This window comes from Castanea sativa, chromosome 1 (genome assembly GCF_040712315.1).
Source record: "Castanea sativa cultivar Marrone di Chiusa Pesio chromosome 1, ASM4071231v1".
NCBI lineage: Eukaryota > Viridiplantae > Streptophyta > Magnoliopsida > Fagales > Fagaceae > Castanea > Castanea sativa.
The window spans coordinates 4,089,771-4,150,718 of NC_134013.1; the positions used below are offsets into that span (position 1 = coordinate 4,089,771).

The 60,948-nt window shown below is 35.7% G+C and overlaps 3 protein-coding genes and 2 pseudogenes across 8 annotated transcripts in view; all 5 read left to right on the forward strand.

Moving 5' to 3' along the window:
• LOC142623360 (uncharacterized) overlaps positions 1-955 on the forward strand; it is a 1,374-nt gene extending 419 nt beyond the window's left edge. Inside the window, exon 1 of the mRNA XM_075796759.1 lies at positions 1-955. This exon is cut by the window's left edge and continues 419 nt beyond it. Within this exon, the coding sequence (XP_075652874.1) occupies positions 1-955 (955 nt within the window).
• Positions 956-4,467: 3,512 nt separating this feature from the next.
• LOC142633006 (putative acetyltransferase At3g50280) lies at positions 4,468-5,949 on the forward strand (annotated as a pseudogene).
• A 27,326-nt stretch (positions 5,950-33,275) lies between these two features.
• Positions 33,276-35,018, forward strand: LOC142608718 (putative acetyltransferase At3g50280; annotated as a pseudogene).
• Positions 35,019-42,094: 7,076 nt separating this feature from the next.
• Positions 42,095-43,707, forward strand: LOC142643864 (uncharacterized). Its single transcript, XM_075818595.1, has one exon. It carries the CDS (start codon positions 42,139-42,141, stop codon positions 43,510-43,512), a length of 1,374 nt encoding a protein of 457 aa, XP_075674710.1. The 5' UTR covers positions 42,095-42,138; the 3' UTR covers positions 43,513-43,707.
• Positions 43,708-49,473: 5,766 nt separating this feature from the next.
• Positions 49,474-59,786, forward strand: LOC142614503 (putative acetyltransferase At3g50280). Of its 6 annotated transcripts, none has more exons than XM_075787033.1 (5): positions 49,474-51,014; positions 55,308-56,047; positions 56,145-56,336; positions 56,556-56,716; positions 59,072-59,786. In XM_075787033.1, exon 1 carries the CDS (start codon positions 49,569-49,571, stop codon positions 50,940-50,942), a length of 1,374 nt encoding a protein of 457 aa, XP_075643148.1. In that variant the 5' UTR covers positions 49,474-49,568; the 3' UTR covers positions 50,943-51,014; positions 55,308-56,047; positions 56,145-56,336; positions 56,556-56,716; positions 59,072-59,786. The 6 variants fall into 6 exon arrangements, with proteins under 6 accessions (XP_075643148.1, XP_075643163.1, XP_075643154.1 ...); XM_075787048.1 differs by having other exon boundaries at positions 56,145-56,206; XM_075787039.1 differs by lacking the exon at positions 55,308-56,047 and having other exon boundaries at positions 59,072-59,785.
• The last annotated feature ends 1,162 nt before the right edge of the window (positions 59,787-60,948 follow it).

The window sequence follows — 60,948 nt, forward strand, 5'->3', positions numbered from 1 at the left end:
TCATAACATGGCAGTCAATTATGATGGTCATACCATGTCTCTGCTTTCCATTCAAGTGACAGAACTAAAAGATGGTATCTTTATAGGCTGTTCCATGAACCATTCAATTGGCGATGGAACCTCTTTTTGGCATTTCTTTAATACTTGGTCTGAGATCTTTGGGGCACATGGAAATAACATATCTATAACACGCCCTCCTATCCACAAGCGATGGTTTCCTGATGGCGTTGATCCAATCATCAATCTCCCTTTCACACACGAAGATGAATTCATTTCCCGAATTGAAGCACCAAAACTTAGAGCAAGAATGTTCCACTTCTCATCTGAATCCATAGCAAAACTCAAAGCAAAAGCCAATGCAGAATCCAACACCAACAAAATCTCTTCCTTTCAGTCCTTATCTGCACTTGTTTGGAGGTGCATATCGCGTGCTCATTGTCTACCACATGACCAGATAACAAATTGCAGATTAGCCGCCAATAACAGGTCAAGAATGGAGCCATCCTTGTCTAATGATTACTTTGGGAACTCGCTTAGCACAGTCAAAGGAGTAACGACAGCTGGTGAATTGCTTGAACATAATCTTGGGTGGGCAGCATGGAAGTTGCACGAGGCTGTGATCAACCACACTGACAAAGTTGTGCTTGACTTCCTTCATACCTGGCTGCAGTCTCCTTTTGTTTTCCAACCGACTCAGTCTGTTGACCCATGCAATGTAGTGATGGGGAGTTCACCCAGGTTCAACATGTATGGGAATGAATTTGGAATGGGGAAAGCAGTGGCAGTTCGCAGTGGGTTTGCAGACATGTTTGATGGGAAAGTGACATCATACCCGGGTTACGGAGGAGGAGGAAGCATTGATTTGGAGGTGTGCCTTCCGCTAGATTCAATGAGCGCTCTTGAGTCTGATGAGGAGTTCATGGATGCGGTCTCTCTGTCCCACCAGAAGCACTAGTTTCCCAAGCTCAACCGCGCAGATGACCAAGCCAAATCTTCAATGCATATTTGTTAGTGAGTATCTAAATGTTGCAGTTAATCTGTGCTATGATTCTAATGACATCAAAATGCAGGAATCTATTGGTAGTATGTAAGCGTAATTTACAAAGCATATGATGCATATGCTGTCCGAAACATACCTAAATAAAAATAGTATGTGATTATGTCATATATCATGCTTCATACTCATGCAATAGGTGCTACTTTTTTCTTTTTCAGTTTTTTAATTCACACTAGGTGCTACTTTAGCGTAAAATAGCAGCAGCTCATATACCATGTGGAAGATTTAGTACCCCTTTGTCCAGCGACAGAGCCAGTAGTTCAAGTTAGGAGGGGCCAAATATATATAATAAATAATAAATCATTATAAAAATCCAAATAACATCCATTTAGTATTAAGTATTAACAATGTAATCATTTATGAAAAAGGGACTCAACGGATTTTTTAAATCTTAGAAATCATTTATAATTGAATTCATACATAAAATTGTTCCGTAACATAAAATTGTTCGTAAAAAATGACACTATGAATAGCACAACACTACAATCAACCAACTTTATTAAATATCAACAACTAACAATTAAAATTTCAAACCATCTCAACTTTAAAATAAATAAATAAAAAACACTAAAAGACAAGCAAAACCATTAATTATTTATCTATATTGTATCATTTGTTACCCTCAGTTAAAAAATCTATATTTGACACGGTTTTATATAGCAAGAATTCATATAAATAACTAGAATTGTAGACGGTAAGAAATATTTTTTATTGATATTGTTTCTCGTTTAGAGCATCCACGTTGGTGGAGTTATAATTTTAGCTATTTGACACTACAAAAAACTATTTTATCTATTTTACCTTCTTACTTTACAAAACATCTAACATAAGTGGTTTTATTTTAGCTTTTAACACAGTAAAATAATATAAACAATATAATAAAATAATATATCTACTACAATAAAATAATATACATTCCCTACAATAAACAACAATCACAAACACCGCAACACAATTGCCCTGTCACCGCCACCGCCTCTGCCTCTGCCAACATCACATGCATATATAGAAACAACAAAATAAAAACCTCCCTGCACAGAAAACTCCCAAACAAACATTTACAAGCTGAAAAAATAATAAGCACAACAATCTATCTCTTTACAATATTTTCCTCAATTTAGTATCAGGCTGATCAGAAAATGCAGGAAAAATACCATTTGGCCCAACAAAACCCAATTTCAATTAACAATCAAATTATTAATATATCCTCGGTTTTCTCAATAACCAAACAAAAGGATTACATGACCCCAACCCAAATCCCTAATCTTTTTCCTCAACCCAAACCATCAAAAATCACCAATCACAAACTAAACTTCAAAAAATTTAGGATCTTTTCAATAACCCCAAAGCAAAATCAACAACAACATAAACAAACACACACAAACACGGTGATAGGGCATGGCTTGCGTGGGTCGGCGATGGCTGATTGAACAGAAAGCTTCAGTGAGGAGGATGATGAATCAAGTCAGAGATGATGAATCAGGTCGGCGGTGAGGATGATGGATGAATGGAGTTGGGCTTTGAAGATGGGTGAGAAGGAGGATGATAAATCAGGTCAACGATGGTACGTGAGCTTCAGTGCGATGATGCGTGAGCTTTAGTGGCGGCGGTGAGAAGGATGATGAATTGGTGAGGTTGATGGATAGAGAGGATGATGGGTAAGGATGATGGATAAATCGGAGGTCAGAGTTTGAGGAGGATGAGAGAGAGGTGAGAGTTTGAGAGTTTAGTACTGACGTGCCACGTGGTACTACAGCATTTGGTCTTAGCCTCACATCTCAATACTAGTGTCTCTCTCTTTGTTAGAGTTTTTTTTTGGGGGGGGGGGGGATTTGATGGAATGATTTGAGATCAGATTGGTTTCGTTTCAAAAATTTTAAGGGCTGGGCTAATATTTTGGTAAATTGGCTGATTGTGTTCAAATTTCTTTATATTTTTTATTAGTCTATGTTGTTGGGCTAATTTTTTACGTTTACTTATTTGTTTTGTTTGGGATTTTAGATTTGTAAATGTTTCTTGGGCTTTTTCATTTTGTTTAAAGGGTTCAAAGATTTTGTTGAGGGGGCAAGTCTAATTTTATATGGGCAAAATTGCTCAAATCTATAAGTAATATATATACTCCTCTGGCACCCCAAAGCCAAAGAATGGCTCCGTCCCTGCCTTTGTCATTGTTGCAGGAAGTAGAGCTTTATTTGTAGAGCTTTAGTAGCAGTTAATCTCTGTTATCATTCTAATGACGTCAGAAGTGCAGGAAATGGATGGGTATAATGATTTTTTGTTTCACTATCAAGAGTAATTTGCAAAGTATATGGTGTTAATAGAAAGATACCAAAATAAAAGGAGTATGTGATATTCATCTGCAGACTGGATCAAATATGTTATATGACATGCTACATACTCATGCAATATATATTGTTTGAGTGTAAAATAGTAGCTTCTATTATTATTATTATTTATTGTATATTAGTTTTATAAGGCCCTTGTAAGATTTGAGCGGAGGAACCTCTACTTGCATAGATAAGCACTGATACTACAACTTTGGTGATGACAGATGAATGTAATTCATGTTGTCCTTTTTTCTTTTCTATTTTTGATAGCTTATTAATGTAGTCATTTGATTTCGATTCTGGCTCAAAGACTAAGAAGGAAATAATTTTTTTTTTTTTTTGAGAAGATAAGAAGGAAATAATCTACTGAGACTTGTTAGTGAAAAACTTAGACAAGAGAGATGGTGATGAAGGGGGATGTAGACAAGTTCTCTTCTTTCAAGAACATCTTAGTCGCAGATATTATATGAAGATTGAAGTGGGTGACTAAATGTTGTCAGAGTGTAACAATAATTAGTTTGGATGAATATTTATAATTTATGATATGTACCCATATCTAGCATCAAAATAAGAAAAAGTTTCTCTCAAACTTTGGTTCTATATATATGATTTTACTATATACATCTTATGCTTGGCACAAGTGAGCATATTAAAATATATTTCAATATTACATTAGAGTGCAACTTTAACTTCCATTGCCAATAGATATCATTTTTTATTTATTTTTTTTAATCAATAATTTGATAGTTATAGGAGATATGATGTCTAAATGTCTCTGTTTGAAGAAGCAAGAAGTGTCAATTAAGTTACAAAACTCTTGGCATATATAGATTCTAGTTAACTCAGCTAATAAAATTTCTTATTATTGTAATAGAATTTGGATAAAGAGTAATCATCCAAGATAGATACCATAATATTCAAATCTTACTGCATTTCATATGCGTATATATAAATATAATAAAAAAAAATAAGAATTGAATAATGCTTAACGGAAAACAAATAAGAGAGCTAGTCAAACATCTGCTAATTCTCAAGTACATAAACCACAGTAGCTATTCAAAATTCGGGAGTTTGAAGAGTATCAATTAGCCCTTTAGCCTCCTTCAAACAATTCTATGATCAATTTCTGATGTCTACTAATCCTCCCAAAATCAGATACATCTCAGAGAGCTTTATCAAACCACAGTATGCTTTAGAAGTGTCAAAGAGGCCCTTATACCTGACACCATGGGATCTTGCCATGCTCTCTGCAAACTATATCCAGAAGGGCCTTCTTTTTACCAAACCTCCAACAGAAAATTCCCAAGAAGACTTCATCAAAACTCACTTGGACAGGCTTAAACATTCCCTCTCTGTCACCCTTGTTCATTTCTACCCACTTGCAGGCCGCCTTGTGACACAAAATAATGAAAACCCACCTTCAAGCTTGATTTTTATAGACTACAGCAACAGCCCTAGAGCTAAATTCATCTATGCAGATCTAGATATGACAAAGTCTGATATCCTTTCTCCGATTGATGTACCATCAATCATTCGATCCTTTCTTGATCTTGATAGTGCGGTCAACTATGATGGTCATACCATGCCTTTGCTTTCCATTCAAGTGACAGAACTAAAAGGTGGTATCTTTATAGGCTGTTCCATGAACCACTGTATTGGCGATGGAACCTCTTATTGGCATTTCTTTAACACTTGGTCTGAGATCTTTCAGGCACAGGGAAGTAATATTTCTATCACACGCCCACCAATCCACAAGCGATGGTTTCCTGATGGCTTTAAGCCAATCATCAATCTCCCTTTCACACATCAAGATGAGTTCATTTCCAGATTTGAAGCACCAAAACTTAGAGCTAAAATGTTAAACTTCTCATCCAAATCCATAGCGAAACCCAAAGCAAAAGCCAATGCAGAATCCAACACCAACAAAATCTCCTCCTTTCAGTGCTTTTCTGCACTTGTTTGGAGGTGCGTTACACGTGTGCGTCGTCTACCATGTGACCAGATAACAAATTGCAATTTGGCCGCCAATAACAGGTCAAGAATGGAGCCATCCTTGTCTAATGATTACTTTGAGAACTCGCTTCACGCATTGAGAGGAGTAACCACAGCTGGTGAATTACTCGAACATAATCTTGGGTGGGCAGCATGGAAGTTGCACGAGGCTGTGGCTAACCACACTGACCAGGTTGTGCGTGAGTTGATACCTGGCTGCAGTCTCCTAAAGTTTATCAACTTACCAAGCCTTTTAATAAAAACAATGTAATGATGGGTAGTTCACCCAGGTTCAACATGTATGGGAATGAATTTGGAATGGGGAAAGCAGTGGCACTTCGCAGTGGGTATGCAGACAAATCTAATCGGAAGGTGTCATCATACCCGGGTTATGAAGGAGGAGGAAGCATTGATTTGTAGGTGTGCCTTCTGCCAGATTCAATGAGTGCTCTTGAGTCTGATGAGGAGTTCATGGATGCTGTCTCTTTGCCCCACCAGCTCCACTTGTTTCTAAAGGTATACCTTGCAGAAGACCAAGCCAAATCTGTCATTTGTGGGGAAAGAAAGCAATAGATATTTGTAAAGTGCCTAACGGATTTTTTTTTTTTTTTTTTTAAATAACTATAAAATCCAAACAATATTATTAGTTAGCCAAGATTTGAAACTATTTTGGTTTCTAACAAATCGAGTCTAGAGGACTTGATTTTGGGCTCATAAATCGAGTATATCGTACTTGATTTTCCATCGTGGCACCAGCTGAGGTGGACAAGGAGTCCACGTAGACCTGGAAATCGAGTTCATTGAACTCAATTTTGGGTCATGAAAATCGAGTCCAAAGAACTTGATTTCCTAGTCTGGTCCCACAACGCCTTTTCACACTCAGGTCATGTGCTTAGGCACATGGATCACTTTAAAGGAAATCAAGTCTACTACACTCGATTTTGTGTCAGGTCCCACTAGCGCTTTTTGGCCACGTGGATGTAACTCGAGTAAATTAGACTCGATTTCTCTGCTTTTGAAAATCGAGTCTACTGGACTCGATTTTAGTGAATGGTCCCCAACCGGTCCACGTGTCATGTGGGTCCCAACTGGGACCTTTTTCCCCCCTTTACCCGACACACAGATCACTCTTCAGCTCTCACATCCTCTCTTCAGCTCTCACACAAGTTCCCTCAAGCTCACACTCACATTCCTCAATTCTCACACAATTTGTCACATTAACAACAATCTCTCACAGGTAATGTTTATATAATATTGGAAATATTTTTTGTTAGTTAATATTATGATTATTTGCTAGGAAAATCTAGTTAATATTATGATTATTTAAGAAACAATTAGAACATATTAGGAAAATTTTTGTTTTTTTGTTTGTTAGTGGAAATATTGTGATTAATTTATTTGTTAGTATATTGTGATTAGTTTGTTAGTATATTGTGCTAGTTTTTTAAAAAAAAATTAATATTATGATTAATTATTGGGAATTTTTTTTTTGTTAGTGTAAATATTGTGATTAAATTATTTGCTAAGTTTTTTTAAAAAAAAATAATATTGTGATTAATTATTGGGAATATTTGTTTATTTTTTGTTAGCGTAAATATTGTGATTAAATTATTTGCTAAGTTTTTAAAAAAAATTAAAATTGTGATTAATTATTGGGAATATTTGCTTATTTTTTGTTAGTGTAAATATTGTGATTAAATTATTTGCTAAGTTTTGTTTAAAAAAATTAATATTGTGATTAATTATTGGGAATATTTGTTTATTTTTTGTTAGTGTAAATATTGTGATTAAATTATTTGCTTTTTAAAAAAATTTAATATTGTGACTAATTATTGAGAATATTTAGTATTGGGGGAATATTTAGTACCAAATATTGTGATTAATTATGTTATTACAATGTATTGGGATTTTTTTTTTTTTTTGTTAGTGTAAATATTGTGATTAATAATATGCTAGGTTTTTAAAAAAAATTAATATTGTGATTAAATATTGGGAATATTTAGTACTTTTAGGTTTTTGTCATTGGTATGAAATGGATTATGAGTTTGATATTTGTAGTCTTTTTAGCATAAATTATTTCAAGATATATTTGTTTAAGATTTGTAACAGAGATTTCAATGGGTAACTAGTTGGTATAATATTTTTGTTCATCATATCTTATTTGAATGGGTTTTGAAAGTCATGCCCCTAGAACGATTTGGAATTTTAAAAGAATATGAAATTGGTAATGACTATTTTTGTATGTGACCTGAGTTGAGTATATGCAAATTTGGTTGAGGTTAGTATTGTTTGCATGTCACACGCAAAGTTTTGTGATTGATGTTGATTGAGAGTTATAAATTTCTCACTAACACAATTGCACTTGATGATCTATAAGTTGATAATGATCCATATAAATATATACTACGGTGGACCCCTTAGTAATGCCAACCCTTATGACGGATTTCCATTTCAAGGTCTGGGTATCCAGTGCTGTTATATGATGATACGCCGTAAGTTAAAGACACTGAGTGATTTGAAGATAAAAATTATGGAAGAGCTGCAACTGAACCCTGCTTTGCATGACATACATATTACTTTATGTTCTCCACATGAAGTCCTCAATCAATGCATTAATTACAAATATATGGCGATAACAGAAGACAAACATGTGAAGATCATGTTTAGCAAGATGCGTAAATGGGAACAAGTAGCAAATTTTGAGTTATACATCACTTTGGAGCCGCGTGCAAAAGTCGGCGTACAGGAAATTGTACAAACAACTACATCTCTACAGTTGGCAGTTCTAGATGATCAATGCACCACATTGGGAGGCTATACACCCCCTTTTCAAGAGACACCAACAACAATTGAGAGCGAACCTGGCAATAGATATGAAGATCAATTTTTGTACACATCGAGGTGAATCCTCTACACTTCCAATAGTTGAAGATGAAGACGAACACTGTTTTGGGGAAGATCTTGATGATAGAGATGAATACGAATAGAGGATTGAGCAAGGCGACTTTGACAGGGGTGTTGATGACCATGAAATTACTCTCAATCCTCATGTTGATGATATGGCTGAATGTGATGAAGATGATGCGGACGCTACTGTTAGAGTTTAGCATGTTACAATTACAACTCCCGTTTATAAACCTCCCGCCTCATCATTTTATGCAAATACTTGGGAAAATATGGTTGATCCTAAAGTTGTTCAGCAAGCATTTGCTTCTTCTTGGAATACGGACATGAATTTTTGTACAGGGTTGATTTTTGCAAATAAAGAGGCAGTGAAACTTGCATTAACAATTTATGCCACAAAGCATAACAGAAACTTTCTGACTAGTAGGTCGACCAAAAGTAGACTGTATGTGAAATGCATGGATGGGTCATGCAAGTGGTATGTTGGGGTAGTCATGAAACCTAAACAAGGAATATGGATGGTCACATCTTATGGGGGTCACACAGTTGTATGACCCTTGGCACGGCCACTAATGGTAGAATGATGGATTGTAATTTTCTTGTAGCAGAATTTGTTCCAACGTTGCAAGAAAATCACATGGCAACAATTGATCACCTTAGAGATTTCATCAAAGCGAAGTATTATGATCATAAGCTTTCTTACTATAAGATATAGGATGCAAAACAAAAGACTATTGCAAAGATATTCGAGGATTGGGAAGAGTCTTACCAAAGGTTGAAAAAGTTGTTGTTGGCATACTTGGATCAAGATCCTAGCACTCGGTACTGGTATCACACTGAATCGAGGCAGGAGTTCGATGATACAATATTGCACTATGTATTTTGGGCTTTCGCTTTATGCATTGAAAGATTCAGACATTGTAAGCCAGTGATCAATATTGATGGGACCCATTTGTATGGTAAATATCGAGGGGTGTTGATGATTGCAATGGCCACCAATGCCAACAACAAGATTTTACCTCTCGCATTTGCTGTTGTGGACAAAGAGTCAGGGCCTAGTTGGTAGTGGTTTTTAGATTTCTTCAAGATTTCACTAGAAGATGTGATAGCAAATAAGGACTTCTGCGTAATTTGTGACCAAGATGCATGTGGGGGTGGAGGGGGATCCGGCCTACTGATAACCTGATGGGGTGCAGCACGCTGGCCATGGCTATGGCTGGCAGGAGTTGAGCTCATGCTTGGTAGTCCATTATCTTCTGGCACTTCTAGATTTTCCCCATCGGTATCTTCCAAGGGAAGATGGGTAGCTAGATGGTGAAGGTGATCCACTTCCTTCAGCATAGCTGTAATCTGCTTGTGCTCAGGACTACCTACTACATAAAGCGTCAACATCTGCTTGTGCATGGCAACCTACAATTTTTGTAAATACAATTAGTACATCTAACACAAAAATGGTAATACGCAAAAAAAATTTGGAAAGAAAGGTCAAAGCAATTACCGTAATAAGAAGTGAGGCGCTAGTGTGGCCGACGAACCTCCAAGTGACCCTACCGTACCAACAGAAGTATGGATGAACACTCGACATAGCACCCTCTAGTCGTGCTCCATGACATAGCAATTATGCTCTCGTATTCCATACTTGGATATGGCCAAGATGTGTATCCCTCCAATCTACTTCAGTCTTCCCCCTCAAGTCTATCTTATGAAGGGCATCGTCAGTATCGACATCTCGGGGAATTTCTTGTACCATCCCAAATTGACGAAGAACACGATCCAGTGTATGTTTCTCTACTAGCCAGAAACATACAAGCGGCACCCTTGCCGTCCACATGTCCCCGTCCTGCTAAACAAAACGCAGGCAGATGGACTAATTCGGCTTCATATGATTGCCACACCACCTGATGTAGTCAAAAAAATCGCAGCACATTATGCAATGTTCCATTATTTTCAACTGACATATTTTACAGTTATAGCAGTATATAATATTCATAAACATTACAAAAAACACAATTTGGGTACCTGGTTGGGATACATAGAATCTAGAACCTGACGGTACAAGACCAAACAAATTTCAGTGAGACTATTCTTCGTGCTCACGATCCAAACCAACCTACAATGAATAAAGAGGGAGTCAATATCTACCAATTATGCAATGTAATAAAAAAGAAAAAGGAATTGTATGCTGATGGAAGCTTAAAAAATCCATATTGTTTATTTTTCCTTGAAATACTACTACACTACATAAGCATCCGTAGTTGTAGAATAATACTTGAATAATGCTAAGTTCAATTATTTTTTAATGCTAAGTTCAAAAACTTAAGTAGTTGAATAATGCTAAGTTCAATGTGTCATGTCGTTTAAATTATGGATCCATTTCCAATAGAGAGAATCAGTCAAGGAAGAGATTTACTTAATGGACAATGAAGAAGGTGGTAATGGTAGGCCATATGCATCATCTGGTGGGAGGTCCATCCTTTGGCACAAAAAAGGGAATCTAAACCATGTCCAATACTGAACGAGTATCAAGTCCCCACCAATCTGATTGACACCTTTGTCTGTTGTCCTGTATAACTCTTTGTACAACCATGCAAGGCAAGCGCTCTCCCAACTGTACCGAGGTGGATTGTGAAAGTCCCTCAACATCGGCAACCACATCGTATGCACCCTATCGCCAGACTTGTCGGCAAAAATTGTGTCCCCTAGGAGTGCTAGAATATAACACCGTGCATACTGATGCACAACAACCTATTCTGCACTATCGGGCAACTCTTGATCAACCTTTTCAAGTAGCTTCTTAATTTGGATCCTCTGTCCTTGAAGCACCACAAAATTAGTAACAATTCCAAGCATATGCTGACATTCAACAGCCCATGTCAAGTCACAAGTTCCAACAATTGCGTCACCATCGATTGGAGTCCCCAAAAGAACCTCCGCATCTTGTAATATGATCGTCATCTCACCATGTGGCAAGTGGAAGGCGTGGGTTTCAGGCCGCCATTGCTTAACAAAAGCTGTTATCAAGTTATGATCAATCTCTCTAGATGGGGTCCTATACAACCCCTCTAATCCAATTCTCTTGACAATGTCAAAGAAGTAATCATCCAACATCGGGCTTCTTTTTCGGAACTCGTCATTACGACCATGACATTTCAATACCCTCGAATCCTGCACATGATAGAATCATGGTGATGAGATGCAATATGCCATAACCTTTGTATAAATGATTGTAGCTATTGTTCACAAAATATCCCATAAACTTTAATTGGAATTGAAGTGAGTTTATGACAACTTATTTAACGAAGCGTTTGTAGTCTCCTTATTTTTTTTATACAAAAACCAAAAATACAAAAGCTATATCTACTCAAGAAGAATTACATCAACAAAATCAGGAGTATAGCCTAAAACGAAAATACTAGAGCTAGATAATTATTAAGAGACCATTTTGCAAGAACATAAGCAATCTACCTCAATCCAACTAATGGGCATGACTATGCATTCAAAGCTAGTAATACCATTGACAAACTTAGAATTTTAGAAAATGAAAAAAAAAATCAACATAATGTAAAAAAGATAAAAAGAGAATATAGAAATTCAACAGGTCGTCGGTTTTAATTTTACCTTGCCTTCTTAAACAATGGACGATCGATGTTCTTTTAGAAACCTTAACATCGAACAATCCCTGGGACCAGGACCGAACTCATCAACCACCTCAGCAGCAATGGCAGCCATGCTACACGAAGTTTAGGGAGTCAAGAGTAATATAAGCACATGTTCAAGATAAATTGGCAAGGATCTCAATGTATAGCCTAATTTTTTTCACAAACGATAAGTATGACAATCAACCACAGGGAATAAAGATACATATAAAAATTCAGTATACTACCAACAATTGTAAAGTAATTCAAAGCTTTATGTTAAGGGGTTGGTGATCAAAACCAAGTATACAAAGTAATTCAAAGGAAACTGTAAAGTAATTCAAAGGTGCCAATTTTATGGGTTTGAATTACTTTGAATTACTATGACCAAAACCAACTAACAATCATTCCAAAATTATGGCAGTTCATGAAGTAAGTTGTAAGTGCATTTGGTTTAGATTGTTAATTCAACATGGTTGATAAAATTGTGGATTATCCTTAATCAAAGATAGCCTCCATAATAGTATACAAAGACAATGTTGCTTGTATCACTCATATTAGAGGGAGCTATATAAAATGTAAACAAAACCAAATATATTTCTCCAAATACCACAATGCACACAAGCTCCATAAGAGATAATATTTATGTCAATAAGATAGAATCAAGTGAATAGAAAAACTAGCTAAATAGAAGACATCAACTTAAAACTACTAGGTAAGTTCGGGTGACATTGCAAGGAGAAATTGGCACATAACACCCATTTTCAAACATATGTGTTAGTTAACATCGTTTTCAAACTAATTAGCAAACTAACATCTCAAGTTTCTTAGACTCAATTTCACTGAAGCAACTCGAGTCTCACAAACTTGAGTTCCACGTGAACTCGACTCTCTAACACTCGATTTGCCTAAACAAAAACAGAACCAAAAGGAGAAAATTGGCATAAGACAACCACTTTCACACCCATTTTTAGACTAATTAGCAAACTAACATTTCGAGTTTCTTAGACTCGATTTCACTGTAGCAACTATCCAACCGATAACACGAAGCAACAACCCCAAGCTCTAGGCGACGGCTCGGACTGAACCCAGGCGGCAATCGGGATCAGGATGAGGTGGTGGTGCGTTTGTTGGGTTTGGTTTTCTAGGTTCCGTTAGGCGTGTTTGTTGGGTTTGGTTTTGCAGGTTTTGATCGGTGCGTTTGTTGGGTTTTGTTACTTATAAAAAAATAATAATAATAAAATTTTTAAAAAACCACTATTGTATCAATGCATAATTTTTATCTGGAATTTGAAGAATTTAAAATTTTTTCGTGTTTCTTCTTTTTGAGACTTGGTTAATAAAGCTTGACCCATTGTTATCAAAATTTAAAAAACCACTTCTTTTAAATAGCAAAATTTCGAAACAACCAAATAAATTGATCACCAAAGTTTTTAAATAAAATTTTCAATTGGGTTATAGTTCATACAACATCTAAACTTTTTTGGTCTACCATTTTTCTTTTTTTCTTTTTTTAATTATCTCTTACACAATTTTTTTCTTACATAGTTTTTCTTACCTTTTTATATTATTGATAACTCGTATTAATAACTCAATCAAAATAAGTACATTAATTTCAAGTTTCAAATTGATATTCGGGATCAATTAAATAAAAACAACAAACAATCATATGGGTCATAATCACAAATAAAAAACAAATCAAACCACGGGACTTCATCTCATAAAGAATAAAAATTATCACTTTGTCAGAGTGAGAGTGAGAGGGAAGATTGAGATTGAGAGTGAGACGGTGTGAGTGTTTGAATTTGAGTGATCTGTACAAAACCCTTTAAACAAAAAAACAAACAAACAAACAAAGCAAAAGCAAGGAACTTACTGATAGAATCAATTACCTAAGAGTGAGAGAGAGATGGTGAATGACCCAATGAGGCTCGAAAAGATGTTGGGCTCACAGAGATGGTGGGTCAGAGAGATGAGTTGGTGGGTCCGATGAGGAGAGGAGCCAACGACGAAAGAATGAGCCACCGATGAATTGAGAGGAGAGAGAGAGAGAGAGAGAGAGAGAGAGGACATGTCTCGTGTTTGTGTGGGTTTGAGTGGGTGTTTTGAGAGTGAGAGTGAGAGACTGTGAGAGAGACGGTGTGAGATTGATGAGTGTTTGAAATTGAGGGATTTGGGAAAGTGATCTGGGATGTGGGTTTGAGTGGGTGTTTTGAGAGTGAGAGTGAGAGACTGTGAGAGAGACAGTGTGAGACTGATAAGTGTTTGAAATTGAGGGATTTGGGAAAGTGATCTGGGATGTGGGTTTGAGTGATCTCGTGTTTGTGTGGGTGTTTTGAGAGTGAGAGTGAGCGACTGAGAGAGACGGTGTGAGACTGATGAATGTTTGAAATTGAGGGATTTGGGAAAGTGATCTGGGATGCAAGTTTGAGTGATTTGGGACACGTGGAGTGCTCAACAGAAATCAAGTCCAATGGACTCCATTTCCTAATCCGAGTCCAACGGACTCGAGTTTTATACCTACGTGGACCAAGTGTCCACCTCAGCTGGTGCCACGATGAGGAAATCGAGTACTTTATACTCGATTTATAAGACCAAAATCGAGTCCTTTGGACTCGATTTATTAGATACCAAATTACTTTCAAACATTGGCTAACTAATGATATAGTTTGGATTTTATAGTTATTTAAAAAAAATCTGTGTCTAAGCAGTGCAGTTAACCTGTGCTTTGTTTGATTCTAATGGCATCAAAATGCAAGAATATATTGGTAGAATCAGCAATTAATTTGCAAAGTATATGATGTTATTAGAAAGGTAAGTAAATAAAAAGAGTACTTGATATTCATCTACAGATTTTATCATATAACATGTTACACACTCATGCGATAGGTGCTGTTTTAAGTTTAAAATAGCAGTTACATATTGAAGATCAATGCGAGTTTGGCATTGCCACTAGGAGGTAGAGCTTTAGTGTCCGTTTGGCATGATTAATTTTGCCAATTTATTTAACTAATCAGCTTATTTTTTCTACAAATCATGGGCCCTACTGCACTTTTTAGTACTATTCATAGATACATTGTACTATTTCAGCTAACTTTTACCTTTATTTACAATACTTTCAGTAAAAAGTTTTCAGTTTCAGCAAAATAAGCGGATCCCAAACGGACCCTTAGTAGCAGAATTTTTGCAATGTAAATCTTTAAGGCTTCGTTTGGGAGTTCATAAGGGAATGGAAAGGAATGGAATGTATTTAAGTAAGGGAAAGGAATGGAAAAGAAGGGAATGGAATGGAATTAAGTAACCTTGATTAGATGTTATAAAATTAAGGAATGGAAAGGAATGAAAATGAATGGAATGTAAGTGATCTTGTTTGGGAGTCACATGAAGGGAATGGAATGGAATGGAATCATTTTATGACAATATTACTATTAGACCCCTATTTTAAAATAAAGGGTTGAATATATAGGGGTATTTTAGGAGTTTTAGTAAAAAAATTATCAAATCTAATTTCATTTCCTCCCATTACTCCCAATTTCGAGGAGAATGAAAATTTGAGGTTTTAAGGGAATAGAGAGGAATAAGTGTTCCCTCTTACCCATTTCATTCCCTCCCACTTAAACTCTCAAATAAGGGAATGGACTTTCCATTTCCTCCATTAAAATTCCCAAACAAGGGAAGGGAAGAATATTCTAAAATTATTATTTTCATTCCTTTCCATTTTATTCCATTCCTTCCTCCCAAATGAGTTCTTTAGCGTTTTGTATATTGACCAAACTACAATGAAAAGTACTTTAAAATTATTGATTTATAAAACATGAACAATGGATTGTACATGCCATCTCTCTATCCCATTAGCTGCGGTAGTTTCCAAAGCCCCACCCTGCAAATGACCAAACCGAATCTTACTTTTGTGAGGAAGGAAATAAAGATGTATTTGTCAGCGTCTAAATGTTGCAGTTAATCTGTGTTATGATTCTAATGACATCAAAAGTTGAGTAATGTGCCAAGCTTTCATGTTATTATAAAGATACCTACATAAAAAGGATTGTGTGATATTTATCTACAGACTATATCACACATGTTATACAACAAGGCACAAGCTTATATCATGTTATTACAAAGATACTCATGCAATAGGTGTTTTTTTATTATAAAATAGCAGCTACCTAAGTATATATTACTGGTCACCAACCCATGCAATGCACGGGAAAACAATTGATAATAAGATCTAATGAAATTTAGAAATAGGAAATTGAGTTAATAATATGCAAATCATTATAATAAAAAATTAATGCATGTTCAAATTGATATATAACTCAAAAAAAAAGTATGTTTGCGTGTGATTTATGTTCATCGGAAGTAGAGGTATTTATAGAACGTTGCTTCTCATCCAAATTTCACATGTTTTGATCAATGCAGCATCATAGGAACAAAGACCTGAAACAGTATTACATGTCATACAAAGAAGAATACCAACCATATACAAGTTTTGTACTAAAGATACAAGTAAAATTGTACAAACAAATTATTGATTCCTATAAAACTATTTTATGTTCAAAGTTATACAAACATTAATCTAAAGTAAACCCATCCAAGCACCGAGATCAAAACTTTAACACTAACCTCAAAATAATATCAACTGATGATGTCAAAATCGTCAGGTGTGTAGGTTTGTGTAGACAACGTCAAATCCTCGTCACTGAGCCCGCAAGGTGTGAGATGAAAGCTCTCCTCAGATGGTCACCGATGTGGGCTTGCCACAGGGCCTCCGATGATAAAGTCAGTAATGGAAGCCTTTTAGGAAATAAGAGAGCTTAGAAAATCAAAATGAGGTAAGCTAGAATGTAATTCAATTGAGTGTATGTACCTAGTTTGGTCCTGGTGGACTTGTATATATAGCTTCAATATTTCTAGCCGTTCGGGCTTTCATTGTGGCTTTAGTGTCTCTTTTTGTAACGCTGCAGGGCTCATTAGTGCAGGTGTTGATAAGTTTCCAAACGGAATCACAGCTAATTGGTAACTGATCGGGCATTAAAACTTCTTATTAATAATTTGCTTATGTTCGTCCATGTCGAGGTAGGGTGGACGATATTTTTTAATGGGGTCTTCTAGGCAGGAGAGTTTGTCGGTCCCATCAGATGCCCCTCCAGGTTCTGTGATCGTCAGTTCGTGTTAGGACGACCACAGAAGGTGAAAGGTTTTCAGCCTAGACACGACTCTTGGGATTATGTTCCACATTTAATGCATGGTGGCGGTGATGTGCACATCGTGGCCACGTGGCTTGCCCTAATTGGTGGAGTTAATGCCCCACTTGTGTGACCCTCAAGTTTCCCGCTGGTTTTTCAGTTTTTTTTTTTTTTTTTTGGTGCCTTGTTTTTAAACTTCCTTTCTTTTCTCATTTTCTCTCACTTTTTCACTATCATTGCTCTGTGCTTCTTCTTCTCCAAGTTATGATGGAAATATGGCTGGCCATCACTAAAGGGGATATGATTAAGGTGGACGAGCTTGTTTTTTTGTACCATTTAAAGGAGTCCAAGGAACATGGGTACTACAAACTGGTGCCTTGGGAGAGGAGGACTAGGATCGTCAGGGACCTGCCCTCGTCATTCAGATACTAGAAGTCCTAGTTCTTTTTGTGTCTGCGGATGATTGGGAGACTCCCTCTAGGGAGGTTTGGGGTGATCTCCCTAGGTTGCTCCGTCGGTGGAGAACCCCGAGTTTAGGTGCGTCATCTTTTCTGCTAGTCCTTCGGCTTTTGTTCAATTGCATATACTGTCACAGCTATAATTAGATTTGTGTTTTAAGAGTGATGGAAGGGGGGCCGAACAAAAAAAGGAAAAAAAGAAAAAAAGGAAAGAGTGGTTTTGTTTTTTCTTAGGAAACACAGATTTTTTTAAGGGTGATTTAGTTATGGTAAAACATGACTTTTGGGTTACTTTAAAAAAACCTAAGGGAAAAAAGAAAAGGAAAAAAAATTGATGGAGTATATAAGTTTACAGTGGATATTAATTATAATGGTGGAACTTATAGTGCATATTGTTGACACATGCTAAAAAGATTGACATGTATCCATAATTGTTTGCCACATGGCATTATTTGTCATATCATACCTAATAGATGGAAGAAGTTACAACTGATAGAGGAGGTGAGGAGGTTGTAATTTATTGGTGATTGTCAGAATTCCATATAATAGCGACATTTGAAGAGTTTGGGTTAACGAAAAGACACATGATAGAATTGGAGGTAGAGTAACATCTGAATTTAAGAAGATGCTCAATAAATGTCAACTGGTAAATCTAAAAATAAAATACAAAATAAAAAAATAAATGATGACATGGCTCTGATATGGCTTAACTAGAGCATAACAATAATAAATGATACGCTTAAGCTTTTATAGAGATATATATATATATATATATATATATATATATATATATATATATATATATATATTTGTCATATCATACCAAATAAATGGAAGAAGTTACAACAAATAGAGGAGGTGAAAAGGTTGTAATCTATTGGTGACTGTTAGAATTCCATATAATAGCGGCACTTGAAGAGTTTGGGTTAATGGAGAGACACATATTGAAGCTGAGATAGAAGTCCAACAACAAGATGAACAAAACGACAATAGTAACAAAGATGAGCAAAACGACAATAAGAACAGAGGCAATAAATATAAAACGGCAAGGAAGAAACTAAAGAGAAAATGCATCATTTCACTTAAGTAACAATTGTAGCAGTTAGTTACATTTTGTGCCAGTTGTCATTAGCTCATTGGTTGTAGTTTTGAGAAGTTAGTTATGCATTTTGGGCGCCAATTCTTAGCCCCTGTTTTTTGTGTATATAAACACTTGTAGCTAATTATTTTGGTAACTGCTTGTAACAATTTGATGAGTAAATAAGAAGCATGTGCATAAAGAAAGAAAAGAAAAAATACATGAAGAGATAGGTGAAAGAATGTAATAACAACCTCAATATATATAACAAAATGAATACAAGGTTTGCTATCACAATGTAAGAACGATGTATCTAAAAAGAAAGAAAAGAAAAGATACAAAAAGTCCTCACTACATCCCTCAATAAACAAAAATAATAAGCACTCCCCCTAACAAAAATATCTCCTAGACTAACTCTCCCCTTAAGTACATGACTACTCTCATATCCAAAACTACTCCCCCCTTTTTATCACGAATGACAAAGGGTAAGTCACTAAGAAGCAGTCATCTCCTCGTCAAAGAAAGAGCTAGCACCAGCATCCTCATCGGCATCACCACCATCGAAGTCACCATCATCGTCCTCGTCCTCAAAAGCCTCTGGAGAAGAAGAGGGAGACTCTATTAAGCCACCAAGGCGAGCTTGTCATCATGCAATACGACCGACACAGGTATTCACCTGACACAACTCATCACTGAGAGTGTCAAGGTGAGCATCCATACGTTGAAGCTGCGCCATGATCACCTCAAGTATCACACCACCCTCAGAAGAAGAAGGAGTAGATGTGAAAGGAGCCGAAAAAGCAGGATGAGTCACCTTCTCGGTCCATGGCCATTTCGGTTGAAGCTAGGCCTCACTCCATCTAACAGTCACAGCGTCTATAGCACACATGACGAAGAAGTGGTCCGACATGGGATAGGAGACAGAGAAGTGGCAAATGATCCACGTGATAGCAGAAGGAAAGATAAGCTTATCATTGGTCGCCGTATCCTTATAGACATCTATAAGGGAGACTATAAAATGAGAGGGAAAGTCAATGATAAGCCTCTCAAGGATGGACAGCAAAAATTGAGCACGAGGCTCAGTAATCGAATTATAGTGAGACAAGGGATGTAAAACAAATGTCATCACCATATTGAGGAACCTCAAACTTTTAGCAAAGGCTGAGTAGAGGGTGTTTTGACGACCACCCCAAGATGAAGGAGTCTCACAAAACAGAGACATGAACTCGTCTTAAGATGATCACAGCCAAGGTAATTAGGATGCACTACCATCGGAACATGTAGCACCTCGGATATAAGATCTGGAGTGACTATAATGCGCGTACCTCTCACAAGAGTAAAGAACTAAGGAACGGTGTAAGCAAATCCGTGCATATTGGAGTAAAACTCATGTATAATCATGGAGGGACAGGGGATCGGGACATTACACAGTGACTCCTAACCCCTACTGTAGATGACAGTGGGAAGGTCAATATCAAAAAAGTCCAATAGGATGACTTGGCATTCCGAATAAATGTCTCGTCGAGAAAAGTTCTTCGAAAAGCCCTTATGGGCTTTATCATCACGGAACCTGATATGTGAAGGGGTAGAATCAAAATTAGATGCCTTGGAACAAAGAGGGTTCCGAGACAGAGTAGACTTACGTTTAGGTGCCATAGAGCAACTAACCGAGAGAGAGAGAGAGAGAGAGAGAGAGAGAGAGAGAGAGAGAGAAAGGGACAAATAGAAAAGTACCAACACTAATCAATATCAATAAGATAGAGAAAAATGGTACGTATGCATGAAAAATGCATGAGCATGTGACATGCAATAATAAAAACATCATGGGCTCAACCCAATCCAAATCTACCAGCACACATTATTTCAACATAGTAAGCACACATCTATATTTCATGAAACATTGTTAAAATACAAATGTGATGCAATGTATGAACATTTAAGATCATTTAAACAAAACCCATCCCAAAAATTTCACAAAAAATTCCTCAATTTTGAAAAACCCCAAAAATTTTCAAAAACCCTAAAAGTTAGGTATGAAATGTATGATAAAAAGATAGAATAGAGATCATACCAGTGAAAAATGCAAGGAATAGACCGAAGTATGAGTGGGGAAGATGAAGAGTGTGATAGAGAAGTGTTTAGGAGAGAGAGAAGTGATTTTTTGTCGAGAGAGATCAGAGAAAAATGAGAGAAAATCGCGCTAAAGATTATATATAGACATCATAAAGCTTAATGGATCGAGAGGTGTCGAGAAGTGTTGAGCTTTAAATTTTGACAAATGGAGCTATCAAGAGGTGTCCGCAGCAAAGTGACCTCGATGGATCGAGAAGCTATTGAGCATCTATCGAGGAGACAGAAACTATCTTAATGGATCAAGAAGCTATCAACACAAAATCTCAAAAACTTCGATGGATCGAAATTGTGATAGTAGCTATCGAGAAAGGAAGATCAAGAGCTCGATAGATAGCCTAACTGTCGAGAGGTATCGAGAAGCTGTAGAGATTGCTCAAAAATAGTTTTTCAAAGAAGAGAAAAACACAGATATAAATGCAATCAAACATGCTACCCAACCAAAGATCCAAACAATATTTTAAGTTCTCAAAAACATCTCTCAACAAGAAAATTTTCAAGCATATAGATCCAAAACACACACACACACTAAACAAGTCTAACCAATTTTATATTTCAAAAACAAGTCAAGATAGTTTAGTGAGCATACATTAAAACATGTATTCCTTGTGATGGTCAAATCATATTGTACCCGCACATGTATCAAGAGTAGCAAAGAATATTGTGTGTTAAGTGTGAGAAACATCGCAAGATTGCACAAATATCTACATGTTATGACGATTTGAGATATGAACAAATCCATTTATCTCACACATGATCAGAACTGCTTGATGGAGACTATCACCTTCGAAGTACATCCTATAACTCTCACATCTTTTAAGAAACGCGCTTGCACTCATATATAAAGCATTTTAATTCTTTTTACTTTCATTTTTCTTTGCATATTTTCTTTTGTTGAGCAAATTATGCATTGGCATATAAGAGAGAGAAAAGAAATACCCAATGATGTTAAGCTTTTGACATTGCACTTTTGCTATACCGAAGCATACAGATGTCATTTCATGATTGGCAACAACAGTGGAGAGATGGTTATTTATGCCTTTCTCTTAGGATTTTCTAGTCCTTCCCATCAAAAAGAATGATACGAGTGTTAAGCTCAAAAGATTACTTAATCTTACTCATCACAAACATGAGCCATAAAACTCACTTGCTTAGTTGTGCATTGAGATGCTCATCTAAGCTACAAAAGATATAAAATTTAGAAAATTTTGTTTCAATGGCCATCCAAGGTATACAAGTACCAATGTACACAAACAAACAATTTTTTATATTTTTTTGATTTTTCAATTTTTTTTTATGAAAAAAAAAATAAAGAAAAACTGAAAACAAGCAAACAAAAACATGTTAAATAAAGCAAAGCATAAAACTAGACTAACTCAAAACAAGAAAGCAAAACACACAAGTAATGCAATAAAAAAAGAGGGAGCTTGGAGTTATAACTGAAAACAAGCAAACAAAAACATGTTAAACAAAGCAAAACATAAAACTAGACTGACTCAAAATAAGAAAGCAAAACACACAAGTAATGCAATAAAAAAAGAGGGAGAGAGAAAAAGTGACAAAATCACTTCGAGCTTTTTTCCTTCCATACCTTGAAAGAACCTTTCCGTTTAGTAAACCGTTGATCCGGCGGTAAGGGGGAAGAATTACAACCAATCAAATTCAAAAGGAACATGAGGGCTTTGAGTAGATCTCCAAGAGGAGCAAGAGATGGTGGAAACTAATTCTGGTTTCCAGATAAGATCATACTGTTGTTCTGTTGAGTGGCTAACCACTTATAGCAATTAGGTCGAGTATGTCTGGTTGCTCCACAGAGATGCTGCTTCTTCTGTCTAGACTTTTGGGTATTACCCTTCTTAGCCCCAGGGTTTCTAGTCTCTTTCTTGTCAAGCTTAAGGGATGCTCCTAAGATAGATTTACCCTTGTCTATGTTCTCACTAGCTAAAACAGTTTTCACATCATTATTCTCATATTCAATATTATTAGTAGGAGAAACAAACACAATAGGACTAGAAGAAGCAATATTAGGAGAAGAGAAATCATACCCTAAACCGGTTCGATCAAAAATAGATTTTTGAAGGCTAAGCATCTCATCAAGTTTTGCACTTGAAGTCCTCTCCATCTAAGCTCTGACTTGAAACAACTCTGCCTCAAGCTTCTTGGTCTTCTCAGCCAAGAAATTATCCTCAAATCTCAGTGCTCCAATGGTCTAATTGGCTTGATCAAACTTTGTGGAGATTTCTTCTCATTCAAGCTCCACATCACTAAGCTTCTTGATGGTCAACCTATACAACTTCTCGTGCTTTTCCGAGACTTTGTGTAATTTTACATAGGTTGTGTGGATGTCATCTTGCTCATCCATCTTTTCAAACTTACACTCCACCAAGTCTTCTTCTTCATCCACATCTTCAACAATCCCCTCAGTAGGATTTACAATGGTAGTGAAGGCATTCAAGATTCCATCATCCTCATTTTTCGAATCATCCTCAAGTTCGTTGTCACTCAATGTAGCAGCAAGTGTCTTGCTTTTCCCAATGGTCTTAAGATACGTAGGGCACTCTTGTTTTATGTGTCCAAAACCTTGACACCTAAAACACTTAGGTCCTAAGGGAACAGTGTACTGACCGCCATCTCTAGCATCCTTCTTACCTTTGTCTTGGCTCTTGAACTGTGAAACTGGACTTCTTGTGGTCTATGTCAAATCCTTTAGCATTGGCATTCTTCATAAACTTTTTGAACTACCTTGTAATGTAGGATTTCATCTTAGAATCTTCATCGTCAGTAGACTCATCCGTGTCACTGCTCTTAGCCTTTAGTACAATGCTCTTTTCCTTACTTGATTTCCCAATTCTTGTCAAACCCAACTCATAGGTCTGTGAATTGCCAACCAACTTTATCAAAGGAATTTTTCCGATGTCCTTTGATTCCTCAATTGGGTGATCTTAGCATGAAATCTCTCGGGTAGAGATCTGAGCACCTTTTTGACAATCTTGGGTTCAAGAATGGTTTCCCTAACATTAAAGGCTGAACTCACTACGTCCTTGAGCTTGGCATAGAACTCATCAAACAATTTATCCTCCTCCATCTTGATCTCTTCAAAGCTTGTAGTGAGCCTCTAAAACTTCGAATCCTTGACAACCTTGGTTCCCTCATAGGTTGTCTGGAGAATGGTTCATGCTTTCTTAGCAGTTTCGGCAAAGGATATCTTCTTAAATTCCTCATTTGTGACCGCACTGAATAAAGCATTCAATGCTTGACTGTTGAAGTTAGCCGCCTGATCTTAGCATCATCTCAATCAGTCGACGCTTCCTTTGGCTTGGTTCAACCTATCTCCACAGCTTGCCACACTTGTAATGAATTAACCAATTAATTATTCAAGTTAATTAATTAATCCAATTAACATGCAAAACACGTGGTAGCACAAACAAACCACAAACTAAGTTAATATGTGGCGAAAAATAAAGTTGACACGGTGATTTGTTTACGAATGGGGAAAACCTCCAAGGCAAAAACTCCATCAAATGATTTTAAGGTCACCATTCCCGAGAATCTACTATTATCACAACAAGCGGTTACAAGTAAAGGAATTCTAGTACCTTATACTAACCTACAGTTGAACCTTTACCCCAATACACAATTGGACCTGTTCTGTAGTAACAATCTCTCCCTTTCAATGCACGACTCCTAGTATATGACTAATCAATCGATGCGCAGATCCCAGTACTCGACTTACTCCTTTGCACAAACCTAAGTACATGACTAACCACCAACTTGAGAAGGATGTTGGCTGCAAAGTTCTTCAGTTCATCAACACGATGAAAATCACGAAGCTTCTTGGTTACAAAACCCTACGGCATACAAATGAAATAGCTTCTTCAAAAGAAAGATGAACTAGGACAAATTCTATCTCCAGTCATAATTTGCATAAACAAAACTTTGCCTCACACTTGCACAACCTTTGACAGCCCTTAAAATAATCCTTATATATGTTTAAAGTTGTGAGAAAAGAAAGCCTTATACATGGATTGGTGTGAAATCAAATATGAAAAACTGATTTTCATAAATCTAGATAAATAGGTTATCTATCGAGCAGCTGTCAAACTTCGGGCTAAATCTGCCTTTTAAACCTCAATAGATGCTATCTATTGAGCTAGCTGTCAAGCTTTAAAATCCAGCACTTCTTCACTTGTTTCTTGGACAGATTTGCATGGCTTCAATACTTGGACTAGAACTTTTGTTCCTTGAAGTATAAAACACATCCTAGATCTATCTAATTACAAGTAAAGTGTGTTTTGTCAAAGTATTAGCCAACTCTAAATGACATATGTTCCTAACATGATTCACATATGTCCTAAAATAATTTCTCAAGTAATCCCTTTTGGATCTCTCCTAATTTTTCTCATTTGGTGTTTTCTACTCAAGTAGTTGATAGGACTGCTTTCAAATCTAATTCTTGGATTATAGATACTACTGCCACTGATTATATGGTTCATTCAGTGTCTCAATTTACTTCTATTACTTCCATTGTTAATACTTGTGTATATTTGCCAAATGGGGAACAAGTCTTAGTCACACATGTGGGCACTGTGCATATTTCTTCTACTCTTGTTTTAACTGATGTGTTATGTGTTCCATCCTTTGGTTTTAATTTGATTTCAGTTAGCAAACTTAACAAAACCTTGTTTTGTTGTCTCATTTTTCTTGGTAATTGTTGCTTCATCCAGGACCTTGCTCAATGGAGCATGATTGGTCAAGGTAGAGAAAGCAATGGCTTGTATTTGTTGGATTACTCATGTCAGCAAAGGTTTTCTGCTGTCACTGCTGCTACCAGTCCTCTTTCAAGCACAAACTTGTGGCACACTAGATTAGGACATCCTTCATTTTCTAAACTTCAATTGTTAAAAGGTGTTGTAAACATTGATGCTTTAAATAAAACTACATGTTGTGATGTTTGTCACTTTTCAAAACAGAAAATGCTTCATTTTCCTGTAAGTACTCATGTTTCTTCTGCTCCTTTTGACTTGATCCATTGTGTTCTTTGGGGTCCTTTTACCACTTGTACTATTGAAGGTTTTAAGTACTTTTTAACTATTATGGATGACTTTTCAAGGTGTACTTGGGTGTATTTGCTCAAACTTAAGTCAGATACTCAGTTTTTTATTCCAAATTTTGCTAATATGGTCAAAACTCAATTCAACAGAACCATTAAGACCATTAAAAGTGATAATGGCACTGAATTTTACCTTAAAGATTTCTTCCACTCTAATGGCATTTTGCACCAACTGTCTTGTGTTGATACTCCTCAACAAAATGTCATTGTTGAGAGGAAGCATCAACATATACTTAATGTTGCTAGAGCATTAAGGTTCCAATCTCAAGTACTTTTTTGGGGTGATTGCATCCTCACTACAGTCCACTTGATCAATAGGGTTCCTTATAAGTTTTTGGGTAATAAAACCCCTTATGAAATGCTTTTTCATACTCCACCTTCTTATGCACATAATTGGTGTTTTGGTTGTTTGTGTTTTATCTCTACCTCACTTTTTCACAAACACAAATTTGCACCTAGGTCCAGAAAATGTGTGTTTTTGGGCTATCCTTATGGCATTAAAGGTTTATTAGATCTTGATACTAATTCTGTTTACATCTCTAGAGACATTGTGTTCTATAAGTCCATTTTTCCTTATGCTTCTGATTCTTTTCCTTCCACTTCTTACTTGATTGATTTTGTTTTTCCTCATGTCACTTCTAATCCTTCTTATACTTCTATTTTTTTTTTCTTCCACTGCTCCTGCTCTTTTGGTTCCCCTTGATACTTCCATTCCAAATCCTTTAGCTTCCCATAATTCAGTTCTTTCTCCATCTAATCCTATTCCATTAGAACCTACCACTCATACTATACCAGACCCTATCACTACTCTAGATTCTGATTTAGTTGTCATATCTACTGCTCAACCTATCCAACCTCCTTTAAGAAGATCTACTAGACCTCATATTCCTCCCTCTTACCTCTCAGATTATTCTTGTAAGACTGTTGTTAGTGCCAAACCTCAATCTGGTTTGCCTTATGCTCTTTCTAATTTCCTGAGTTATTCTCACTTCGATTCTACATTTAAATCATTTGTCCTAGCAGTAAATGTTGCTCCATCAAAGCCTACTTCCTTTCATCAGGTTGTTCAGTTTCTTGAGTGGAGGGCTGCTATGGACAAAGAGATTGAGGCCTTTGGACGTGAACAATACCTAGACTTTGGCTCATTTACCTCCTGGTAAGACTACATAGGCTGCAAGTGGGTTTACAAGATTAAGTACATGCATGATGGGTCAATTGAAAGATATAAAGCTCGTTTGGTTGCTAAGGGTTTCACTCAAAAACTTGGCCTTGATTATTCTGAGACTTTTTCACCTGTTGCTAAGTCTGTTTCTATCAGGATTGTGCTTTCCTTAGCTGCTGTGAAATGGTGGTTTTTGCACAAAATGGATGTCAATAATGCATTCTTACATGGTGACTTAGTTAAGGATGTTTACATGTCTTTACCACCTGGTTTTCACAGCAAAGGGGAGGGTTTAGTTTGCAAGTTGAATAAAATTCTTTATGGTCTTAAACAAGCTTCAAGACAATGGTTTGAGAAGTTTTCAACTACCATATTGCAGATGGGGTTTGTGCAGTCAAAATCAGATTACTCTTTGTTCACACATTCACAAGGAGCTTCTTTTATTGTTCTTTTGGTTTATGTTGATGATATTTTACTTACAGGGAATAATCCTACTTGTGTTACTACCTTAAAGAAGTTACTTGATGATCAATTTGGTTTAAAGGACCTTGGTTCATTAAGGTACTTCTTGGGTTTAGAAGTGACAAGGACTGATGTAGGCATTAGTTTGACACAAAGAAAATACGCCTTGGAAATATTGAAAGACACAGGTTTTATAGGCCGTAAACCTGTCAAATTCCCTTTGGAACAAAACCTAAGATTGACTAAGTATGAAGGAATATTACTTGCTGAACCAGGGATGTATAGAAGGCTTATAGAAAGATTATTGTACTTGACTTTGACAAGGCCTAATATAACATATGTTGTGCACAGATTGAGCCAATTTGTGTCACAGCCTAGAGAACCTCACCTGTTGGCAGCATATAGAGTACTTCAGTTCATCAAAGCTTTACCAGGAAAAGGGATTTTCTTCCCTAGCAACACAGAATTGCATATTAAGCCTTTTTGTGATGCAAATTGGGCTGGATGCCCTGATACCTGTAGGTCTCTCATAGGATATGCAGTGTATTTGGGGGATTCTTTGATATCTTGGAGGTCTACGAAGCAAGGAGTGGTGTCTAGGTCCTCTACTGAAGCTGAATATAGGGCATGGCTAGTTTAGCCTATGAGATTACTTGGGTAATGCGGCTGCTTAAGGACTTGAAAATTTATCATCACAGGCCTGCCATTTTGTTTTGTGATAATCAGGAAGCCCTATAAATAATTGCAAACCTAGTTTTCCATGAACAAACCAAACACATAGAAGTTGATTGTCATTTGGTCAGGGACAAGATTTTGGAAGGTAAAATCAAGACATTTCATGTAGCAACTAATTCCCAAGTTGCATACATATTTACTAAGGTTTTGGGCATGGCAGCATTTACAAGACTATCAAATAAATTGGGTTTAAAGGATATATTTCAGCCAAAGTCCTTGAAGGAAGCTAGTTCAGTTCAAGTCGCAGAGTCTAAGACACTAGACTTGAGGGGGAGTGTTGAAGTTGAGATAGAAGTCTAGTAACAAGATGAGTGAAATGACAATAGTAACAAAGGTTGTAAATATAAAACGGCAAGGAAGAAACTAAAGGGAAAATGCACCATTTCACTTAAGTAATAGTTGTAGCAGTTAGTTACATTTTGTGCCAGTTGTCATTAGCTCATTGGTTGTAGTTTTGAGAAGTTAGTTATGCATTTTGGGCACCAATTCTTAGCCCTTGTTTTTTGTGTATATAAACACTTGTAGATAATTATTTTGGTAACTACTTGTAACAATTTGATGAGTAAATACAGAGTTCATTTTTCTCTCAAAGCCATTTGTAAGCTCTTTGCGTTTCTGTTTTGCATTTTCTAATTTTACAACACATGTAACACTTGAATTTAAGGAGATGCTCAATATATGTCAACAGGTAAATCTAAAAATAATAAATGATGACATAGAGCTAATGTGGCTTAACTAGAGCGTAGCAACAATAAATGCTATACTTCGACTTATATATATATATATATATATATATATATATATATATATATATATAGACAAGGAATATCACATCACTATACTTATCATATACTACATCTAATTGCATTGGAGCAAGCAAAATGGATAGCCTCACCTTTTAATGTGTACAAGGTTAATTTTGATAGTGGTACGCAAAGGGTGTGCTCAGGTGGGTGGACTGGTTGTTGTGATTAGAGATCACCATGGAGATGTAGCTGCTGCATTGTTGCTGCGAGGATGGCATTGTCTTTTGGCAAAGATTTGGGTCTTCAGCACATAATCTTGGAATGTGATCCTTGTTAATTGTTACAGGAGGAATCTCCTCCTTGCATAGTCAAGCAATTCTTCTGCAACTTTGTTATTTCCACATTCCCTAATAATCTCAAGATTCTCAACTGAAAATAAACTACAAGAAAAGACTGAAAAACGTATCTCTTTTGAGTAAACGTTCTTGGTCATTTGAGCCAATCTCCTTCCATTTGCAATGTCACTTTTTTTTTTCATCCAACAATTAATAGAAACTTATTGACACACTTTTTTTTTTAGTGTTCAACACCAATTAGTTTTTTATGTAGACAGGAATTGAATTTCAAATCTCTTATTCAACCATCAGAAATTTAACAGTTGAGCTAATTGAAACCCACTGAATTGACACAAAGTTAAAAGTATTAAAAAATAAAATAAACATTTGAAAATATTAAAGACTAGTAAAACAGAGGTAATTAAACTTTTTTCCCCCGAAATTTGAGATGTTTTACTTGATGAGTTAACAAGGCAATTTGGTCTAATCGAGAATGGCCCTTGATAATAAAAAAATAAAACGATATTGATACCTACCACCAAATTGTCAAAAATATTGCTGGTAGTGAGGCACATAGTAGACATGTTATGGATGTCAGGACTCAAGAATGATTTAGAGTAATTTGGAATTTGTCACATGCCCTTTACCTCTTTTCTTCTATTAAAAATTTGTAAACCTTCAAATTGTTTGACTAGCAGCTGTGCTGAGAGGAGATTAAAGAAAATGATAGCGGGCTAATGAAACCGGGGGGGGGGGGGGAAGAAAGTCAAGGAACCAAAAAGAGAAAAAAGAAAGCATATGACCATCTGTTGGCTTTTACGCTGCAATTACATATTGTTTCTTAATCAATAAGTTTATGACCGCTTCATTTGACTAATGCTTTAATATAATTATAATTCGATTATATACCTTATACAGTATATATCAGCACGGGAAATATTAGCAATAGCTTGTAATGTTAGCCCATATGGCTTCACATCTCAATGCTATAATGTTAGCTGATATGGCTCTTTCTTAATAATATTGCAAATTAATTATATATATGAGTTGGGTTCAAGTTACACCTAGTATAACTTTAAGCAATGTTACACCACCCAATAACTTGTTATTGAATTAATATTTTGAAAATCCAACCATCAAATTACATGTTCTATATGTTCTTAACATGCATGCCAATTTTCATATCAATCTGATGCTATTACCATTTAATCCATAAACTCATATTTTATACATTATTTTAAACTACAAAAATTTGAATTTTAACAATTGATTGATGACGTGGACCATGAATACATGTTAAAAATCTCATCATGCCATTTTGAAGGAGGACTATTATCAATGGTAAACAAGTGCTTTGAATCTGTGGTTGATGAGTAGGTTAATCTTGTGTGGTGATCAGGTATGAAAGGTGATGGTAGAAATATTGGTGGTGGTGGAGGTTGTTCAGGATGAAGGACATCATCTTCTTCTTCTACCTTTGGAACTGTCATAAATACTCTGTCTAATTCAAGGCCAAACAAATCTAGATTTGTGTCATCAATGACTGGGAGGACAAAAGGTTCTGTTGATGTTTGAAGAGTTAGAGTTTTAAGAAATGATGAAATTGGGTTTGGGGGATCAGAGTTTATGGCCAACATGTTCATATCTAGAGGTCTTGAAGAAGCACCAATAATTGGATCTAGTGGTTGGTATAATGGCTCGTTGTCCTTTTTGATGAGAGGAGGTTCATTTTGTGGTCTGGTTTGAGATTCTGGTTGGAGTGGTGTTGGGCTTATTATGCTGGGATAAATTCCACTTGGTTTAAAAGGATTATGAGCAGGATGTGTCATGGTTAGTGGTTGGGATTCTGGTAAGGGGGGACTAAGGAGAATGGTGAGGTTAAAGGTATGGACAGATCTTTATACAATGATTGACGAGGTTGATAAGGCATGTAGACTTGCATTGGAAGAGCTTGGGTAGCCACCTTTTGTGAACTCTCCATAGACTGGAGTTGCATCAACAATTGTTTTCTTTCTTTTTCTTTTTGCCCGATGAGGGGGAAGGAGACAGACAAATCTTTTACTATGAAGGCAATTATTGCCAATTCTTGTTCAACTGACTGTATTTTTTTCTTCAAATCTTCAATAAGAGAATTTGAGGACGAGAAGGTATGAGTTACTGCTTCAGTCATTTTTTGTTGATTATCAAGGATCTTTGAAAGGACCTGGTTTTGTGCAACAGCATTTTCTGCCTGCCAATTTAGAACTGCTTCAGCTGAAGAGACTTGTTTCTTGGTTCCGTCTGGATTGGTTTCAACAGGGTTTTTGATTTTCCAAACATGTTTGACATTGGCTTGTGGATGGTCAAAACTTTCAAGAGGAGGAAAATTTTGTGAATATGAAGGTGAAGCATGGTCAAACATATAACAAGGTAAGATTTTCTGTGTATAGGTTTGACTAGAAGGCTTGGGTTGACATTTTGGTATTTGGGGGAGAACTTTGTGGTAATATGGAATTAGTGGTGGTTTCTGGTTTTGTTGGTTTTGATCATGATTTTTTCTGCATGGGGAAAGGGATAGAGTTTTTTTCTTTCTAGTTCTGGGATAGAGGACATAGTAATCAAACTTTCTAGAGGATTCTCCAAGGAGGTCAACTTCTGAATCTCTTGCCTCATATCTTTCTTTGAGAAGCTGCTAGAAAGACTTTTTCTTTCGTCTTGTCTGCTTTTCTTCAAAGACTTCTTCTTCTTGACAATTAGCATAGTCACAAACATCCCACCATATATGGCCAGAGCATGTTTTCCGTTATAGCAAGGTTTTCCATCTTCTCGAAATGCTTTGATTTGAAGGCCCTCAAGACCTTCATATGAGACTGGCTGGATCATAGCCATTTGAGTAGGAAAGACTGTTACTTCATCCTTTTCTGGTGTAGCTGCCAAAAACCTAACTTCAACTTCACCATTTTCTTTTTTGATGAAGAAAGGAGTGTTGGACTGGATTGGCTGAGCCGCCTAATGAAGATTCTCATATTTTGTAATCCATGATTCTGGAAAGGGTTTTGTCATCTGTTATTTATTCAACTGTCTTGGAACAAATGTACACACCATACATTCAAAGCACTTGTTTACCATTGATAACAGTCCTCCTTCAAAATGGCATGATGAGATTTTTAACATGTATTCATGGTGCACAGCTGAACTCCAAGCCCCAAATAATACTGTTGCACAGATCATTGCCAAGTTTGTCACAAGACTTACAGGAAGATTGAGACAATGGTGGATCAATCTTGGAGAATACAGGCAAAGACAAGCAGCCGAGTGCAACACTCTAGAAGATTTTGTCACAATCATTCATAGTGAATTCCTTGGTTCACTGGCCCATTACACTGAAGTGGCAAGAGCAGAATTTTTACTGATGAAATGTTGTTCTTTTGAAAGAAAAGATCTAGAGAAACATTTTGACAAAATGTCAAGCAGGTACTACTCCTTTAATGGAATGGATGATGTCAATTCCAAGCACACTTTTCTTAACTCTTTCCCATAACCATTAGGAGATGAAACTCTCCGCATGATGAACCTTCAAAAAATCACTTTGCAGCAAGTCTCTTTGGGAGAAATCTATCAACATGTGCTAATTGCTCTTGAAAAACTCTGCAATCAAAGAAAGTTTCTTTCAGAAATCGACAAGGTCCACAACAAGCCTAAGAACAATTGTATAAGGAAAGATTTACAGATCAAGTGCTATAACAAAAATTATGCTTGTCCAACCAAGAGAAGAGATCATTTCAAAAAGTACTCTTGGAATAAGGAAAGATAGCGTCCTCTTTTCGTCCTTCTTTGTTATTGTTAACTAAAATGTACCTATTAGATGCTTCTAAGAATGATAATTCTGCCTGCCTCCTTTGTTGACTGAGTCAAATATCTGCAAATCTTCAACTTTATAAACCAAAGTAGCTATTCAAAACACAGCAGATTGAAGAGAGTCACCTTTCCTTTAGCTTCCTTGAAACAATTCCGTGACCAATCTCTAATGTCTACTAATCCTCCAAAAATCCGATACATCTCAGAGAGCTTTATCAAACCACAGTATGCTTTAGAAGAATCAAAGAGGCCCTTCTACCTGTCACCATGGGATCTTGCCTTACTCTCTCTAAACTATATCCAAAAAGGGCCTTCTTTTTACCAAACCACCAACAGCAAATGCCCAAGAAAACTTCATCAAAACCCTCTTGGACAGGCTTCAGCATTCCCTCTCTGTTACTCTTGTCCATTTCTACCCACTTGCAGGCCGCCTTGTGACACAAAAAAATGAAAACCCACCTTCAAGCTTGATTTTTGTTGATTGCAGTAACAGCCCTGGAGCTAAATTCATCTATGCAGATCTAGACATGACAATATCTGATATCCTTTCTCCGATTGATGTACCATCAATCGTTCAATCCTTTTTTGACCACGACAGGGCAGTCAACTATGATGGTCATACCATGCCTTTGCTTTCCATTCAAGTGACAGAACTAAAAGATGGTATCTTTATAGGCTGTTCCATGAACCACTGCATTGGCGATGGAACCTCTTATTGGCATTTCCTTAACACTTGGTCTGAGATCTTTCAGGCACAGGGAAACAACATTTCTATCACACGCCCACCAATCCACAGGCGATGGTTTCCTGATGGTGTTAGTCCGATTATCAACCTCCCTTTCTCACACCAAGATGAGTTCATTTCCAGAGGTGAAGCACCAAAACTTAGAGAAAGAATGTTCCACTTCTCTTCCGAATCCATAGCAAACCTCAAAGCAAAAGCCAATACAGAATCCAATACCAACAAGATCTCTTCCTTTCAGTCCTTGTCTGCACTTGTCTGGAGGTGCATAACGCGTGCGCGTTGTCTACCACATGACCAGAAAACACATTGCAGGTTGGCCACCAATAACAGGTCAAGAATGGAGCCATCCTTATCTGATGATTACTTTGGGAACTCGGTTTACATATTGGGAGGAGTAACGACAGCCGGTGAGTTGCTTGAACATAATCTTGGGTGGGCAGCATGGAAGTTGCACGAGGCTGTGATCAATTACACAGACAAAGTTGTGCGTGACTGGGTTGATACCTGGCTGCAGTCTCCAATTGTTCCCCAACCTGCTCGGGTTTTTGACCCATACGGTGTAATGATCGGGAGTTCACCCAGGTTCAATATGTATGGGAATGAATTTGGAATGGGGAAAGCAGTGGCACTTCGGAGTGGGTATGGAAACAAGCCTGATGGGAAAGTGTCATCATACCCGGGTTACGAAGGAGGTGGAAGCATTGATTTGGAGGTGTGCCTTACGCCAGATTCAATGAGCTCTCTTGAGTCTGATAAGGAGTTCAAGGATGCTGTCTCTCTGTCCCACCAGCTGCACTAGTTTCCAATGCTCTACCATCCAGATGACCAAGCCAAATCTTTCTTTTGTCAGGAAGGAAAGCAATTCATATTTGTTAGTGAGTGTCTAAATGTTGCAGTTAATCTGGGCCCTGACTCTAATTAAGTACGGAGTTAGAACTTTTGAGTTATGGGGCGGTTTCACTATTGGCTATGTTAGCTTAATTTTGTTTTTAGTTTTATTGGTAATTTTTGTTGTTAGAGCTTTTTTTTTTTTTTGCTTGTATATTTTGTTTTAGATTTTAGATCTATAAATTTTTTTATGGTCACTAAAATAAAGAAAATACTAGAGTTGCAAGTTTTTTTATAAATTACTTATGTAATAAGTGGGTTTTGGTAAGTAAAAAAAAATTATGTAAATAGTATGCCTATATGCGAATCAATAAGAATTTACTATAAAAAATGTTTGTAAAAATGTTATAAAAAAGTTTGTAAATATAGTATTACTCTTAAAAGAATCAATAATATTGTTAAAGAGAAATAAAATATAATTTTATATAATAAAATTACTAAAATTAATACGCATATATATAATAATATTAAAAAAAATTAGGGAGGGGGGTGGGGGGGGAAGCCAAGGGTAGTTCCGCCCCTGATTCTAATGACTTCAAAATGCAACAATTTATTGGTAATATGTGAGCATAATTTACAAAGCATGTGATGTTGTCAGAAACATACCTAAATAAAAATAGTGTGTGATATTCATCTGCGGACCACATCATATATGTCATATAACATGCTACATACTCATGCAATAGGTGCTATTTTAGCGTAAAATAGCAGCAACTCTTTCAGCAAAAAAAAAAAATAGCAGCAACTCATATACCATATGGAAGATTTAAGTACCCCTTTGTCATTGTTGTAGGAAGTAGGACATTGATTGTAGAGCTTTAGTAGCAGTTAATTTGCAGGAAATGAATGGGTATAATGATTTTTTGTTGTGCTATCAGAGATTAATTTGCAAAGTATATGATGTTATTAGAAAGACGCCACAATAAAAGGAGTATGTGATATTCATCTGCAGACTGTATCAAATATGTTATATGACATGCTACATCCTCATGCAATAGGTATTGTTTGAGTGTAAAATAGTAGCAACTAATATAGCATATGGAAGATTAAAGCTCCACTCTTTTAAAATTAGGCCCTCAGATTATATCACCCGTAGCACAATAAAAAAGGCTAAAAACAGTTGGCTTTTTTGAGAATCTCAAGTGAAACTTAACTTCATACATTTTTTATTTCCAAAACCTGGGTCATGTTACTGCTCACTCATTTATCTTTAACCATTTAGACCCCCTTCTTATGAGCTCTTCCAATCTGAAAATGGCATATAACAAAATATGAACAATTCAGCATAAGCAATAAATACACTCTCTTTTTAGTTTCTGTCTCGTCTATATCATAGCATTGGCTTCTTTTAAGAATTGTGAACTGAATCCTAATTTTTTACGTTCTGGATTTTAGAAATCTTGTTCATATCAACATTGAGCAATTCAAAGTATATCTTTAACCATGTAGCAGACTAACATAACAAAAGCGTTGCGCCTTATACATTACAGCATCCCCGTTTTGTACTATTTTTGTTGGTTTGATACTTTTCAAATGGTGATGCATTTTGAGGAGCTTTTTGCTCTTGTACTTAAGCTTAATATGCTCCCACTTGTTGATTTTATACCATCGCATGTTACTTAATCTCCATTGATGCTCAACCAAAGTCTTGTAGTTGGGCATAGGCCTATCTTACCATTTCTCCCACTATATGTCTGCTAGTCTTTTTCATGGTGATTAATATGCCCCAAAATGAACAATCTCTATCACAGCATTGTGTTTGTTTTTCAACTAGTGGCCAGACAGGGGATCAAGAACCTATTGCATTAGCTATCATAATCTTGGGTATTGTTGTCACATAATTGAGAAACAAGTATTGTATATAATACAAATACTATCTCCACTTGTAGCAGAGCAATCAAAATGGACACAAGGTTTATTTTAATTGCATTGGATGCAAGAAAGGGGTATGTTAAGGTGAATGTGGGAGTGAGAGGGGTGATTAGAGACTACCATGGAAAATGTAGCACATAATTTGGTAGGTGATACTCGTTTATTGTTGCAGGAGTTTTTGTTACAGGAACCTCTTCTAGTCTCTACTCCTGAGTCCTGAGTGGATAACTTGGTCGATCAACTACAGTTGATGCATTCGGTTGTTGCTTTTTCAATTTTTGTCCAAAATTTTCAGTTTCTCGTTGTTATTATTATTAGGATCTTCGTCCCTAAACTTAGCTCGATCCCTAAACCATTACTCATTTTCTCATCTTTTTCATGCTGATCATGACTGAATTCGATAATTTTAAAGAGTCATAAACCTAATTGACATTAATCTAAACCTCATAGGTGTTAACTATATTTTATCCTTATTATTATTAAGGAAAAGGTTAATGGATGTCAATAGAAAAAAGAAATTAATTTTTTTGACAAATTTTTAAATTTTTCATTGAAAAAAAATATTAAAATTTTTCTAAACCCTTAGTATTATTATTATTAATTTTTTTTTTTTTTAAGGAGCTTGTAAAATTTGGGCCGAGGAATCTCCACCTGCATAGATAAGCACTGATTCTACCTCTTCCACCGTATCCAAACAAAGTTAACAACTTTGGTAATGACAACTGAACGTTATTAACGTGGTCCTACGTCTTCTTCTTTTTTTTCATAGCTTATTAATGCGGTCCTTGGATTTCGTTTCTGCCACAAAGACTAAGAAGGAAATAATCTAATGAGACTTGTTAGTGGAAAACTGAGACAGGGTACAGAGAGAGAAAGAGTGATGAAGGGGGATGTAAATAAGTTATCTTCTTTCAAGAACATCTTAGTCATAATATTGTATAGAGATCAAAGTGTAGTATTTTTTTTTTTTTTTTTTGATAATCGCCAAAAGTATTATTTACAATGAATATTTTTTTTTTTTTTTTGAAAACATTACAATGAATAGTTAATTCCTTGGATGAATATTTATAATTTGTAACTAAATTTGATCTAATTAATACTCCACCAATAAAAACTTACCACATATTCACCTAATTAATTAAATACTATCATTATTGACTTATTAATGCTACCATTATTAATTAAATAACCACATGGGAAGAGGCAAACTCACCGGCTATGGATCTTGCTCAGTTTTCCTTTTCTTTTTCTTTTTTTTTTTGGTATTTTTGTACATGTATTATAAAATGATAGGAATGGTCACATAGGGTCAACAAAATTTTTTTTATTTTTTTAAAGAAGCTGTGATTGTTTGATTTTTATTGGAGCATTAATACTCCTAAAAAACTGAATTGTTAAATATTGATGCTTTTAGGCACTTGTTGACAAAAAACCTACGTTTTAATTATGCCATTATAAAAACAAAAATGAAGAAACTTTAGCGTGTATGACTTGGATGTAAGAATCTTCTCCTTGAAGGGTCGAGCACTCTTGAGAGTCTTGCAGCCCAATTCGCATCTTCTAGTGATTTAGGCTACGTTTTTTTGAGTGAAAACAAAATAAGGAAAATATTTTCCACATGACAGCATGTTTGGGTGGACCAAAAAACACAATTAAACTGAAAATAATTTTCAGTTGACTAAATGGAGTGTAAATTAAGGAATTTACCTTCTATTTTCCCTTCAAATGATTTTACACTCCTCATAAATTTCAGCTAACCCAAACACACACATAGAGAGAATTTTCTGCACGAGATTATGTGGATGCCCTAAGAATGTACTATCATACCATCACCACGTCGCAATGACTAAATTTGGCTCATATCTGCCTCCCATTGATTGTATTTGGTTATACTCAATGTAAAATTTTAAAATAAATTTCATTTAGTGCTTTACAAATTTTGATTTTCAATAGCTTTAACATAAATAAATAAATTAAACACCATATTTCCCCTCTTAAATTTAATATTCCCAATTCCATAAAAACAATTTCAAGGAAAGTCTTTCCTTGAAAGTCTTTGAAAAGTATCGCTGTTAGTCTAATTTTCTAAAAACTTCAAACTTAAATTATATTTATAAGTTGAAAAGTCATATGAGAGTACGGGTATGCATGGTTTAAGTTGAGAGAATTTTTCAATTCAACCCACAATGGTCGGGTTGGAAAAAACTCAATCCAACACAACCTATCATAGGGATTCAACCCAACTCACGTGGATCGGGTTGGACATATGTGTTGGACGATTTTTTTTTTTTATAAAAGATAAGTATAAGAACAACAAATTCATAAGATTATCAACATAAATAAAAACAAACTTACTAATCGTACTTAAGCATAGCATCAAATTAATACAAAACTATTTGATTCGGGTACATACTCATTTCTCAAAACACCACACATTATATAATTTATTTTACACTATATTACATTAAAATATCAATTTTCTTGATTTTTTTAATTATTTATCTTTCTTTACTCATAACAACTATCATCTACTTTCTTCCTACATTATCGAGATACGTAAAAAAAGAATATAAAACTAAATACAAAGTAAATAGTGTTAGTATAAATTTACATAGTTACTGTAGTAACTTTGCTAATCTAAACAAAAAATTCATAGGTACTTCTAGAGTATAGTGAAATAATATTCACACCTCTCACATTCATAGTAGACTCATCATGAATTAAATGAGTATAAAACGGCAAGGAAGAAACTAAAGGGAAAACGTATTGTTTCACTTAAGAAACAGTTGCAGCAGTTAGTTACATTTTGTGCCAATTGTCATTAGCTCATTGGTTGTAGTTTTGAGAAGTTAGTTATGCATTTTGGGCGCCAATTCTTAGCCCTTGTTTTTTGTGTATATAAACACTTGTAGATAATTATTTTGGTAACTGCTTCTAACAACTTGATGAGTAAATACAGAGTTCATTTTTCTCTCAAAGCCATTTGCAAGCTCTTTATGTTTCTGTTTTGCATTTTCTAATTTTAGAACACGTGATAGAATTGGAGATAGAGTAACACTTGAATTTAAGGAGATGCTCAATATATGTCAACCGGTAAATCTAAAATAATAAATGATGGCATAGAGCTAATGTGACTTAACTAGAGTATAACAACAATAAATGCTACACTTCAACTTTTAGATATACTCCTCGTCTATATATATAGACACACACATGAGGAGTATCACATCACTATACTTATCATATACTATATCTAATTGCATTGGAGCAAGCAAAATGGATAGCCTCACCTTTTAATGTGTACAAGGTCAATTTTGATAGTGGTACGCAAAGGGTGTGCTCAGGTGGGTGGACTGGGTGTTGTGATTAGAGATCACCAAGGAGATGTAGCTGCTGCATTGTTGCTGCGAGGATGGCATTGTCTTTTGGTAAAGATTTGGGTCTTCAGCACAAAATCTTGGAATGTGATCCTTGTTAATTGTTGCAGGAGTCTCCTCCTTGCATAGTCAAGCAATTCTTCTGCAACTTTGTTATTTCCACATTCCCTAATAATCTCAAGATTCTCAATTGAAAATAAACTACAAGAAAAGATTGAAAAACGTATCTCCTTTGAGCAAACGTTCTAGGTCATTTGAGCCAATCTCCTTCCGTTTGCGATGTCACTTTTTTTTTTTCATTTAACAATTAATAGAAACTTATTGACACACTTTTTTTTTTTTAAGAATTGACACAGTTTTTTTTTTTAATGAGTGTTCAATACCAATCAGTTTTTTTATATAGGCAAAAATTGAATTTCAGATCTCTTATTCAACTATCAGAAACTTTATCAGTTGAGCTAATTGGAACCCACTAAATCGACACAAAGTTAAAAGTATAAAGAATAAAATAAACATTTGAAAATATTAAAGACTAGTAAAACAGAGGTAATTAAACTTTTTTCCCCCAAAATTCGAGATGTTTTAGTTGATGAGTTAACAAGGCAATTTGGTCTAATCGAGAATGGCCCTTGATAAAAAAATTAATAAATAAATAAAAAACGATATTGATACCTACCACCAAATTGTCAAAAATATTGCTGGTAGTGAGGCACGTAGTAGACATGTTATGGATGTCAGGACTCAGGGATGATTTATAGTAATTTGGAATTTGTCACATGCCCTTTACCTCTTTTCTTCTATTAAAAAATTGTAAACCTTCAAACAGTTTCACTAGCAGCTCCGGTGAGAGGAGATTAGAGAAAATGATGGTGGGCTAATGAAAGGGGGGAAGAAAGTCAAGGAACAAAAAAGAGAAAAAGAAAGCATATGACTCTGTCGGCTTTTACGATGCAATTACATATTGTTTCTTAATCAATAAGTTGATGACCGCCTTATTTGACTAATGCTTTAATATAATTATAATATGATTATATACATTATACAGTATATATCAGCACGGGGAAATATTAGCAGTAGCTTGTAATATTAGCCGATATGGCTCTTTCTTAATAATATTGCAGATTAATTATATATATATATAAAAAGAGATGGGTTCAAGTTATGCCTGGTGCAATTCCACAAGAGTTACACATTTTATACACGGTAGATTTCTAAGAAATCTAATTGTTAGAAAATTATTATAATCAATGTTATCTTTAAAATTAATTGATTTTCATATTAGCTAACCTAATTAATTTAATAGAATATTAATTTCTTTTCTTTTCTACTTTCTTTCTCTCTCCTAATTAATTCATCTCTAACCTTGCACAAATGCCTATTCTCAACCTTCTTAAGTTGAAGATTTTATTTTTCTTGCACAAGAAATATAGCTCCTCTTTTCGTCATTCTTTGTTATTGTTAACTAAGATGTATTAGATGCTTCTAAGAAAATTCTAGTAGTGGACATGTTCACCATACATGTTATTTTAGTGGTGGACATGTATTTGTGCATGCTCGTGTTTTCTATTTCTTGACCTTGAGAAAATTCTTCATATGTATGCCACAATTCTCTCTCTCTCTCTTTATCAATATTTGTTATCTTGACAAAATTCTTAGAAGCATCTAATACATCTTAGTTAATTTAATAAAATATTATATTATTTTCTTATCTACTTCCTTTCTCTCCCCTAATTAATTCATTCCTAACCTTACACAAATGTCTATTCTCAACCTTGCATGTTTTATTTTTCTTCCTGCACAAGAAAAAGCCTCCTCTTTTCGTCATTTTTTACGTTAACTAAGATGTATTAGATGCTGCACTGACCCACCACTTCAATGTTATTTGTTATTTTAAGATAGATGCGATAAGTTTCTGTCCAAGTCCAGCGTCATGGAATGATAATTCTGCCTGCCTCCTTTGTTGGACTAGATCGACCATTTAGACTGAGTCAAATATCTGCAAATCTTCAACTTTATAAACCAAAGTAGCTATTCAAAACACAGCAGATTGAAGAGTCACCTTTCCTTTAGCTTCCTTGAAACAATTCCGTAACCAATCTCTAATGTCTACTAATCCTCCAAAAATCCGATACATCTCAGAGAGCTTTATCAAACCACAGTATGCTTTAGAAGAATCAAAGAGGCCCTTCTACCTGGCACCATGGGATCTTATCTTACTCTCTTTAAACTATATCCAAAAGGGCCTTCTTTTTACCAAACCGCCAACAGCAAATGCCCAAGAAGACTTCATCAAAACTCTCTTGGACAGGCTTCAGCATTCCCTCTCTGTTACTCTTGTCCATTTCTACCCACTTGCAGGCCGCCTTGTGACACAAAAAAATGAAAACCCACCTTCAAGCTTGATTTTTGTTGATTGCAGTAACAGCCCTGGAGCTAAATTCATCTATGCAGATATAGACATGACAATATCTGATATCCTTTCTCCGATTGATATACCATCAATCGTTCAATCCTTTTTTGATCTTGACAGGGCGGTCAACTATGATGGTCATACCATGCCATTGCTATCCATTCAAGTAACAGAACTAAAAGATGGTATCTTTATAGGCTGTTCCATGAACCATTGCATTGGCGATGGAACCTCTTATTGGCATTTCCTTAACACTTGGTCTGAGATCTTTCAGGCACAGGGAAACAACATTTCTATCACACGCCCACCAATCCACAGGCGATGGTTTCCTGATGGTGTTAGTCCGATTATCAACCTCCCTTTCTCACACCAAGATGAGTTCATTTCCAGAGGTGAAGCACCAAAACTTAGAGAAAGAATGTTCCACTTCTCTTCCGAATCCATAGCAAAACTCAAAGCAAAAGCCAATGCAGAATCCAATACCAACAAGATCTCTTCCTTTCAGTCCTTGTCTGCACTTGTCTGGAGGTGCATAACGCGTGCGCGTTGTCTACCACATGACCAGAAAACACATTGCAGGTTGGCCACCAATAACAGGTCAAGAATGGAGCCATCCTTATCTGATGATTACTTTGGGAACTCGGTTTACATATTGGGGGGAGTAACGACAGCTGGTGAGTTGCTTGAACATAATCTTGGGTGGGCGGCTTGGAAGTTGCATGAGACTGTGGTCAACCACACTGATAAAGTTGTGCGTGACTTGGTTGATACCTGGCTGCAGTCTCCAATTATTCCACAACCTGCTCGGGTTTTTGACCCATACGGTGTAATGATGGGGAGTTCACCCAGGTTCAATATGTATGGGATTGAATTTGGAATGGGGAAAGCAGTGGCACTTCGGAGTGGGTATGCAGACAAGCATGATGGGGAAGTGTCATCATACCCGGGTTACGAAGGAGGTGGAAGCATTGATTTGGAGGTGTGCCTTCAGCCAGATTCAATGAGCTCTCTTGAGTCTGATAAGGAGTTCATGGATGCTGTCTCTCTGTCCCACCAGCTGCACTAGTTTCCAATGCTCTACCATCCAGATGACCAAGTCAAATCTTTCTTTTGTGTGGAAGGAAAGCAATGCATATTTTTTTTTTTTTTTTTTTATAGGACAATGCATATTTGTTAGCGAGTGTCTAAATGTTGCAGTTAATCTGTGCTATGATTCTAATGACTAATTTATTAGTAATATGTGAGCATAATTTACAAAGCATGTGATGTTGTCAAAAACAAACCTAAATAAAAATAGTATGTGATATTCATCTGCGGACCACATCATATATGTCATATAATATGCTACATTCTCATGCAATAGGTGCTATTTTAGCGTAAAATAGCAGCAACTCTTTCAGCAAAAAAATAAATAAAAAAATAGCAGCAACTCATACCATATGGAAGATTTAAGTACCCCTTTGTCATTGTTGTAGGAAGTAGCAGGGCTTTGATTGTAGAGCTTTAGTAGCAGTTAATTTGTATTATGATTCTTATGACATCAGAAGTGCAGGAAATGAATGGGTATAATGATTTTTTGTTGTGCTATCAGAGATTAATTTGCAAAGTATATGATGTTATTAGAAAGACGCCACAATAAAAGGAGTATGTGATATTCATCTGCAGACTGTATCAAATATGTTATATGACATGCTACATCCTCATGCAATAGGTATTGTTTGAGTGTAAAATAGTAGCTACTAATATAGCATATGGAAGATTAAAGCTCCGCTCTTTAAAAATTAGGCCCTCAGATTAAATCACCCGTAGCACATAAAAGAAGGCTAAAAACAGTAGGCTTATTTGAGAATCTCAAGTGAAACTTAACTTCATACATTTTTTATATCCAATACCTGGGTCATGTTACTGCTTACTCATTTATCTTTAACCATTTAGACCCCCTTCTTATGAGCTCTTCCACTCTGAAAATGGCATATAACAAAATATGAACAATTCAGCATAAGCAATAAACGCAGCTTAAGCCCAACCCAGAAAAACGCAGGTGGAACACCAATAAAGGTGGCTACAGACCTGATCTTGGGCTGCGTTCGGCGCACGCGGCTGAGGGTCTGGCGCTGTAGCTGCGTTTCAGTGAAATGCAGCTCAAACAGGGTCTTAGGCCGCATTTTTGCAAACGCGGCCTAAGACCCGCGTGTTTTGTAGTGTCTGTATCATAGCATTGGCTTCTTTTAAGAATTGTGAACTGAATCCTAATTTTTTACATCCTGGATTTTAGAAAATCTTGTTCATATCAACATTGAGCAATTCAAAGTGTATCTTTAACCATGTGGCAGACTAACATAACACAAGCGTTGCGCCTTATACAGTATAGCATCCCCGTTTTGTACTGTTTTTGTTGGTTTGATACTTTTCAAATGGTGATGCATTTTGAGGAGCTTTTTGCTCTTGAACTTAAGCTTAATATGCTCCCACTTGTTGATTTTATACCATCGCATGTTACTTAATTTTCATTGATGCTCAACCAAAGTCTTGTAGTTGGGCGTAGGCCTGTCTTACCATTTCTCCCACTATATGTCTGCTAGCCTTTTTCGTGGTGATTAATATGCCCCAAAATGAACAATCTCTATCACAGCATTTCCTTGTGTTTGTTTTTCAACTAGTGGCCAGACAGGGGATCAAGAACCTATTGCATTAGCTATCATAATCTTGGGTATTGTTGTCACATAATTGAGAAGCAAATATAGTATATAATACAAATACTATCTCCATTTGTAGCAGAGCAATCAAAATGGACACAAGGTTTATTTTAATTGCGTTGGATGCAAGAAAGGGGTATGTTAAGGTGAATGTGGGTGTGGGAGGGGTGATTAGAGATTACCATGGAAAATGTAGCACATAATTTTGGTAGGTGATACTCGTTTATTGTTGCAGGAGTTTTTGTCACAGGAACCTCTTCTAGTCTCTACTCCTGAGTCTTGAGTGGATCACTTGGTCGATGAACTAAAGCTGATGCATTTGGTTGTTGCTTTTTCAATTTCTGTCCAAAATATCAGTTTCTCGTTGTTGTTATTATTAGGATCTTCGTCACTAAACTTAACTTGATCCCTAAACCAGTACTCATGTTCTCATCTTTTTCATGGTGATCATGACTGAATTGGATAGTTTTAAAGAGTCTTGAACCTAATTGACATTAACATAAACCTCATAGGTGTTAACTATATTTTATCCTTATCAATATCAATATATATATAAAAGTAAAGACCTTATGTGAGAGTATATGAGGTCCTACCACGTGCCACTTTAATATTGTATTTAATATTTTTTATATTTTTTCATTAAGTTTTTTTAACCGTTATTTAGTAGATTATAGTAACTTATTTTTACTATTATATAAATTTAGCAATTTTTACCTCTTTTTATTAAGTATTTTTTACTGTTACCTAATAGATCATAGTAACTTCTTTTTATTGTCTTGCCACGTGACACTCTAATATTGCATTTAACTTTTTTTACCTTTTTCATTAAGTTTTTTTTAACCGTTACCCAATAGATCATAGTAACTTATTTTTACTATTATATAAATTTAGCATTTTTTTACCTCTTTTTAATATTGCATTTAACATTTTTTACCTTTTTTCATTAAGTTTTTTTAATCTTTACCCAATAGATTATAGTAACTTATTTTTACTATTATATAAATTTAGCAATTTTTACCTCTTTTTATTAAGTATTTTTTACTGTTACCCAATAGATCATAGTTACTTTTTTTACTGGCTTGCCACGTGGCATTCTAATATTATATTCAACTTTTTTTTACCTTTTTTCATTAAGTTTTTTTTAACCGTTATCCGATAGATCATAGTAACTTATTTTTACTATTATATAAATTTAACATTTTTAACCTCTTTTTATTATGTTTTTTTTACTGTTACCCAATATATAATAGTAATTTCTTTTTACTATTATATAAAATATGGGTTATTCTTGACAATTAAACCCATTAGACCAAAATTAATTCACTATAAAATAAACTACCTTTTAAAAGTAGACCAAACCTTATAAAAAACTCAAGTCTATTCTTACCTTACATATTATGTCCCAAGTTTGACCGTTCTCACGTGTAAATCAAAGCAAAAACTCTTACCCTCTTACAAACTCTCTTCTTCCTCCCCTATGTATAGGTGATACTTCTGGAAAATCTCATCCTCATGAAATCAAGTCTTCATTTTTCCCCAATTTCAATTCAATATGCTTTTGTCTATTAATAATGTTCTATGCAATTTATGCAGACAAATTCTTTGTCATCGACCATGCAACAAAAATATATATAAATCTTAAGATCCCTAAGGTTGCTGAAATAATTGACAAGTGCATATTTCTAAAATTTATAACAACAAAAAAGTCTAATAAATATCATATACTATCTCACAAAATGCCATCAACTTAATATTTTCTTCAAAAAAAATTCAATGATAGGAATGGTAAAAAACATGATCCTATACAAGAAATACCAAAAATACATGCAAAAAAATTTCATAGGAGGATTTATCTTTAAATATTATGAAGACAATAATAAAGATAAAATGCATTGAATGAGATCCTACGAAACAAGTTTATTAATCATTTCAATTTATACTCATCATTTATGAAAAAAAATAATCATACATCATATTATTTACATTAAAAAAAATAATACATATTAATTTTAAAGTTCATTACAAGATGTGAACTGCTAGGGTATTGCAATAACAAGTAATATTGATACAACAATAGGTTGGCATTACATTTTATGTGTACTTTGTGAAAGGAATGTCAAACCACAAGTAAAATCATTTTGGTATGCAAAATGTGAAACAAAAATAAATCTTTCTATCCCAAACTTAAAGGCACTTACATTAACTACATACTCTCCAAATATTTATAATATATTTATCTTACTATAACTACTATATATATACAATTGTGAACTACTTCAAATACATGATTCAATTTGAAGTTTTTGATGTAACTATCAAAACAAATTTTGTGATATTTAATTGAGATGTCGAAAAAATCCTAATTGAATTTACAAGATATTTTGCTGAAAAATAAACTGAGGTACAACTTATTTAAATTATTGTCAAATATTGATATAGTAGAACGAATTCCACATGATTTGAAAAACAAATTAGGAAAAAAATGGATTTCTCTACTTCATTTGAATGAATTCAATCTAAATGATGGTTTTGAAAATTACATAGTTACTGAGATTTTCAATGCACCTTCAAATGATAAAAATGTATGGAAGAAAAAAAAAAGCACCATTCAATATGTTATATTAATTCTTTTTGCTGCACTATTCCAAAATTAACAAAAATAAAAAATAAAAATATTTACAAAAAACTATAACATCATTGAAATTTAATATAAATGCAAATACTATGAAAAATCTTAGTGACAAAGTCCAAACTTTGTAAGATCCAATTAAGAATCTTTCAATGCAAATTCATTAGTGATTAACACAAATGATGCAACAAAAGGAAAAAAAAATGATGAAAGCTCAAAAATTAAATAAATATGGACGGACTAAACTTCAAACGTTAAAGATAGAGAAACTGATAATGATAACAAGCATTACCATACCTTAATAACAAAGATTGAAGAAACAAACAAACAAAAAAATTCGTAATGAAGCTTTTTATAACATCATATAATAAAAATTAATAATATAGAATGAATTAATATGTTTTTATCAACTTTTATTATACAGTATTACTCCAAGTAGTTTTAATTATTACTCATTACTTGAACAAAATAATTATAATAGATATATATGAGCAATTTATAATTGTTACTTTTTATGATGAACTCATTACTAACAAAGTTTTATAATAAATATGTTATAATATATGTCTAATATTTTTCAAAAACAAATTTGCATAAAACATTTAAATAGTATCCATGCATCGCACGAAAAACTAGTTATTATTAAGGAAAAAGTTAATGGATATCAATAGAAAAAAATAATTAATTTTTTGACAATTTTTTTTATTTTTCATTAAAAAAATATCAAAATTTTTCTAAATCCCTAGTATTATTTTTTATTTTTTATTTTATTTTTTAAGGAGCTTCTAAAATTTGGGCCGAGGAATCTCCACCTGCATAGATAAGCACTATACTGCCTCTTCCACCGTATCCAAACAAAGTTGGTAATGACAGCTGAACGTTATTAACGTGGTCCTATGTCTTATTCTTTTTTTCATAGCATATTAATGCGGTCCTTGGATTTCGTTTCTGGCACAAAGACTAAGAAGGAAATAATCTAATGAGACTTGTTAGTGGAAAACTGAGATACAGAGTACAGAGAGAGAGAGTGATGAAGGGGGATGTAGATAAGTTCTCTTCTTTCAAGAACATCTTAGTCATAATATTGTATAGAGATCAAAGTGTAGCAAAAAAAAATTTTTTTTTTTTTTACAAAAGTATTTTTACAATGAATATATATATATATATTTTTTGAAAACATTACAATGAATAGTTAATTCATTGGATGAATATTTATAATTTATGATATGGTCTCATACTCCCATATTTAGCACCAAAATAAATAAAATAAAATATCTCTTAACTTTTGCTCCATTTATAGGACTACAGTATATACATTTTATGCTTTCGGCACAACCGCACAAGTGGGCATATTAAATTATATTTCTAATAATGCTTTCACTACCAACGCCAATGGATTCAATTTTTTAATAAATAATTTGATAGTTAAAGAGGGGTTTGAGTTCTAAATAATTTTAAAATGTGAAAAAAAAAAAAAAAAAAGCTTGAAACGCAAAACGCAAAACGCAGCCTTGAATCCAAACACATTCTAAATGTCTTAGCTAATAAAATTTCTTATTATTGCAATAGGATGCAATAGGATTTAGATAAAGAGCAATATCTAAAAACAGTATTTTGTGTGTGTAGAGATATAAATATTTTTTTTTAAATCAGAATTTAATAATGCTTAGCTGGAAAACATCTGCTAATTCTCAAGTACATAAACGAGAGTAGCTATTCAAAATTCAGGAGTTTGAAGAGTATCAAGTATCAACTAGCACTTTAGCCTCCTTCAAACAATTCTGAGATCAATTTCTGATGTCTACTAATCCTCCCAAAATCAGATACATCTCAGAGAGCTTTATCAAACCACAGTATGCTTTAGAAGAGTCAAAGAGGCCATTATACCTGACACCATGGGATCTTGCCATGCTCTCTGCAAACTATATCCAGAAGGGCCTTCTTTTTACCAAACCTCCAACAGAAAATTCCCAAGAAGACTTCATCAAAACTCTCTTGGACAGGCTTAAACATTCCCTCTCTGTCACCCTTGTCCATTTCTACCCACTTGCAGGCCGGCTTGTGACACAAAAAAATGAAAACCCATCTTCAAGCTTGATTTTTGTTGACTGCAGCAACAGCCCTGGAGCTAAATTCATCTATGCAGATCTAGACATGACAATATCTGATATTCTCTCTCCGATTGATGTACCATCAATCGTTCAATCCTTTTTTGATCATGACAGGGCAGTCAACTATGATGGGCATACCATGCCTTTGCTTTCCATTCAAGTGACAGAACTAAAAGACGGTATCTTTATAGGCTGTTCCATGAACCACTGCCTTGGCGATGGAACCTCTTATTGGCATTTCTTTAACACTTGGTCTGAGATCTTTCAGGCACAGGGAAATAACATTTCTATCACGCGCCCACCAATCCACAAGCGATGGTTTCCTGATGGCGTTAATCCAATCATCAATCTCCCTTTCACACACCAAGATGAGTTCATTTCCCGATTTGAAGCACCAAAACTTAGAGAAAGAATGTTCCACTTCTCATCTGAATCCATAGCAAAACTCAAAGCAAAAGCCAATGCAGAATCCAACACCAACAAAATCTCCTCCTTTCAGACCTTGTCTGCACTTGTTTGGAGGTGCATTACGCGTGCGCGTCGTCTACCATGTGATCAGATAACAAATTGCAATTTGTCCGCCAATAACAGGTCAAGAATGGAGCCATCCCTGTCTAATGATTACTTTGGGAACTCGCTTCACGCACTGAGAGGAGTAACCACAGCTGGTGAATTGCTCGAACATAATCTTGGGTGGGCAGCATGGAAGTTGCACGAGGCTGTGGTTAACCACACTGACCAGGTTGTGCGTGACTGGGTTGATACCTGGCTGCAGTCTCCCATTGTTTATCAACTTATTAAGATTTTTAATAAATACAGTGTAATGATGGGTAGTTCACCAAGGTTCAACATGTATGGGAATGAATTTGGAATGGGGAAAGCAGTGGCACTTCGCAGTGGGTATGCAAACAAGTTTGATGGGAAGGTGTCATCATACCAGGGTTATGAAGGAGGAGGAAGCATTGATTTGGAGGTGTGCCTTCAGCCGGATTCAATGAGTGCTCTTGAGTCTGATGAGGAGTTCATGGATGCTGTCTCCTTGCCCCACCAGCTCCACTAGTTTCTAAAGGTCTACCCTGCAGAAGACCAAGCCAAATCTGTCATTTGTGGGGAAAGAAAGCAACAGATATTTGTAAGTGTCCAAGCATTGCAGTTAACCTGTGCTTTAATTCTAATGGCATCAAAATGCAAGAATATATTGGTAATATCAGCAATTAATTTGCAAAGCATATGATGTTATTAGAAAAATATCTAAATAAAAAGAGCACTTGATATTCATCTGCAGAACATGTTACATACTCCTGTTTGAGTGTAAAATAGCAGTTACATATTGAAGATTTGTGTGAGTTTGACATTGCTATTAGGAGGTAGAGCTTTAGTAGCAGAATTTTTGCGATGTAAATCTTTAACTGAAAAGTTCTTTAGCATTTTGAGTATTTACCAAATTACAGTGAATAGTGATTTAAAATTATGGATTTATAAAACATGAACCATGGATTGTGCATGCCATCTCTTTGTCCCACTAGTTTCCAAAGATCCACCCTGCAGATGACCAAACCAAATCTTTCTCTAGTGAGGAAGGAAATAATAGCAGCTACCTAATTATCTACCATGTGGAAGATTAAAGCCCCACCTTGTAAAATTAGGCCTTCAACTTATATCAACCGTAGCACAGAAGAAAAATCTGAAAACAGCAAGCTTCTTTGAGAATCTCTAAGTGAAACTTAAACTTCAAACATTCTGGATTTCAATACTTGGGTCACGTCACCACTCACACACTTATCTTTAACCAATTAGACTCCCTTCTTATGAGCTCTTCCACTCTGAAATTGGCGTATAATAAAATATGAATATATCAGCATTAGCAATAAACATACTTCATTTCTATCCTGTTCTGTATCATAGCATAGGAAAAAAGAAAAGGAACAACTGGCTTCTTTTTTAAGAATTGTGAAGTGAATCCTAATTTCTTACATTATGGATCTTAGTAATCTTGTTCACATTAACATTTGGCAATTCAAAGTGTCTTTAACCATGTAGACCCTTCACACAAACTTTCCCACTTTGAAAATGGAATATAACAACATAAAATAGCAGACTAACATAACATAAGCGCCTTATACAGTGTAGAATCCCCATTCTCTATATACGAGGTAATGAAGAATACAACTTGTCAATTTAGTTTTTAATAACCAATCACTCCAAAATCCTAAGCTACTAAAAAATCACGCAACAATTATTGACTTGATGTAGTAATAATCACAATGCACCCAATTTGTGCTATCCCGTGGCATAACTATAGATTAGGCAGTCAAGCCAACCTCAACCAAATTGAGTTGCTTATCAAAAAAGGATCCCGTTAACAGGTGTCTTAAGGGCATTTGTTACTAAGCCATTTTAGGAAAGTTTTAATACCATTTTAATTGGAAATATAAAAAAATGTTAGCTTCTTTTTCCATAACGGGTGACCTCAGAGCATCTGTTAATTTTTCCCAACAAAAATGGCCACAGGAAGAATTTCATTATACATGGGATCACCCAAAAACCCAATTGCATCAACTATCATAATCATTGTTATCACAAGATTGAGAAACAGATATACTATAAAATACTAAATACTATCTACAATTGTACCACATCAAGCAAAATAGACAGCCCTTTAATGGGTACAAGGTTGATTTTGATTGTGCTCAGGTGGGTGTGGGTGTGGTGATAAGAGATTACCATGGAGATGTAGCTGCTACATTGTGTGAGAAACTGAACCCAGCAGCGCTGGATAGTAATTTGAACAAACTGCTTGCTTGCAGCGAGGAACGTTTGGTGTTTTGCTGAACATAGTTTTTGAAATGATCCTTGTTTACTGTTGCTGCAGGAGCACAGACAGAAACCGAAACCGAGAGAGAGAGAGAGAGAGAGGGATGAAGTAAAGCAGATGCGTTTGGTTGCTGCCTTTTCAATTTCTTTCTAAGATCTTGGTTTCTTGGAATTTTACCATGATGTGAGAGAAAAGTTAAATTAATTAATTAATTTAAAAAAAAATCCATGAGGACGGTAAGATTGAGATTCATGTTCCGTGGAAAAAATGGGCAATTAGCCATATTTATGGAAGAAAATAGTTAGTAGGCACTGTTTCAGAAGTTTATAGAATACTAACATCTCGACTCTTAGAGAGTCGATTTTGAGGCTATAAATCGTCTCTTAGATAGTCGATTTTTGTGGGTTGATCAGATCTGATGTGGCGATTTTCCACATGGCGGCCACCTGGAAATCGAAATGCTAAGAGTCGATTTATATATCGACTCTTAAATACTCGGTTTCCAGGTGACGTGTACATGTCACTTGAACCACCTGGAAATCGAGTGCTTGAGACTCGATTTCTAATAGGGTTTTTCAAATTAACCCAAGTCCAGCCTCTCGCACAGACCAGACCTCTCTCTCGCGCCTTTCTCCACTCTCTGTCACTCACCCTCTCACTGTCGCAGACCTGTCGCGGCTCTTCACTCTCTGTCACTCACTGTCCCTCTCACGCCTCTTCACTCTCCCTCTCGCGCCTCTGTCCACCTTCTCACTCGCAGCTGTCACGGCTCTCCACCCTCTGACTCGCCCCTGCCATAGTCTCCACTCTCAAGCACTCTCTCCACTCTCACTCAGTAATCAGGTATGTTTTTCTTCTTAAGTGTGTGATTTTTTTATGTGGGTTAGTTGTTTTTGTTCGAAAATCATGATTGAACTGATTGTCGAATAGAGAGTAATATGTTTTTCACATTCACAAATTTTTGTTCACAATTATTGCATGATTGACATTGTCATTGGAAGACTAGTCAATGTGGAACATGTGCACCTTCAAATATGATACAATAAAAAGGTTGATGGAAAAATGCATTCATGGATCATCATGGAATGATGATTTGCACTTTCCTGGGTTAAGAACTTACAAAGGCCACTCATAATGTGTGTGCAGTTTTAGATCTTGTCAGGACCTTAGGTCTGTTGGGTTTGTATAACAATTCATCTAGCTGCCGAAAAAATTAATTTGTTTGAGCTCTATTCTTTTGTTGTTCATTATTAATAAAATGGGGGTCTGGAGTATGGTTGAAAAAGGTGGGCTTATTGCTGAGGCTTTTAGCAGTTTATTGTGAAAAAAATTAATTAAATGTAGTGTTCGGGGTAAGATTGAAAGAATTTAGGGGTTTCAGGAATAGCAGGGAGTTTGAGTGCGAAAGTGTTGAAATTAGGTTGAATTCAACCAGTAGAGTTCTGAATTTCGTGTATATGTGGCACTCAACTTGCCACGTGCGCTGCTGGGTCTGCTATGTTGGAATTTAGCTGTTGAAGAGCTGGATTTTCGTAGCCATACTGCCGAAGCCAATGAGTTTTAAGTTTTAAAATTGGAAATAGAGTCTGAAAATTCATATCTTTATGAACTGAATCTCAACTACAATAAGTCTATAAATGAATTCCTTTTATGACTGAGACCTAACCATAATGAGTCAAGAAACATCCAACCAAGTCATGAGCCAATATCTTGACTTAACACACCTAGCTTGTACATACAATTCCACGACCTTTGATTTGGTCCTCAAAACCATCTGGTAGCTAAAAAGTATCCCCATCCACCAAAATATTTTGATTTCTTAGAGCCCAAAAGAATAGCAACCCGGATAGTTCTAACCTATGAGCCAACTTTTCCTGGTCCTCTTGACTTGGTTTCACTTTACTTCCAGGTGCTACATAAACCACAGACCTATCTTGTTTGTCTAACCACTCAACAATTGTATCCTGAGTGTCATCTTTGTTGTCTGCCCAAACTTGTATTTTGGGGGGCAATAAGCCAACCAGAACCACAGGTTTTTGGTGGAGCTCTTTTAAGAGGTTCAGCCACTGAGATTTGAGCTCCATGCAACTGCAGAAAATAAGCATTCAGTCCCTGAGATCAATGGCCCCAAAATAGTCTCAATGGAGATATCTCTGAACATTTCAAAAAATTTCTTGCCCTTGTAGAGTCAAAACATCACCTTGGTTGGAAAGGTTACCCACTTGGAAAGGACAATCAAGTCCTCTCACTTAGTTGCTGGTTTGTAATTGGTCATTATCTCTGGAGTAGATGAACCAAAGAAAGAAATGGAACATGCATTGAGATGCCTATTTTAGCAGCAATTGATATGTAGCCATGTCCCATAGAAAAATCATCAACCTCCTTATTGAGCTTATCCCTTTCAGCACATAGCTCCTGAACTTTCTCAATGGTCAAGCTTCCAATTGCCATGGCCAGTAGATACTCATAATCACTGATCTGTACCCCATTACTACTGCTGTAAGCAGGAGATTTCACTTATGTTTCTTCTGTATCATCAGTGGCACCAGCAACTTCTGGCTCAACAGCTTTAGTTTTCTTTGGAAAAGGAGTGAACCCTTTTGTTTGCAGATTGAAGGATATGCCCGTTTGTTGAGGCGTCACCCAGTGGGCACCAAGGACCACAAGGACATTACTGATGTGCTAAATGCAGTGCAGGAGATTGGCCGTGTACAAGCTCCTATCCCTGAGGCCCCGAATGGGGAGGCAGCTACTCCTGCGGCAGCGCCTACTCAAAGCCCAAGCACAAGCAAAGCTCTCGTCGGACGTGGGTCTCGTTCGTCTGTTGCTACCCCAAGAGTTGTCCCTACCCCCGATCCCCACCCATCCACCCCAACTCCATCCCCTAGCCCCACCATCCCCTCACCCATCCCACATCCATCCCCTAGCCCCACCATCCCCTCACCCATCCCACATCCATCCTCTAGCCCCACCACCATCCCTTCACCCACTCCACATCCATGTCCTGGGTCTGACATCCGTCCACCCACCCCACGGTCATTTCCTGAGCTGTCACCCATTCCTTCCTTCGACTTGGGTCTTGATCTAACCCCTCCTGACATGCACCCGCAGCCAACCTCCCACAGTACATCCACTGGCCCTTCTTCGGGCATTGACCCACCCCATGTTCACGTTGAGCAGCCTGTTGGGTTACCTGCAGAGGCAGGAGGTCGGCCGAAACGCATAGCAAAGGCACCTCCTTGTGGGACAGGAGGGCACAAACATGGACACAATGCTGGGCCTGAGGCATCTGACGAAGGACATGCAAGACCTCCTCCTCATTATACGCGACGGCGTAAGGTTCAAAAAAGGTAATTATACACCTTTCTATGTTATATAGGCACATACTTCATATATTTGTCTTATATTTATTATTGGTTGTGTTTCTGTGTTGTGTGTGTATGGCAGGGAATGACGTGTGGAGGATGTGCAGCTAGTGTGAAAAGAATTCTAGAAAGTACAATTGATTTGTAAGCAACTTTGACACATGTATCACTTTTCCACAATTACTGTGGTTTTGTTTGACAAGCTCTTTTCCCTTGAGGCAAGATTCAAATGGATAGTTCTTGCTGCCTTCATTCAAGTTCTTTCACATAATAGGTATAGTATGATCATATGTGGCTTTGATATAAGTAAGCTTGGATCATATAACTTGTGTCATGTTTTGATTTTCCAAATACTATGAATTTGATCAAATCCAGGGAGTTCCTTTGTCCCTTTTTGTCTACTGCATGTGTATAAGTTAATTTATGTGGCATTGGACGTAAATTTTGCCATTTTTTTGTGAGGTGTGCTTACTACCCTTTATCTTTCATGCAGGTAAACCCATCTCCAGTGGGAAAGTTGTCATTGACGTTTCTTACTTTAGGGTGCACGTCCATACAGAAAATCATGATCTTTCTGAGGAGATAAGCTGTCCTATTGCAGCAGGAAAGTTTGTGCTCTCTCACAGCCAAAGTTTTCCTGGATTTACACCCCCTGTAAGTCTCATTTTACTAGATTTAAACTCTTGCTCTACTTATCAACAAAAAAAGAAGAAGAGAGATTTAAACTGTATTGACTTTTAAGGTGAACCCTTCATATATTCTCACTGTGTGTATGCTGAACTATACATTAACTTGAACAAAGCTTTAATCAATTGCCAATTATTGTAGGAAAAATGATTTGCATATGTAGATATACAATCTTGCCCCCTGTTGGCTTCACCCTCTACCCTTTCTTATGGGGTAGGAGATGCCATTTGAGCTAGAGTTCATTGGTGACATAGTTAAAGACTTTACATCAACCTAGTTTGGATAAATTTTATTTCCTTATCCCTTATTCTGTGAAGTAGTTGTTATTTCTTCTTATGTCATGCATCAATAGATGACAGAATCCATGCATTTTCTGCTGCCCTCATGCATCATGTTGCTGTCACTCTTACTTATTTCCATTTATTGAAACTGAATTATGCATCATTCAGAAAGAGTCAACTTCTTGCCTGTTTCAGATGATGGTGAACAGGCTTGTCTTTCTCTAACTTTGCAGATCTTTAATTTGTTAACTGTCATGGTCAAAGTTCCTATGCAGATCTTTTTGTAACCAGATGGTGTTGGAGATGTACCTGCTATTTTATAGCTGTATTGATTAGTTTAAAGATTCTTGGGGCTACAATACCATTAGTATTATAGTTATTTCCCTTTTCAGTATAAATCATCATACATTGTTGAGCTGTACTTACCCTGCATCTTTTCACTGCGAAAGACCTTTAAGTCTGTTGTGATTCAATCCGTCTGGACGTTAAGTTAATCTGCAACCAAAATTTCATCTGTAAAAATGAGACGCACATCCTTCACCTTGCCCATGCCTGGAATTTGAAATTTGTGTCTAAACATATGAATTCCCTTCTTTGTTTTTTGGTGTGAGCCTGAGATCAACCTCTCTCCCCCCCCCCCCCCCCAAAAAAAATACCACTCTCTTCTTAAGGAAAAAATTTCAGTTTCTTGATCACGAGTATTTTACCTTCGTGTTTTGGTTGTCTTATCTTCAATTTTGACCTGTAGCTCAATTTCCCATTTTAAAAGGGGAATCTGGATTGTGCTTCTCAGTCCTCAACCTTTACCAATGCTTTGAAAGTATTGTTTCTTTTGTTATTTAAGTCTTGAGTTTTTCCTTGGACTTGGGTTTCACTATGTAAACTTACTTTCTTTCTTTTTTTTCTTTCTTTTTTTAAATTATAAAAATCTGCTCTAACACTGCACGGGATACAAAATTTTCTGAGGCACTGTATCACAATAAGGATTACCTTTTTAAAATTCTGTTCTGAGGCTGATTGTAACACAAAAACTTCTGAGGCTCTGCATCACAACAAGGATTGACTAAGAATGATATATGAAGGGACTTGTAATCATTACCAGTTACCAACAATGTAGTTCTGTCCTCCTGCAATTATCGTGTAGAAATCACATTTTTCTCTTTTTCTTTCATGCTAGTTCATAGTCCATCACAAGCAAGTTGGTTCTTAAATCTAAGCAGGTCTATACCAAATTGTCATGGATTGTTTATTATATGGTCATTTGCTTCAATTTAGCATATTTTGCATGGAGTTTATTGTGCCTAAAAATTGTGTAATCCCTTATTCTCTTTTGATAAGTTAAAAGTAATATTAAACAATTTAGAAGGAGCACCACCAAGTGCATAGGCTGTGTAAGGGGCACCAAAAATAAACAAAATTTACAACAATCAAGAAACTAAAGCTTATCAGAGAATGAATAACCATTTATAGTGGGCATTCAACAATAGGAGGAACATAAAAGATCTTTTGGCTTGTTCAATTCCTTCAAACATTCAGATATTTTGTTCTTTCCAAACAGTCCATATTGTGCAGAGGGATCTCATTCCAAATAATATTGCTGTGGTGCTTAGAAAAGTGCCCCTTAATAGACCAACAAATCAACTACCCTATTAGGCATAACCCACTGCACCCCAAATAAATATCACACTAGAGATAATTCTCTAGCAATTTCACAATATAGAAGTAAATGATCCATGGTTTCTCCATCCTTCTTGCTCATACAATACCATTCTACAACAATTATGTTTCTTCTTCATGAGTTATCTAACACAAGAATTTTCCCTAAAGCAGTTGTCCATGTAAAAGAAGCCACTTATCAGGGATTTTAACCTTCCAAATGCTTTTCCAAGGAAAAGAATGCACACCTCCAGCATTAGCACTTTATAGGGATTTTACCTCTAATAATCTGCTTTATGTGTAATTTTCTATGAGTAATTTTTTTCTTTCTAATTTGCTCTTTGATCTTTGATCTTTTTTTTTTTTTTTTTTTTTTTTAATTCAGGAACAGCATTTGTGAATATTCTACTTGTTACAAATTTTTAGAGAGAGACTATGTGAAGTCTAAGAAGAGTGTGATTTCCATGTGCCGTGGTTCCAAGCAGAAACCTTATGAGATAGGTTTCATCATGGGCGTTGAATTTGGGAAACAGGACAGTAACATCATTTCAATTTTGCTTGAATTATTGGGGTTTGATGATTTGATTGGATTCAAAAGTTCTGTGGAAGAAGAATGTCATGATATTGATGAGGCAAGCTTGTGGTATGGGAGGAGAATTGGGTCAAAGATGATGGGATTTGAAGAGAAGACAGCCCTCATGACTGCTTTGTGATTTCTCTTGGAATTTCATGTTTCTCTCTCTCTAACTCCTTTGGTTTTGCTTCTGCAATTAAAGAAGTTACAAATACTCACTTTGGGACAGTTTGGATTTTGTGCAAAAACATATGAAACCTTTATTTGGTAATGCTTGACAAAAAATTAAGCTGGAATTGTGAATCTTTTGGCTTGTAGTGTTGAGAAATAGTGTTTTTTTCTTCTTCTTCTTGAATTTTAAAGTTCATAGATGGTACACTTTCCCTTTTTGGCTATTCAAAATTGTTAGTGAGCTGCTTTAAGCCGATTTCTGTTGGCACTTAAACTGTACCAGCCTTGTGATTGTATCATGAATATGAACGCAAATATTTGAATACGTAGAGCATGATTTCTTGAGATGAGTGGCGTTTGAATGCTATTTTTATGTTTAGTACCTGTTTTTTAATGGTTACAATGTACCATCTAGCAAATAATGGTTACAATGTATGGTGGCTTGTAATGGAGAATTCCAGCGTGGTAAATTTGGCTATTCCAAGGCAATCTTGCTCAGAAATTGGAGGCCCTTCAATGTTATGTGCAGTGAATCCTGCAACTCTAGGCTCTAGTACAGAATCTAAAGTGGGATCAAGCAGTCAACAAAGTAAGGTAAGGCAGGGTTTATGCTTGCAAGTATCAACTATGTAACTTGGCTTTAATGATAATTCTTTCTTTTTTGTCGTGTGTAAATTTCCCTTTTATTTTCTTCCAATTGTTTTTTTCTCTCTTTTGTGATAATTTTTTCTTTTAGTGTTTCATATTACCTTTCATTTTATGCACAGTCAACTTCGATACTTTATGAGGAATAAAACAAGAAAAAGGAAGAAAAAAAAAAGATCGTGCATAAAATAAAATACTCGCTAACAAATTTTTATTTGGGAATTTCATACTTCGATATTTTGTAATTGTCATACTTCATTGTTAAGTGTGACAATAAAAGATTAAGTGTGAACAACCATATATTCTACAAATTCCATGGGTTTTTAAGGTGCATAAATTATATTTTTCCTATAAATCTTTTTTAAACAATTTTCAAGGTGTTGAGAAAACCTTTTTATTTTTGAACACTCTTCTGACATGCACCAGATGGACATCACCTTTACATAGAATTTCGCAGGATTTCGTTACATCACCTTTTTATAAGTTAAAAAAAAGTTAAAAAAATAAGTTACATAAATCAAGTATTAAACACTCGATTTACATTCTAACTCGAGTGTTAGAAACTCGAGTTATATTCAGTACTCGACCTCCCTACCAACGAGTCCGCCAGGCAGAGAGTTCAAAAATATTTACGGGCAATTGCCACTGGAAAAATTCCTCACTCGATTTATAACTCAGTGGTATTTTCGTAAATAAGTCGTATACAAATCGAGTTTTTGTAACTCAATTTGTACTACCAGTATTAGAAACTCGATTATTAGAAACTCGATTTCTATCAGTGGAACTCGAGTTCCCTACCAGCGAGTCCGCCAGGCAGAGAGTTCAGTATTATTACCATTATGCCATTTGATTGGAAGTCGACTATTAGAAAC

Coding starts and splice junctions, on each gene's coding strand:
- LOC142643864 (XM_075818595.1), top strand. CDS start 42,139: ATGTCTACTAATCCTCCAAAAATCCGATACATCTCAGAGAGCTTTATC.
- LOC142614503 (XM_075787033.1), top strand. CDS start 49,569: ATGTCTACTAATCCTCCCAAAATCAGATACATCTCAGAGAGCTTTATC.